At 38.5% G+C, this 72,089-nt stretch overlaps 2 long non-coding RNA genes across 2 annotated transcripts in view; both read left to right on the plus strand.

The window, feature by feature from the left end:
- Positions 1 to 569, plus strand: part of LOC137470927 (uncharacterized) — a 1,936-nt gene extending 1,367 nt beyond the window's left edge. Inside the window, exon 2 of the long non-coding RNA XR_010997313.1 lies at positions 1 to 569. This exon is cut by the window's left edge and continues 487 nt beyond it. This is a non-coding gene — a long non-coding RNA (uncharacterized lncRNA).
- A 3,349-nt stretch (positions 570 to 3,918) lies between these two features.
- Positions 3,919 to 32,968, plus strand: LOC137470928 (uncharacterized). The gene is made up of 3 exons (XR_010997314.1): positions 3,919 to 3,958; positions 32,168 to 32,309; positions 32,655 to 32,968. It is a non-coding gene; the product is annotated as an uncharacterized lncRNA (long non-coding RNA).
- Positions 32,969 to 72,089: the final 39,121 nt, after the last annotated feature.

Consider the following 72,089-nt stretch of genomic DNA (forward strand, 5'->3'; position numbering starts at 1 on the left):
TGATTTTAACATGGTTGGTAAAAAAAAAAAGAGGAAAGAACATCTATGTAAGGTAAAGGGCTTCAGCTCCTGTGTCAGGGCAACATTTCTGTAAATTCCTAAATTAAGCCAGAAATAAAATCCATTATACAAAAAGCAGCGTAGGTTTTTGGTACAGCAATACACTTTTTGTTATAAAGGCTGACAGAGGTACATTGTGCATAGGGAAGAATACAGAAAACATTACATAGATCATGGAATTGAGGAAATATAAATTATAAGCTTTATGACTGCCAGTTGTGCGGTCTTTTCAGACCTATCTGAAATTCTCAACTGTACTAACTTTGAATAAGTAGAGATGTACTGTTAATGTAATATTGCACTTGTTACAGAACTTCCTTCATGGACAGGTAAATCTGCCTTAGATCAAGCTCCAACTCTGACAGCCAGATTTCACCAGAGTGACATACATGAAGGCAGTATTCTTATAATTGTTACAAAATTTGGATTCAGTGTCTCTCCTTTTAATGATGTTCTATTTTTCTAAATTATCATTACCACATAAATAAAAGTAGCTACAGCTCCTTTTTGTGTGCTTCTGGTTTATTGTCTGCATTGTCCCACAATGACAGACAGATATAGATATATATGATATAGGTATAGATTAGCTATAGATATAGATAAATGTTTTTGTCTCGGACAAGTGGTACCAAAGCCACCTGCTTTCTATGTGTTCCTGAACCCCACTAGCTCCTGCAGGCAACCTAAACTAAGTCAGATGTTGTATTGTCTACATTTCACACCCGTCCTTGCTGTTAGGGGGTACCGCCACTCCCTCAGAGCCATCTTGGCTGCATAACCAGGAGGGCTCATAGGATAGCTGGAGCCAGGCATGGCATGACAGGTCCCAGCACACAGGAGTTAGGAGTATCCCCAAATGCATCCTTTCACATTTACATGCAGGTCTTACCCAATGCTTTCCCCAAAGGCACAGAAACTGAATCATTTCAGAGCTCACAGGAAGCAAACAGATGGTCAGCAAGAATATGATACATGATTATATCTATGCATAAAAACATGCATATTTGAAAGGATCTACAAGACTCCTTGGACTGAGTATGTGGAGTTTCACCACTTTTTCTAGGGTTCTGGGAAGTTGTTTTCAGCTTGAACTTAGTGTCGAATAAATCTGGTTTATAGGTCACTTGTGATAGTTTGCAACCAAGTTGCATAGCACTGTGAAGCAGATACCATTGCATATTATATCATCAAGAATTCCTGATGAAAAAAATAAGGAAAACATTTTAGATCTCTTGCTTTTGTGTTTTGAAGCTTCTCTTGACACAGAAAAACTTGCTGAAATAAATGAAATAAAGGAAATCTGCACAAAACACCTGACACAAGTGAATTATGCTAATAGAATGGGTGTGTGTAGTTCACCATAGATGTATATCTCATGATCTCTGTTCACACCTCAGCATCTCATTCACACATTCTTGAGAGAAGGATCAATCAAAAGCGAGGTGCTAAATAGTATGCCTTTAGTTAACTAGATTTCAGTCAGAAGTTTCTAGGAGTTTCTAGAAGTCCAAGAAACAGAGGAGATGCACATGGTATGGATTTTCCATTTAAACATGAAAAAGATCCTGCCCTCCAAGTTTCTATTCTCTTTCCTCAGCCCCCACATTTATTTTCCAAATATCTCTCTGTCCCACTGCCTCCTTTCAACGAACACCATGCATTCAAACTTCTCACCCACTGAGTGACTTGCCATTTCATCTGCTCCTCCATGACCTCACAGTCTTCTCAGAGATGTTTTGAAGAGCTCTATACAATCTGCTTGATGAATTTTCATGTCAAAAAGTATCACCTTGCTACCTAAACGTGAACAGAAATGTTTTGGCATGGGAAAGTGATGCAAGAGGATGGGGATAAGAGAAGAAGCAGCAAGATCCTCTTTCCAGCAGAACACCTGTGACAATCCAACAGCCCCTGTCTCCAGAAGCATCCTGTCTTCACATCCTAAGTCTTTCCCCTGTATTGCAGTCCAGGTATCACACTCAGGCTCACAGGCCCTTCTCAGCGCTCCTCCCACCAGGCTGGGCCTGGCAAATAGATGCAGAGAAAGGGAAATTCTGTGTGGCTGTAAAGTCTATGACTAAGGCCCTACTTTTTGACTCAACTTCCCAACGCCTAAATCTGACCTTTCCTACCTCTTCACACCATAGCTTGTTCACTAAAGCCTGGTGAAAAGAGCTTTTGCTGAAGTTTTTATGTGTGTAGTCATCACAAGTTACAGTTTGCAAATACAGCTACCTACAGAACATTTCAAAAGCCAGATTGTTGTGATGTAACAGATTAAGGACCCCCTCCCCCCAGTTTGCTTATCTTATAATATTCTCTGAGTGTTATCATGTCTAGAGTCACCTCTCTTGTAAACTACGTTCTTTCCCAGTATTATCACCACAGCTTACAATTGCAGATACTTAAAATGAGCAAAATACTTGACTTACCCTTATAGTAAGGTTTGGAAGATACTCATGGACATGTGAAAATCTTTTCCAAATAGATCATAATTTAACATTTTAGGAACTGTCACCTGAATTTTAAAAGCAAAGCTTCTGTACTTTTCTGACCAAACTACCATGAGTCAGACTCTCCTACCACACTCTACATCAGAGACCTCAGTGGCAGTTCTGCAGTTGTTATTCCCCCTGTACTTGGCACCAGTGAAGCCACACCTTGAATACTGTATGCAGCTCTGAACCACTCACTTCAAGAAGGACAATGAGGTACTGAAGTGAGTCCAGAGAAGAGCAACAGAGCTGGCGAAGGGTCTGGAACACAAGTCCTATGAAGACCATCTGAGTGAGCTGAGGGGTTTAGGCTGGAGAAAAGGAGGCCCAGGGAAGACCTTATCACTCTCTACAACTGCCTGAAAGGAGGGTGTAGCCAGGTGGGAGTCGGCCTCTTCTCATAGGGCACTATCAACAGGATGAAAGGACATAGTCTTAGGCTCCACAAGGGGATGTTCAAGCTGGACATTAGGAGGATTTTCTTCACAAAAAGAGTGATTCAATATGGGAATAGACTGCTGAGGGAGGTGGTGGAGTCACTGTTCCTTGAGATGTTTAAGCCTTGAGGTGTTTAAGAAATGACTGGATGTGGCACTGAGTGCCATAGTTTAGTTGACAAGGTGGTGTTCAGTCATAGGTTGGACTCGATCATCTAGGATGTCTTTTCCAACCTAATCGATCCTGTGATTCGTATCTCCTGCTTCTTTTTGTAAGTCAACAATGACTAGTCATCACTTATCTTTATATATCAAACTAACACCCTCTTAAAGCAACAATTTCACATGAATCGTTCAATGCATACTCCAATACATCAATGTTAATAACTGACTTAATCCCTGATTTTGAGTAGAAAGCTTGCTCCTCCAGTCTTAAAAGTTCATTGTTCTATAGCATATAAGCAAATTGTCATATAGGAAAAAAATTAAAAGGCATATATATTCTCTGTATTTTCTGCAGATTCTCATGCAGGGTCTCTGGACTCATCTCCTTCCTTTTCCATTTTCATTCTACAGGCTTCTCCAGACATTTTATCTGAGGTAAGTGATTGTCAGTTTATTCAAGGCACTTAACCATATTTGCAAGAACTAGCACAGACCTCTCATATATTTGGTCTAGGTGTGATAAGAACATTTGCTCTTTATACATTAGCCCCACTTAAAACCTGTCAAAGACACCAAGTGGTCCTGCAATATATCATCTACTCTGCAGTGCAAGTGCAGCTGGGTGGTTGGCTTCATCAGCCCTTTAAGACCAGATGTCACTATTGCTGCCTCAAAACAGGCACAACTCAGAGAGTCTGGCAAGATGAACATTTCATGTGATGCAATCTAACTGTGACATGATCTGCAGGAATGCAGCATTGTACTCTTCCATCAGTGGGAGGTGCCCGGAACACAACAAAGGTAAGTGCCCTAGGCGAGGCTCCAGCCCCCCAAGCGACATCTGTATTGGTCAAATAAACAGTTCTGGGCCGGCTTTGGCACTAAGCCTCAATCATCTCTACTGTTAAATTTCTAGAATGATTTTGACTTGGGGCTGACTTGCACTCACTCAAGCAATCTGCAGGAAGACTTCTCGAGTTAGCGCAGACCAGGGATTCTCCCCACTAGAACGCCTGGCTACAACCACCTTGCTTCCAAAGGGAAAAAGTGTTTAATTGTGCAGATGCGGGCAAACTAGTGCCAGGTGACTTCAGTAGCAAAGAGATGGACATGTTTGATATACTAATAGAGATGTAGCCTCCCTGTCTAACGACTTCCTGTGAAGTTGAAAGTGGAAGCTTCTGAAGGAGCCCAGCGAGTTCCCATGCCCTTGATTGCCCCTCTGCTAGCTCAGAAAGGCCAGATCCTGAATTCTCTGCTAAAGTCTTCAACATGGATGAAAAAGGGGATGAGAAGCTATAAAGCAAACACAATTCTCCAACCTCCAAATAACCATCCCCAGGTCCATACGCAGAAGGAAAAGTGTATATGCCTGGGTATATTTAATAGATTATGCAGTCTACTTGCTCACATTTATCACATGGCCTAATGTAAGATTTACTGTCTGTAATTAATCAACCTTAGGCAAGAATATTTAGCACTTCTACTCCATTTTTCATTTTCAAAGTGCTTATCAAACACCACCTAATTAAACATCAGGACCAATTATTTCCATGGTACTTTACAGACACCTTTAAAAAATGTAATATGCACATTTTAGCATGTACATGAGGAATCTTTTTAAGTCAAAACAGCTCTATTTTCAACCTGCTAAAAGAATGAAAGCAGTATCAGGACTGAGATTTCCAAATAGACCACAGCGGCAGCCAGTAAGGTCTGCTCCTAAGCACACAAAAGACTATAACCCAGCCTCCTTCTTAAAACTTCTATCTCACACTTTCATTTTGCCTGTGAGAGGACACTTAATTACTAAAGAACTGCAGAACTGGGATGAGAAATAATTACTTCTTTACAAGGGACATACGCCACCAATGGACTGGGTTTCTGATTCATATGCTCAGCAGGAACTCATGAGGTCACACCTGTAAGTCTCACCTCATTTCTTTCACAGGGCTAATGGAACAACCTGTGTGTTCACAAAACAGTGGTGCCTTCACCAGCAGGTCAATCCAAGGCATGGTATTTACTCACTGAAAAGTGTTCCAGTATCCTTCCCTCATGACCAGAAATATAGTCAGCATTGGCAATTTTTTTACCACTTCTGAGGAGAAAACTGGATGTGGTGGGTCATGCATGTCATCCCAGCTTCTCCAGAGGTGGGTGGATGCCCATGAGCCTGGGGCTTCAGTGTGCTCAGCCAGTTTTCTACATCACATTTGGCACCAGTCTGATGATCCCTGAACTCAGGTCAGCAGGTTGCCTAAGGAAGGGAGAACCCATCTGGACCAGAAACAGAGCATCTCAGTTTCTGGCAGCAGAGTCCAGTTTACCCAGGGACATATACTGAGACTGTGGTGATTTAAATCCATAGGCCAGTTGACAGTAGATTTTGATTGAGAGTGTACACACAGCCCCTCCTGTGCTCTCTGCACCAGAGACAATGCAGAGGGTAAGGCATAGACTACAGTGAGCCAGTGTTGTCAGGGCTTAACTTCTTAAAGTTCTTATTCGTGCCAGAATCCTTCTCACCTCAAAAGTGAAGAAAGGATTAACACTGCATAAATAGGCAAACAAGGGCAAGAAAGCGTGATGTTTCCCTGACAAATAAATAAAATAAAGAAGCAAAATATTCTTCATTAAACATTAAAAGTTTATGGATCTGCCAACATGGCCTGGTGCAGTTCTGGTCAGATACCTAAGAGAGCACCACATAAGCCAGCTCCCTTACTGGAAGCAGCCTAGCCAGGCAAACATGGCATTCTGCACCACGTCATTAAGCCCTGCTGCAAAGTCAGCTGTATTGACTCAGCATATCACACTAGTGTTGCTTCACTTCTTCTGGGGCCTGGACAGGTTTATGCAGCACAGATAACTCTGTGCAGCACTTAGATGAGCTCTCCAGGTACACATCAAAGCAGGGGACAGCAAACTTTCAAGGATGCTGTGTACCAGATGGTATTTTTCCTTCCCAGATTAGAGGTTAAACATGCTGGTAAGAACTCTGTGGGATCCATGAGAGACTGCCTCTTACAGAAACAATATGCTACCACTTTCTATCATCATTAAATTGCATCTGTACAAGGCAGAAGCTCCTGCTGCTCTCAGAATGAGCCAGAAGGTGGGAGCCACCAATGTCTCTCTCCAGATGGCATAGCCCCAAAACCAGCTCTGTGCTAGCCCTACTGGTGTTTTTAGAAATTGACCACCATGAAGCTACTGGTTTCAGTGCCCCAGACTGCGAATAGGCTGGAAGAGTCACAGGGGTGCAACAAAAAAGTTCTGCAAAACTGAAATTTATGGCTAAGGCTTTTCTGCCTTATCCTTAAGTGCTGTGCTTGGGCACGGCTGCCTTATGAACAAATTACAGAATTATAATCTGGCTTAGATGTAAGCAAATTTACCTTCAATTCACAATTAAATAAGCCAAGTGTCTTTCATAAGAGTGCTAAAAGTTGGGCTTTGGGTTAGATTGTTGACCTACATGGCTCGGCTCCCTGGCTGTGAAATGGGAACAGTCATTCCAGCAGGGATATTGCTGAAAGAATTTAATTCCTGCTTATAAAACAGTGAAGTGATAACAAGAGATTTAGATGTGTTAGTTTTACTAAACTATTTAAAATATACAGAGTAGCAAAAATGGTCCCAGCCTTCCTTTTGCATGTACTAGTGTAAATGGAAGCAATTGTATTGAACACAGTTCACTGTATATGAAACTTAACTGAAATCCATCCTTACATCTTTCCATGTAATTAAAATGGATAAAGGGAATTTTTCTGATCCCACTCTCAGCTAAGTTACATGAGCTTTTTATCTGAGGACATGTTTATGGAGCTTTTTTGTTTTAAACTTTAGCCAGTTTCAAGGCTTACACAAAGGCCATGAATTTTTAAGTTTCTTTATCTCAGTATTGTCCCTTGGGAAGAGCAATTTTGAAGATGCACAAGCCTGAGTTTGAAAATAAGACCATAAAATAATTTCTGAAACTGTATGAGAAGCCAAAGCAGCAGATCTTTTAACACTTAGTCATAATTATGCAGAAACTAGGGGAAAATGAATTGCATCTACCTGTGTGCAGGAAATGTTTTTGATTTAAGTTTTGCTGTATAGCCCCAAATGCATTTTTACCCTCCTTACTAACCTAACTGTTCCAGGAACACTGCATGGTGTAGACACAGCTAAAGGCTACACTTCATTGATCACAGCTGATTTTGTTATGAAACCTTTCCCTCTAAGGTGGAAGCTGCTCAGTACAGCACCACTTGGAAGAGACTGACAGAGTCTGCTCCCAGTCCACTGCAAACATCAAGGGTCAAGTGTTAGTTAAGCCACCAGACTACATCAGGCTTCAGTGATGACTGAATCCCAGCTTTGAAAACAATATTATTTCAGACAGAAATAAAAAGGAAAAAAAAAAAAACCTGAAAGGATAAGCGATTCTAACTTTTCTATTCCTAATACCTTCTTTTTGAAGAATATTTGGCAAAATAATTTTCTTGGATTTGTTTATAAATGAGCCTGAGGAACTGAAGGGACTCATTTCATACCACCTTGTGAAAGATGGATGCTCCAGTATCAGCCCAGTAACTATGACTCTAATCACTGCAGAAATGTGTTTTCCCATGAGTAAACCTGTCAGCATCCCTCACCTATGGGTCTTTGTCAAAAAACATAAAATAGTGCGTGGAGACCTCAGGCTAGATTCATATGGCAGCTGATATGTCCTCATTGCAAGTGGTCAGAAAGGTCAAACTTCCTTTTTCTTCTGATTTGATGAGTTAGATGATACACACATCTAACTGAAACAAAACAGTTGAAACAGGCACAAAACAAAACTGAACTGATAATTTTTTCTACATTCACTTTCAGTGCAGAATGGGTTTTACAGGAAATATTCTTACAGGTAAGCCAGTCAAACACTTCGTACAGTGTGACTTTCCAAACAAGCTTCAGATCTAATACTGTGTAATTCTGATCCTAGCCCTGATATCTCCCACTCACAGTGGGACCGAAAGAGGCTACAATAAGCAGATGTGAGCACAAATGGAAAAATGGTAGCTGTGATGGTACCATTCCTGATTAGATGCCTGATGAAGCACGGAAGGCAGTGAGCCAAACAATGCCATACATTACTAGCCAACCCCCCCAGTCTTACCCATGAATCATAGCACAAGTTTTTATTTCAGGTAATTTACAAGGTATGATAACATAAATGGCCACTAGTTAAATACACAAGTCAAAAATGCAATCCCCACAGCAAGGAGACTAGGATACATTTCATATGCCACAAATTGTGGACTAGTCAGTATTTGCTTTGGAACTGCTTAATAACCATCCCTTATTGCATGTCAAATTTTCTTACTCTGCACCTAAAGAATTAATGATACTCTGCTTAAGAAAGATAGGAAAATAAGTTGTTATTATGAGATCCAAAGGATCCTCAGTTTTTCAATTTTTTTTAAACATCTCCCTGTTTATTTCTTTTCCAAATGCCAAGACAAAATTTCAGGAAAATTATAAATACTAAACCACTAATACTTACAGAAATGCAGCCAACTTCCCAAATTCACAGAAGTTTTTTAGTTTACAGCTTTGAGTGGGTTCCTGTAGGCCAATTGGTGAGAAGGGGGATAGAGGGGTATAAAAGTGGGAGGTGGAAAGAAAAAATGGAAAGAAAAATAAAAAGGAGATATATAAACTTAAAAAAAAAACCCTCTGTTAGAGGCTGCTGCAGTAATATGGCATGGAAAGACTAATGGGGACAGCTGAACCAGTGCATGAGATTGTTCTGAAATTAAAAACAATGTGTATTTTGTTTAACACATTCTGTGTTATTTAAAGAAAAGTAAGAAGAAGAATTCCAGCTGGGATGGAACCTACAGAGCCCCTTGAGCAATTTGAATAATTATAGACTTGGATAAATTGCACTTAAATAATTTGTTTCAAATGTGCTACAACCAATAACTAAAACAGCAACAGCTTTTCAGTGTAAGAGATCTGTTGCTGGCTTCAGATAAAGTACAGTGAGCTGCAGATAGTTACTGGCCAGCCATACTCTATGTAATGAAAAAAACTTTCCCTCCACAAAGCCTGTGATTCCCGAACTTCAGATACCAGCAAAAATAGCTGTATGCATTTGCTTGCCATATGTACTCAGAAAACAGTAAAGGTATTTTTCTGAAATAACAAAGGCAGATTTGGGGTTTCTCTGTTACATTCCATAATTTCCAGAATAAGAGTTTGTCAGTAATAAACTAATCCTCATTCTTAAGAGACCCTAAAAACAGAGGCAGAAATAAATTTTATTTTCTTGTTAACAATGGCTAGAACATGCTTCACATTCTTGTCTGAAAATTTGCCTTCTACCCTGTTCTTAATGAATTTGTACCAGTTGGTGATGGCAGGTACCAGCGACCATGCCAATGTTAGAGCCTTACCCTATTTCACAGATATAAGTAGTGGTATAAGGAGCAGATTCATGTTGAGAGTACCACAGGAATCACTGTGAAACTTGTTTTGTCATTCTTATGCAGACATAAGTCCTGTAAAAACACATGGTTTTGCACTCAGCTCAGTGCCATGAGACTTCTCTGTCCAGTTGGGTCCTACAGGGCTCAATGCAGCTCAGTTTTACCACGGGGTCTGCCAAATATGCCCCTCAAGGAATGATGGGGAAAGAAAACATGAGGATTTGATGCACCTGAGGACAGGAAAGAGGCTTGCATTTGCCGAATGTGCTGAGAACACCAAATCGCTTAAATCTATTGAGTTTAAGGAGCCTGGGGAGAAAGACTGGTACTTCAGGCAAGCTTGTACACCATGTAATGGCTCCATGTGGTACAAACACAGGCATTTGTAGAAATCACATTGCCACCGTTGCAAGATGAGCCACAAGTGTTCTTCCAACAGTAGTCCCACTTACCCTTGCCATTCACAAGGACAGCCATTTATTTTCTTTCTGCAACTCCTCTGCATACACAAACTTAAATATGCACACAGCTAAAGCACCTCACCAGCATGTTCCACCCTTTCTCCCTGCACATGGAGTTGATTCGGTATTTGCCTGTGGCTGCCAGGATCATCACTGAAGTTTGGCTGCCCTCCCTAAAGTCCTGCTGCTTTGGATGCCTCCACCATAGCATTTAAGACAGTTGGGGCAAGTGAACAGATGCTTCTGCAAGGTCCTTTTATCTAGTGAAATGGAAGTGCTGCACTAGGAAATAAGTACCTGTGAGAGCACGCTGAAATGGGTATGAAGACAAATGCAATTATTTTGCATTTCACAGTAAAATTTCTTCTTCTTAGGGAATTTAAACAAACCAAAAAAAAAAAAAAATTGGTTAAAAACTTAAAAGGGGGTAATAAAATTTAGCAGCTGGGAAACATGATGGAGGATCTAGTGCAACAGAAGTAGAGTGTGTCAGTGCAGGAAAAATTTAAACTCGGTGCATATGCTGATGGCTTCTACTTTCACCTCAAATTGGGTATATTTTTCACCAACTCATTGAGGAAGTCTGATGTGTTTTCAGCAGTGATTAGAACAGCAAAATCAACTGCATGGACTTCTTGACTGTGAAAGGTAAGTGCTGGAGAAGTCTTGTGAGTCTACAGAAAAGCAGCATGGCCCCGGTTCTGGGGCTAGGGGGAAGGAGTCTGACCAATAATCCTGACATTCCTGAGCATTCCTATTAGGTGCAGCAGACAGAATGAAGCAAAATAATGCTGACAAAAATCATGTACCATAGGGCCCTCAGAAATCTCTTTGGGAAGAGAGAAAAAAAGTAACAACCGAGAAACCACTGATTATAAACTCAATCCTAGGCATCAAACCATTGCACATTTCTCAGCACAAAATGGACAGTAGAGGCAGAAAAGGAAATAGAAATTAGAGTTAGTGAAATAAGAAAATGATGGACCACTATCACATTTCTGTGTAAGTGAAATTGTGTTCTCTAAAAGGAGTATCATCATAGTGATGAATGAGATATTAACACAGAGATTTGATAGTTTTCCAGTGTTTTGTCCAATACACTTTTAATTATTGACTTACTTTTGTGAGCCTGTTTTTCTAAATCATTATAGATCATTTCTATTCATACCCAGTCAGTATTGTCTACTGCTTACTTTCATCCTGATTTTTCCATTGATAAGTCTCTAAAAACCCCATAATATGTCTGTCCTTGCCATTCACAGTCAGTGTTTATTCATCATGATTTGATATTTAATTGCGCAAACTACACAAATTTGATTCTTTTAATATTTTGTCAAAAACCAATTCTTCTTGTCTTTTCATGACACCTTTGATTTATCTTCATTTTCACTGATGTTATGAGGTTCCTAGAAAACAATCCATGAATCTATGGCCCCTTTCCATGCCAAAAGTTTTAATGGATATCTGAATAAAACTCAACACCACCAAAGAACTGCTTTTCAACAGGGCACTACTTCTCCAAAAGTAAAAATTTCAACTATTTCACATGTTTCCATAGTATAAAAATAATTCCATCCAATCTAATAATTTATGACTTTTGAGCTTCACTGATGGCACTGACTTGTTTCCCAAGTGTTGGATTTGATACCCGCTATCCTGATACTACCAACCATCCTGCAGGTATAAGGACAGTTTAGTAATTAGGGGAATCTTCACAAAATCACCACAGTCTTGCTAGAAACTGAGACACTTCCTCACTGAGCACACTGAGTTTTTGAGCAGAGCAGTAAGTAGGATTTTCTAGTTTTCAGTAAATGGAAGGATACTGTGGCAGAATCTCCTGCTTCTGTAGACAGCTCAGACTCTTTTTGGAAAATCTTTCTCTGCATCATCTACCTAGAAATAATTCTCTAACACCTGCTTGGCTTTAAATATGTGAATAGAGTAGTGACTTTGATGGGAAAACCCAGATGCTTATATTTGAGTATGCTTTAAAGTGGTTTGCTAAATTAAAGCCTAAGGACAAAGGAAGCAGTTTAGAAAGTGCATCAGCAATAGAAAGTCATTGCCTATAACCTGAAATGAACTCAAAACTTTTTAGCTTGGCTATTTATTTGCTTTAATATTCACACATAACTGTAATTCCTGCAGTGAGAATTACTACAATGATGTGATATGCAAGAACAGTCTCATGATATTTTCTGCACATATAAAAGTGGAAATCTCACAAGGGAATTTGATCTTGAAAGACTTTTACTCTGATTTCTAAAAGAAAATGCATTGTTGTGTTTTTGGATTAGCTACAAAAGGTTTTGATGCCTCCTTCTGAGGTTCACCAACCAGTGCTAATGCAATGATCACAGTTTCATTTTTAAGCATTTACTAAAAAAAAAAAAAAAAAAAAGACTTTTTTTTGGGGGGGAGGGAACAAATCCACTGATTCACCAGGATCCATTTGTTTGCATCAAAAAAACCCAAATAATTTCAATGTTGCCCTTAATTTCTCAGCCACCACTGCCATTTCCCTAACCACTCTCCATCAGTTTCACACTGAGGATGTGTTGTGAGACTGAGTGGGGACATGCAAATCATGCACACATCCCTGGAAAAATGCTTGGCAAATCTGGCTTTTCAGTTTTGCATTCACTTGCCAAAAAATATTCCCTCATTCCCCAAGCCCTCCCTCTGCCATGTCTAATTTAATTTCAAAAGTCAGAAGCATAACAGGGACATGAGCTTCCTAAACATGCTGTCATCTAACAACGAATGTGAATTCAAAGCTTATAATTACAATTTTCTTTAGGTGCAGAAAAGACAGTGCAATCTTGTAGATATTCTTGTCCACAAGTGCTAATACAATGACAGGGTTCACATGGCTGGTGGAGATTTCATCCCCCCCCTCCTTGCTCCTAAAAAAAATCAAAACACCAGATATAAGAGTTTTTTTGTCAATTCTGCCTTGCCAACAAGACATGAGACTTTTGTTGCTGATGCCAGTGGTTCTGAGTTGTATAAATATTCTGCATTTCACTGTAACAAGAAGCTGAATGACTCTGTATAGAGCTCAGGGCAAATGAGACTTACTGACCTGCTATTTCTATAACTCTGTTATTTTGTCTCTTCAAAGGGACTTGCATAGACTGAATTTTCAGTTTTTAAGTAAAAATAAGTCACTCATTTTCAAAGACATCCCATCTGCACCTTCCTTTTCTTCAAGTCCCCAGGACCTTAAGGACACACATTCTATGAGTATGAATACATCTGTGTATGTTTGGGAGTGAAAAAGGGAAATCATAGAGATATCATTCATTTTAATCACTAATTTTGAAACAGCAGCTGGGCTTGGTCTCTCTCATTCAAACACAATCATTTTGTACCTTTTTTTTTATCTCCGGTGAGGAATTCTTGCTTAAAGTGAGACTTATGTATTTGCCAATAGCCCACAGTAAATACTTTTTTTGTCTTTTTGTAGTCCTCTGATGACTGGCCTTCTTTCCCCTTCAGTAATCACTGTCTAAAAAAAGAAAATCTCCAGGCGCACTTCACTTTTGTCCCTTCCCCCTGGCAGAATGCCCAGCCTCAGTATGATGCTTTTAAACCCTTCCCCCACAGACACAAGGTTTCCAGCACATTATTATCCGGTGCAGCGGAGGGGGAGACCCATGGCTGTGGGATATGATACCATTCAGGCAGAGATCCGCAGAGATAGAGCTCTTCAGAGCACCGAGCGTTTTGCGTTCTGTATGTGCGCACGTATCCTCACATGCACAAGAGAAACCTTTGGGTGTAATGCATTTCGGAGTTGTCTTGGTTAAGAAGGCTCTGCCACAAGGAAAACATGATGAATATACAAGGAGTTCAGATTGCCAGGCAGACTAAAGTGCGTGTGTGTATGTGTCATGTGCACATGCAAGTGTCCTGGTTTAATGAAAATTCAGCAGTATTTTCGCCAGGCTGAGAATAACAGCCAAAAAAAGAAACAATGAAGAGCCTTTCTATTATTGTGCAATGGGCAAGTTCTCAGATAATCACTCTAGATGCGATTCAACACTCTTCACACAAGGAAACTCCTGGGAATTGTGATAGTGCAGGACAATTCAGGATCGTATCCTGGATAAACATTGCTATCATCATCTTAAACAGCACTGAAGGCAGGTGACCAGCAGATGAAGGCTGCATTATCCAAGGCATTTGAATGGAAAAATTAAACTCGGATTGACTGCAAAGAATCCTTTCAGTGCTGTAGCTTTACCAGTCATCTAGAGAATCAATATGTTTTTCTGTATCACTTTTACTGCTGCAGTAAGGCAAAGATCTTTTGTGATAAACTCTGGTTTATTTTTTTCATTCTTGTTCCCAAGTGAGCAGTCCACCCAGGTCATTCAAAGCTAAGTGGTTTGCTTGCTTCCTTGCAGTTTTAGTTTTCTGGGTATTAGCTCAAAGATATTGCCCGGAAAAGGTAAAAAAGACTGTTCTCCTTGATCTGATGGTAATACCATAAAACAATTGAGTCTGATATCTTTATTTTTACTTGCTCGTAGCACATTTCCAATAGAGAAGAAAATAGAGACGAGTGTATCTAACTAGAATTAAGATAACTTGTGAAATGTCACTAGATGAGAAGATACCATGCTACTGTTTATCCAGGGAAATGCTGTGGCTGTAGTCAATGACACCTAAAGCTCTCCCTCCTCCCTGCTCCCAGCTGCTTCTTCCTGTTTCCATCACCACAACCATTTGAAGGGTTCTACCAAATCAAGGAAAAAAAAAAAAAAAAACAGAAACCTAACAATTAAACAATAGTGCAATAGTGAACAGGGAGACTGAGATCAGAACTACCACTACTTATTTTATATCATCACATCATGGTCTTATGCTACATTTTCAGATTTTTTTTTATGCTGTATAAGATATTGTCATGCTGCACAATGTGCTTCTTTCCATAAACATCTACAACCCTTCATTTTTGTGCCACCATATTTTTTTTGTACCCAAAAGCTGCATCCAAGACCTTCATTGAAAGGTTGTTTTGTTTTGTTTTCCTGGAATGAAGGCAAGGGTTTTTTTAAGTAGATGATTGGGGAGGCCTGGTTGAGTGCAGCTACACCAGTGCAAAGAGTATCTGCTAAGAGCGGTGAAGGAAAGCAAGCAGGACACTGGGGACAGGCTAGGAGGAAGAGCTGCCACCAGTGGAAGTGAGCCACTTTAGGCCCAACGTGTGGTTTTGCACATACAAATTCAGCTGCAGGCACTGCGGTCATCCTGAAGTTCAACACCACCATGTGACTGCTCAGACAAGATAAAACCTAACAAAGACCCTTCACAGGCAAATCTACTGCTGAGTTCAATTCCCATCTATATTAAGACAAGATCAATAGCAAAACTAAGGCTTGAACTTTAGCAGAGTTGGGATACCATTTGATAGAGGATATGGATGGTGCTTCCCAAACCATCCACCACAGCCTTGGGCTGAGCAAGTAAAAATCTGACCACACCTTTTGCATTTGGAGCCACCTGTATTCAGATGATTGGCTTGTGTGAAGTGAGGATAGAAAGCTAAATGTTGACACTGCACTCAGTCAATCAAATCTTTCTGCTAAATAAAAAGGATGCCTTGAGCGAGACCCAGCCGACCCAGATTTCAAGACTGTGTAAATACTCTAATCCTGTTTATCTGCTATCTCTCTCAGGGAAAAGCAAATCCTCAGTGGATTCTCAAAGCCCTCTCCTGTATGTTAGCTAAGTTCAGCCACTGAAGGAATAGATATGGAGCCAATTCTGTGGCTGTTACCAACAGCTTGAGATCCAAATATCAAGCCCTCGCAGCAAGCTGCTTGCAAAAAGGGTATGAGAGGAGACTGTGCTAGGTAATTTTAATAATGAATGCATTTGGAGGACCAAAATAACTAAACAGGAGAGTCTGCTCTCGCACATCCTGGGCACAAAGCAAATAACCAAGTTCCCTGTGCTAGTAATCAAAGACCATCTCAAAAAGCATTTAACATTAGTTGGGGAAATCCCATTCTCTCTAAAGCACACGTAAAACAAAAATTACAATTACAGTGACTCAGATGTCCAAAAGCAGCATCCATGACCCTAATTGTAAATCTGGTATTATTTATTTATTTATTTGAACATAAAGCATTTCATTGTAATAAGTAGTGCTATTGCAGATCCTAAGAATCTTTGTGCAGCAGCATTTACTTCAGAGAGAAAGGAAAGGGTGTGAAAATAAGAGCAGAAACAAAAATACCTATATATTATTAAAATGCAAAAGGCTGAATCCTTTTTGTAAGAAAATTGCATTTAGAATGTGAAATAAAGGTTGCCTCTCATCTGCAGTAAAATCTCCCTCCTGCAGCCTGCCTGTCACAGAGTATCCGCTCCCCTCAGTGAGAAGCAGGGCAGGCTTAGTGCCCTTCAGGCAAGGAAGGAAGGGAGACAGGAGGTCCAAAAACCCGGGCTAGCTCCTTTCAGTACAAAATCCTGAGCATTGTCCCTCTCCCTCTCTTCCATAACAGACAGAGCTTGTAAGCTACTACAGTAAAATGCAGATGTCAACTATCCCTTTTTTTTTCCTTTTCTTTTCCCTTTCAGGACTCTCAAAAGATCCAGCAAAGTAGTGTAACACTACCCTGGTTTAGATTGTGCAAAGTATGTTTACCAAGGGTGAAAGGAATTTAGTGCATACTCCCTCCCTCAGGACCTGCTGGACTTGAGAAGGACTGAACCAGGCAAGGAAAGAACTGGAGAGTTAAGGAAAAGAACTACAAAGCAGGCAATTTTGTTTAACACACATCCTTTTATTGTATTCTTTAATGCCTTGTCAAAAGCACGTAAGACACAACAAAAGCACATTTTTTATTTAAATTAGTTCCCTGGATAGATTGCCATTGCTGTTTTAAAAATATTTGATTTTCATAAAATTCTACATCAACACACAATAAGGTACAGGCAGAGAATAGATTTCCTTTTAACTGGTAGTATGGGGAGCAGTGCTTGGTTTTTAGTTTTTGTTTTGGTTTGGTTTTTGTTAACCTAGACAATTTAAGCTACTTGATGAATGCCACTGAAAAAAGAGCAGTATCAGTGCAACTGAAAGGTGCCACAAAGTACATCAGGGGTGCCAAGAAATAACCAGGGGCAAGAGAGAGGCAATGTGATTCACAATCTCCATAGACCAGCTGAATCTCCCTTCCAAAGTGCTTGTCTCCATCAATTATAGATAGAGCTTGGCCAATCAGCCAAGTTTAGACACCTGACTCATTTTGTCTGGCATCTGGAAGCAGTAGTGGAGGGTAAGTGATAGTTTTGCAGCACATTTCAAAATGTTACACATCTAAGGATCACTGCAGTTCAGATACAGGCATTCTGCAAGGTGCGAGGACTTGATCTCATGAGGCACCGTGTCCTTCTCTTCTAAATAGCCAGGGAAATGTGCCACCAGAAAATGCTCTGCATTTTTGCAAAATCAAACCCAAATCCAACTCAATTATTCGGGGGTAAAAGATATCTGAATTTACAGCCACACCAGAGTTGTTCTTCCTTAATACAAACTTCACAAATGCAAACAAACTTTTCTTCATGGTGGGGTTTAATTCCTGATAGACTGGAATACTGTGTTCTATGTTGTGTAAATCTGACTACACATTTAAGCACAACTGTGATTGATTCATCAGATATTTCTGCTGCAGCTGAAAAAGAATTTGTTATATGGACAGACACTCTCACTTTGTATTTGATCATACTGGTGGCAGGGTGCTGAGACATGAACTGTGTTTGCCTGCACGTGGTCATATTCTTCAACCAGTGGGCCTGCTTGCTAGAATGCAATTCAGACTAAAAGTTCTTCTGTGAAGAGAGATAGACTGTTCCATCTGCCTTATTTTAGATGTCTAAAAGTGAGATGAATCACTTCCTTAAAGTGTCTGTATCTCTCTATGGAGTGTACAGAGTGTCTTGGACAATGGTTACGTACATGAGATGGAAAAAAACCCTTCCTCTAAGACTGCTTTCTCCTATTGTGGCAAACTACTGTTTGTATTTATGCATATATAAGTCATTTACGTTATATAAGTCATATAACAAACCCCTCACAGTTCCCCCAAGTGAATCATCACCATCATCATCATCACAAGATTAACTTGTACACCCAAGTCTACTGGTAATTTGTGCTTCAGCCAAGGAAGACCTTTATCATATTCTCACCAGATTTCTTTCTGCAGGTGCACATTTACCTACCATAGTTGATGAGTGTTATATATTTAACTATGGAGGAATAACTAATGCATAAAAAGCCTTTTTGTGAATACTCATGTCACATTCTCAACAGATTTACATAAAGTCACATTCACCCTGTCCTTTCTTCAGTTTCAATGTAACCTGCATGAAATACTCATGGGAAGCAGCATTGGAGGTTATACATTGAAAACCCCTCAGATCATAATTTTGCTGCCTGCTGCAGTTGTAAAAATAACATTGTTGTGAGTTCTCTCCGTCCAACCTAGAAAATAGAAACAATGCCACATATATGAGGAAGTACAGTTGACAGATCCAAATGAAACACAACACAATTCACAGACCTCGTAATATTATTTTATATTATTAAATTATAATATATTATTAAATATTATTACATTAAAATATCATTGAGTTGTTTCAGGCCAGCAGACCCATAAATTACAAAAAGTACTTAGTGGCAGCAGAACAATTATGTTAGTTGGGATCCTAAGATTGTCTCACAATATACAAAATACAAACAACAGTGATAGACAGAAGAATGAAAAATATTGCTCTCAAGTATTTTGTTAATGAAAACCAAAGGATATTATCCATGCAAATTATTTTCTCAGTGGTATTTATAGATTAACACTTTGAGGACTTCCAAAGCTCTCTCATTTTTTGAAAATAAAACAAATAAGTTTCCTTTCAGGCGAGTGAGTTTTTTCTGGCTCTTTATCTTGACTTTTAATCTGAAAACTTATTTCCCTCAGCCATCACAGCGTAAATGTGCAGAGACAAAAAATAAGTGACTCTTTTGCACTCCTCTTAGAACAACAAACAAAAAGACTGAACCAGGGGAGGTTGGCACCTCAGTAATAACCATGTGCAGCCTTTTGTCCTGCTAATAATAGTTAAACATGCAAAACCTGTCAGAAAGACCTAAAGATCTCTTCTCTGGCACACTCTGAGGTCTTGGAGGTTTGCACTCTATCTGTTTCAGCATGACATGCATTGTCTTCTTGGCACTGGGATTGTCTTTACCTCATTCTCTGCCTCACGAAAAGATACCATTTAAGGTGCCACCTCTGTGACTCTTTAGGTTTCAGATAACCAACTTTATGCTGGCTCTCCATATGTTGAGAAATTTGGACTTCACTGCCATGTGGGATCTTTGTGGCAATTCATTCTCTGTCAGAAAGGATTTTTGTTTTCCCTTCCCCTCTTATAGTACATAAGCTTTACAGAAAAACATGAGAGTAAGACATGAGACAGGCAAAAGTAGCACAACCCCTATTGCATTGTTACTGTTCTTTTTTCCTCTCCCTGTCTCAAGGGTTCCCCTGCCTTAGTTTTTCTCCATCATTGCACTAGATTTATTGCTTCAGTAAATTTCTGCAAAAGGAGAAAAAGAAGGCACTCGAAGACCCTAGGGACTACCAGCATGGATCCCCTGACCACTCAGTTCCCTGTAGCAACAAAAGCATTCCAGAGGCTTCCGTTTTTTCACCAATGCTAAACCAGAGCAACTGGGACGAGAAATGAAGGGGGTGGGGTCAGGTGGGAAGGAAGAGGATGCCTATTTGGAAGATTAAGATGAAAGAAATGTCTGGAATGACAGGGGAAGCAGGGCTGGGCATATTCATTGCCCCAAGGGATATGGGTAACAGGAGGAGGAGCAAAGAAGGAGTGAGGCAAAGGCTCATTCACTGTGAAGAATAGTGTGCCCATCAGGGGCCTGGTAATCTTTGGGAATGAAATGGTGCTGCCCTGTCTGTTACACCTTTTGTCTGACTTTGGATTCATAAGAAACATTATCTCTTTTCAGATAATTTTTAATTTGGCAGTTTGCTGTACTAGAATGCAGTATATGACTCTTTTACGTCTTTCTCTACAATAATATGCACACCGAAAGAAGAAGAGGTGTAGGGAGCCTGTTAGACAGGCCATGGAAATGTCATAACATGCTTAAAACTTTAGTTAGCACCACTGTGTGCTTCATTTAAAATCTGACAATCCCCATTGTCGCATTGCACTTCATTTAAATCTGACATTCCAGTTACCTGGAGCAAGTGCTTTGATGAAGAGAAACTTGGAGGGTAATCCACCAGGACACATTAAACTGTTACAAGCCATAAAACATCTGCACCCAATGGCAAGCTATAAAGCTGAATGGATAAAGCTATTAAATGCGTAGCATTGCTAGGCTGAATTCTCCCCACTGTGAGCACACTCAGCTGGTTCACACACAAACAGTTTTCTCATGATTGTACCATGAGCAGCTCATATGATTATGATTTTCAGTACAGAAGTTTGCTAGCAAGAGCTGAGTTAGGAGAAATTTACATGTTTCTAGTGAGCACAAAACAGAGAGCATATAAGATTCCTCCAGTATTTACTCAGCATATGATTTGAGATGTCTTTTCCCATCACATCTGCTGTACAACTTTATATAATGATAAAAACACCAAGAATTAGAGAAAATTAAATAATACTCAAGTAGAATGGAAAAAGCCACCAATGCAAGAAAATTGTATATTTTAGAAAGCTGTGGTACATCTGCGTATTGACCGTGTTTATTCCATTTCTTCTTCTGAGCAGGGAAATTAACAGGGGAGAAGTGGTGATACCCAGTTCCAGCAATGCTCTGAGGTTCAGCAGAGCTACCAGAAATCTGCATGGAGTCAAGAAAAGCTCCTACACATATCCTAGTTAGCAAAGAACAGGTAGAACCCAGTGTGAAAGGGCTCTGCCCTCTTCATATCTAAACACTGTTACTGCCCTTGCTGGCTGAGATTAAACAGAGGTTGGCATAGGTTTCATGAAGTCACCCACCCAAATATGACTCCAAGGGACCATATTTAGTTTTTAAAGGGGCAGCTGAAAGCAGTACTCATAGGGATTGAAGCAGCAGCATTGTCTGGATGGTCTCACAGAGTCCTACTGATTTTGTCTAAGAGAGATGATCTTGTTTTCAATCCACTCATCTCTTCCTAGCACTGAATGCTAGGACTGAAAATCACTCATTAAAATCTCAATAATCTCTTCCTTGTCCAACAATAATCCCTCAGTAAAATCTCAATAATCTCTTCCTTGTCCAACAACCACCACTTCTTCCATATTTTCCATGTATGGACTGATATTTTCAGCACAGGAAACAGCTTCATGTCACCACAGGGTCCACAGAGTCAGCCTAGATAAGAACCAAGATTTCTGCTTTGCTGAGATCTTCATATTTTTTCCACTCAGAAGTAGAATAGCAAAAAAAGTCTATTTTTTGCCAGATATTCTCCAAATATAATCCTGGTAAATCAACTGAAATTCCGTTTTCATAAGTCAAAATTCCTATCATCTTTACCAGTCATATTCTTGACACTGAAAAATAATTTCCTCACAAAACGTTTCACTTCTTACAAGTATCATTTTCCAAAATTAAAATGTTAAACTGGAAAATTGCCATCCTACTACACCTACCATGTTTCGGGGTAATCTCCTCTGCAAACATTAACTCAGCTACCACCTATAGCCTGGGTAATCACTTTAGCAAACATTTTTTCAGCTGCTATCTCAGAGCAAGCACCTCACAAAGCTGTCTTTTTGCTACATGTCTATCTTCTTTAGATCAAACAGCAGTCCCAAGTTGATTCTCTGTTCATTCAAGCACAGTTTCCTTCATGCATACTGGACCATCATTTTGCCTGTGTAAGGTATCTACAACTCACATCACTCCCTAGGTCTTCATTTGCAGGGTACATTTAAATTTTTCAGATTTGAGCATCTCCAGGGCCTGTCTTACATTGCAGATATCTGCTTACACAGATAAAGTAAGTGCATGAGATTCTATGACAGTATTTCAGTACTGAAAGCAGCACAGGAATTTGGACAGTATTACACTGTCTAAAGACAGTATTCCTATAATAATATATTTTACTCTTTCCCATTCCAATAATATTGCCCTTATTCTTTCACTAAAATCTTCATATTTTCTCCCATGGTTTTCTTTCTGTTTGTGAGAAGTTTCTAGCTAAAAAATAAATTTCATTATGCAGTTTTAATTATTTTTTAATAATCTCTTTTCCCAACCAGTTTCCAGAAAGAATTGTCAAGGGTTTAGGTACCAGTAAAATGAAGCTGTGCTATAGGTCTGCTTTACTGCTTCTGTAGATTCCTCTATCTCTAGCAATTGGTTTTCACTTACAGTGTAGGCTCTTTACAGATCTTCCCTTGGAGTCTTAGGCACACTGTAAGGCAACTGCTACAGCTTCTGAAAAATAATTATTGTTATTTTCTGAATAGAAAGAATTTTGTTTGAATCACAGTCATTTTATCTGTATATTCCAACACAGAATCACTCTTTTAATAAAGACCTGTGAACCCAAGCGGTATTTCACACACTCCTGTAGTCCCATGCAAGCATGATGAAACATTTTTCCTTTGAGCATGGCATAAACTAACTGTTTGCTTATGAAAACCCACTCTTTTGGAATAAACATGTTTTGGAGAGTCACAGATAATGTCATTCACTGTTAACTCACCAAGGAAGGAATGCATAGTATGTGTTGCAATGAAAACATGCACTTCAGTTACTCCGGAAGCCACAGCAAGAAAATTCTTCAAATAAAAATAACTTCAATATGCACGCCATAAGTCTAAGCAAGACTTTATATAATGTCTGTAAAAAATACCTGCATTTTTTCCTAAGAGAAAAGAACAACATATTATTAAAAATACAAGAACTTTTGTTATTGCCTTGTCCATCTGAATTCTAGACTAGATAGATATAATATCCAATGTTACAAACTGTTATACAGGCCTAAAGGAGAACATTGCACAATGAATCACTCATCAAAAATCAAAAGCTCAGGAACCTGCAGCAAAAAAATATGTTGGCATTTGGAATACTTCCTTAATTGTAATATTGTTTTCCTAAGACTTCCCTGGTTTATGTACACTTGTCAGACACTTGGCTTTTTGTGTAAGGTTTATTCTTTTGCACAAACAGGGTGGCATCTCTGCAAGAGATCTCACTGCAACTTCTAGTTTAAATTTTCCCAGCTGGTTGGAATAATGCATCCTTTATTGCATCATACCTAAAAATTGCCTATATGTAGCATATCATTTTAAGGAATAACATGATTCTAGCAATCTGGAAATAACTTCAAATACAAATATTTCTATTTGAACGTCTGCCAGCCAGGGCTAGTTTTGTAATAGCATAATCTAAAAAGATGCATTAGACTCTATTTTACCTGTCTCATAAGCCATTGTATCATTTAAAGATATGTTATAAGAAGCATTTCTGTACCTTTTCTATCAATGGCTTTACTGGCAGACCTTGGCAAAAAAAAAAAAAAAAAAAAAAAAAAAAAAAGAGCATGATTTGCCATTCTATTAAAGATTAATGGAAACAAGGTCCATTTTCATGTTCTAGAACCAATGGGATTTTATCTCCAGCAGACCATTGCTGCAGTTTACTGAAAGGTCCACTTTTCATCCACTTAATAGCTGCAATGAATGAATGAATGCCAGTCATGTCCTGGGGTCTGTCAGGCTTGGTCGAGGGAGGTGACTGTCCTGCTCTGCACTGGTGCAACCTCACCTTAAGTCCTGTGCATGGTTTTGGACACCACAGTATAGGAAAGGCCTTAAACTCTTAGAGAGCGATCAAAGGAGGGCTACAAAGATGGTCAAGGGCTTTGATGGGAAGCTGTATGAGGAGTGTCTGAAGTCCCAGAAGAGATGACTCAGACCACCTCTAAGTTAGTTTTAGGACCTTGATATCAGCTTTAAAATTCAGTCTCTTTTTTTGTGTCTAATAAAATAATTGGTCAGATAATTGAGAAAGCTAATTCCTAGTACAGAGTCTAAATGGCTTACCTTTCTTATATACCTTCAGGAAGTGAACAAATTCCAGTAGAGGCCTCTAAACAAAAGGCCTAATTTTCATGTGTTCTGAGCATAAGTAGCTTCAGAGGGCCTCTGAGCTGGGAAGGGACCTCTGGAGATCACCTACAGCATGACCCCTACTCAGACTAAGGTCAACAAGAACAGGTTGCTCAAGACCATGTCAAGCTGGATTTTTAATATCTCAAAGGATAGCCACTCTTCCTGGGTTTCTTCCAGTGTTTGACAACCCTCACACTATTCCTTATTTCTTGGAATTTCATGTATCTCGGTTTATGCCAATCGACAGCCCTGTCAATGGGCACTATTTGGACTTGGAACTATTGAATACAAACCTTACCAGTAAAGACCTGCTGCTTTACATGTGACAGCCCTTCTTGTGGCCCTTCACATTGCCTGCTAGATGCAGCTTGAGATGGGCTTTGGTTTCCCTAAGCACACCTCTGAGTGCTTGGACAGTGTCTCTATATTTCTCCTGGGTACCCTGCTCCCACCTCGGGTACCCTTCCTTTCTACAAGGCCAGGGCCCTGTCTCAGCATCCCAAGTCAGGAGGAGGATAGGTGGGGGGCATCAGGGCAGCCTCAGCCCCTTGCACCAGGCACCTCCCTGGGGAAAAGGATGGGATGAAACTGAGATGGGATGTGAACATTTGGGTGAGGGTCAGGATCACACCCACTGCAGGAAACCAGGGTCAGACAGTAGTTCAGAAGTAAAAATTCTTCCCTTTAATAGTTTTTCTTTTTTATACTTTATATTTCAGACAAAGTAACTTTACAAATTTAGCAAAACACATGAATGTTTGTCAACCATATCTGTATTAAATGCCAAAAAACCATCCACTCATCTATACAAAGTAGATCGAGGAAGTATTTTTTACCTATTACACACTTGTAACTATCTTAATGTATCTTACCCTTTTCAACCTGATTCTGATATTACCAAATAAATTTGCCTTTCCAGAGCAGAAATTTACTCTATTTTTAATTCTAAATTGTAATGTACTTAAAAAAAATCCAAGGTATTAATAACAGTACTTTGATATGGATTTTTCAAAATATATGATCCTGGCAAAGCCCATGGAATCCCTTTTAAATAAGCTCAAATACTAATCAGTGTATACAGTCTGTAAATCTCATGATCTTCCACTTTAAATTGTTGTAAATAATTTTGGTTTCCAATGTACATTCTACAAAAAGGCAATACATCAAGAACCAACTCTTTTTTTAAAAAAATTGTTAAATACATACCTCAAACTGAGTCTAACCTGGATTCCTTCAATTCTGTTAAAGCCATGGATTTCAGAAAGGCTTTGTCAGAAATAAAATGGGGATTGAGAATGTGGATAAAGCAGCTTTCAGATGAAGGGCCATATACTTAGCTTCATTTTAGCTTTACTTTAACTTAGCTTTATATGTATCTCTGATCTCTCCTTGTGAAGAAAAAGGGTCCTGTGTGTATTTCATCAAAAAATCAGTAACAGTATTATTACTTCTGTTAAAATATAGGTAGAGCTGAATGATAATTGCAATGCTTATGAGGATTTCCTATTCAAATTAATATAATGGAGTTTGCGTGAAAGTTCTGTGGAGAGGACCAGTTGCACATCCTGGATTACATATGGAAGAATGTGACAAAATAGAAATAACCCGAACAATCTCATCTGGACATCAAATCTTTGTGTAGGTTATCTTTTTTACCTAGTCCTATTTTTCATGAGGTAGTCCAGAATACAGAGTGGAAAACCTAAAAGCTCATATAGATAAGTGGAAGACCTCAGTGAAAAGTGCTCAGATTTGTGGGCTTATATTTCCAGACCAGAGGTGAAAATAGTGGACTTCCCATTTAGCACAATGGATTTGGTAATACAAACTTTGGGACCATGCCTTCCCCCCAACTTTTTACTTTACATTTCAGTCACACCTGTCACATGACTTCTCCAGATGTTTAATAGATATTTAAAAGAAACAAACCGGCTTTTCTCTCTGCAATAACCCACAGAAAAAAATTAGGTCCCTGGGGAGTAATCTTCTGGTTTTCCAATATATATTATCCTGTGGCCACTTCATTGTGTAGTACTATATATTTTCCTTGGTGGTAGTGTTCCCTTTTTTCTTAATAGAACTTCAAAAAATAATGCAAATTAGGTCATGACCCTGAAGTCAAGAAATTTTTCTAGTTGGTGATTGAGCAGGCTGATTATTCAGTATGGTTTCTTTAAAGCCTTTGCAATAGAATAAGATTTTGCTTGGACCACAATTCAAAGCCATGGACATTTGTGTCAAGGCCTTCTGTAGGACATCTAAGCTTCCCAGTTTTACATGCAACACGGACCACAGCCATTTCAGTACACAGCAGCTCATTGCAAATAGTTACTGGTGAACTCAGAGCTGTGCACTTGCTCATTTACACCAGTTACTAGTCATAACTTAAGCAATCCAGCAGATTGTCCCTTACTTTTTTTTCTCCCAACCATTCAAGCTTTAGAACTTCATTACTCTAGAAGTGTCATGACATCACTGAAAGCAGAGGCCTTCCAAAAGACTGTAAAGCCTACACTGGATGAGTAATTCAGCATGAAAGTTAATTCAGCTGTTGCATGTATAAACCAAAGACTAATGCAGAAAAGTAGAGCAGACATAGGTAGCTAAGCTCAATATAAAATACTAATAGAAATAATACTTACTTTTTAATTCTGGTGTCCACATTCGCAGCGTTGAGGAACTGGCAAAGGTATAAGGAAGAGTCACAGAAACTGAGTACTGAGGGAAATGTTTTACAGTGAGAGTTAAAGAGCTCATTCTATTTAGTTCATCAAAAAGTACACCAAGAGATTAATTAATTAATCATAGTGTATAAGTACTTTCATATGAAGGACTCAGCAGTTACTGCAGGCCTTTCTTTAGCAAAGAAAGAATAAAAACATCAGAAGCTGAAAACTATTCTTAAGAAAAATCAAGTGACAAATCAAGCACAGATATTTGCTAGTGAAAGTGATTGCCCATTGAACAACCTGCCAAGAGAAGAAAAAGACTCAATCTCCTGATGTCTTCATAACATGATACCTTCTGGAAAATGTAGCTATCTCTTTGAAAAATGCAAATAAAAAAAATTTAAAAAAAAAAAGGTAAATTATTAGAACAAATTAGCTAACTCTTTATTAGATAGTTTGGTGTAACTGTGGCTTAATGACATCTGTTAATTAGTATGTGTTAGAAATGTAGGTAGGAAAAAAAAGCAGGACTAAAAGAGCAGCAGACAAAGCCAGAACACAAACTGGGAATATAGCCCACTGCCAAGGCAGTAGAGAGCTGTATGGGATAAGTGCTGATTAGAAAAGGGCTCAGACCTTCAAGGAAAGATATAATCTCACCACATTTGATATTTGTTGTACTGAAGAAAAGAAGCTTTTTTGTTGTTTTTGTTTTGTGGTTTTTTTTTTTTTTTAATAAATAGGATTTTAGCATCAACTTCTCTTTCCTTCTGACTTAAACTACTCAATGGAATCCAGATTTCTGGCTAACTGCTCAAGTCAGAGAAAGATAATATTGAGTTTTATAGGCTCAGTACAGGGAGGTGCAATTCAGAGGCCCGTGATCTGACTAGAAACTCTCATGATCTCAGTCTTTTAGTCCTTCAGTGAGTCTATGAGTTCTCTGAGTATTTGTTAATATGTCTTTCCTGTTTAATATAATATATTTGAATTAGTGGCTACAACACTTAGCATGCCACTTTTGCATTTCTAATGCTCTTTAGTGCAATTTAGCATTGAGGGCATATTAAAAGTAGTTGGAAGATGTTCATGCAGCCGAAACTGATACAGCAAAAGGTCTCCAAAGTTCATTTATTTTCCCTTCATCTTTAATTGTGCATCATCATTTCACAGGCTACTGAAGATTTTTTTTTCTTTTTACTATGTGGATGGTTCCAGAGAATTTTGCTGTACATTTGACTGGGATTGTATTGGTTATAGGATCCTTGTTCTTCTTTTAGAACTGTGCCCAGTTGAGATGTACCCTTAGACTGAACAGATCACCATTCTGTGTTCCCACTGTATTCATCTCACTTCCAGTCTCTTTAAATAGTTCATGCAGCTTGGCTGTTTTGAAGCATAACAGAATGACACTAATTCATAAAGGCAGAGTTCATTGGATAATATTTCTACAATTTATTTGATTATTTGTTTGGGTTTGTGCATTAAAGTATTTGACAAATCATTCATGACAAGACTTGACAAACTGTAAAACTCACCAAACACTGGTGTTTGCTTTGCAAAACATTGTTTTATATATCAATTTAGTACCTGTACTGAAATGCACAGCCAGGGATTTCCATGGAATAAGTAGCACACATCAAAAGATTCCTGTTACTACTTCTCACCCACAATGCAGATACAGCAAAAATTTGACTGAAGTAACATTGCTGGTTTAGAAAACTTAGAAGAGGGCTTTTCTTGCACTTTGCAGTACTTATGGTTACAGCTGCACAGGACAGGATCAGTCTTTTTCCTATATTTCAGGTGATTCGAACTCAGATTCATTATATTAATCAATTCTGCATGCTGCTCTAACCAGATGACTGTACGTATTCTAGTGGTTTGTCACCAAAGCCTCTGAACTTCCAAGTCACATTTGTTCTCTCTTGTTCCAAAAAGACATATTTTTAAACAGACAGCTCTTCCAGCTTAACCTTGGTTCTGACTGTCAGGTGTGTCCTTTGGGGACTCTTGACTCATAGTCCACTGTAAGAGTTTGCAGCCAAATGTTAGTGTCCTACACCTGTGCAAGGCTCTTCCTTCCTTGGCAGAGCCAAAAGCCAAAATAAATCCATGTTAGCTATTCTGTTCATAGGGTTAACAGGAAAATTTTGAGTCTCTCAGTAACAATTGTAGTGACTCTTCAAGGCTAGAGAGAGGAGATACAGATTTATTTCTATGCCAGTAATGTGAATAAATAGAATGGACTAAATTCAAGGCTCAAAGGGGTTGAAAAAGAAAATACGATTTAAATTTTAAAACAGCTCTTGAAATTATCCAGAGTGGAATGTTCCCATGATTCTTAACCAAAAATACAGAAGTAATGAGGGTGATAATAATATGGTTTCCCACTTCTATCCTTCTGCAGTGATGACTTTCACATCACTGATAGCGATGCTAGTAAAGGAGTTGCATGACTGAATCCTGCAATTACATCGTTTAAGCAGTGTTAACTTTTATAATATTTTTCTCCCATAATCTTTAATGGAATATAGATTATAGTTAACTCATGCAAATCTATGACTATCAATAGATAGAGTCTGGCACAGTAGATATCTATTTCAGTTATGCTTTAGACTGCATTGCATAACAGTATCCACAGTCTTTTGTTACTTGTATCATCCTTGCTGTTATGTTACATCTTTCACACTATTCATATTCACATCTTGTACAATCTGAAATACACCAGAGTCCTGTATATCTTCCACAGCCAACATGCAGCTTAGTATTATTAAACTGATTTGCTGGAGTGTTTGATTCATGCATATAGAAGGCATTCTGTGAGATCTCTGAAGATGGGATTTCCAGTCCTTAGAGAATTTTGAATTTGTTTTCAGTGATTTCAGATAGTTCACTGGGATTATCTAAATATTCTGTATCTTTCAGACAAATCAGAACTTCAACTACTGAAAATAAAATAAACACTGATTTAATTCAATATCAATTTGGTTTAATAATATATACAATGTACATGTAAAGTATTTAAGAGTGAAGACATTGGACTACATTTTGACTCTATCAAAAACAAGACAGTTTGAGTCCATCACAACTTTGCTGTTTCCTTTTTCTTCAAAATGAAATTTCAAAAATTTTCAAAAAAAAGACTGAGCTGTGGAATATGGTTGACATTTTCTGGTTATTCAACCAGAGCTCTTCCAGAGTTAATCAGAGCCATCCCTTGTTAATATCCTCAGAAAGGAGCCAACAGAACAGGAAGACAATTATCATGAGGTATAACATATTAAATGGGTTTATCACAAGCAGAAACAAATATTCCTGAGTACAATACTGTATTGATTTAAAGACTGATTGGAAGGTGATGTATCAATATGTTAGGGTCTGCAAATAGAGACAGATATCTCTTGATGGTATCATATTGGTCTAGTTTGCTTAAGAGCATTGCATAGCAGCTGCTGCAGTTCAAGATTTTTTTTTTAATTTTGTGTTAAGCACTTGAAGTCCTACTTTGAAAACTCAATAGGTAAACAGGGACCTCCTGAGGCTGTACTCACCCAACTCCTCTTCTCAAGCAGGGTCACTTAGAGCAGGTTGCCTAGGACCACACACAGTTGAATTTTGAATATCTCCACAGATGGAGACTCCACAGCCTCTCTGGACAACTTGTTCCTGTGTTTGATCACCTTCATAGTAAAAGCATTGTGTTCAGTTGTGTTCAGATGGAATTCCATGTTTTAATTTGTGCACATTGGGTCTTGCCATGAGCTGTGAAAAGGGCCTAGATCACTCACCTTCAGTCCTTCCCATGATTATACACTTTGGTAAGACCCCTTCAGCCTCCTCTTCTCCTGAGAGAAGGGACTGAACAGTCCCAGCTCTCTCTGACACTCTTTATACAACAGATGCTCCAGGCCCATAGTCGTCTTTGCGAGTCTTCACTGCTTCTACCACTGGTAAAACTGCACTTTTGTTTTACATATTAGTGCTACAGCAATTAGTTCAGTTAAGTTCTGACTGCGTGAGTTATGTTCTAACTTAACTAATGTATTATAAAAACTTTTTAAAATGACTTCTTTGAAGCAAATTACTAGCTAAAGCTAATCTGTGGGCAAAACATTCTGCTGACTCATGTTACTTTAGTTTATTTAAGTGCCTAAGAGGTCTACAGTTGTGCACATGGTGCATGTAGAACATTTCAAGGATTTTCGCTGGGGTCATACTGACTTCAAACTACAATTACTCATCGATCAAGTGAAAGGCTGTGTGGTGGCTTATGTTATTTGAAGGTGAGAATGATCCACATTATTCCAAGGGGCTCTTCTTTTGTGCTTTTTGTGTGTTTGTTTGTTTTGCTTTCATTATTATTGCCCAGCATTATCTGAAAAACAGTAGATCTATTCCCTGAACCAGTTTGATTTTTTTTCTTTTTTAGTTTATTACTGTGTAACATTCTTAAAAATTTACATTGGTTAAGCCCTACCTAAACTGACCAGAGAAACAGTGTTGGTGGCATCTTTCAAAAAAGAAATGCATACAGAACAGTTTTCAGAGAGAAAACAAAAAAAAAAAAAAAAAAAAAAACCAAAAAAAAAAAACCACCAAAAAAACCTCTTCCTGAAGATGAACAATCTTCAGTAAACAACCAGCCTGTATTTACATTATTCACCATTTTCACTCAAGCATTTTTTCATGTAAGATATACAAGATTTGACATTGGATAAATAACTGTGGGGAACAGACACCCCATTTACAGTGAGATTTGGAGCCATTTTATGATCTCAATAAAAGATAATTTTTGAACATGCCTTGCATAGGAAACTAGCACTACTGTTTCCATGGATTGATACATATTCTGGCTGCATTTCATTTAAGAAATAAACATGTGTTTCTTTACCACCCAAACTTTAATACATTTCAGGGAAGAATGGCTCTTTTTTTAACTGTGACTCATTCTTTGCTAATTCAATCAAGATGGAGCTGACAAAATAATGAAGATTTTGGAGGTATTTTTACCATGTTTGTCACTCCACCAAATGACAGTGCAAAGTTCCCTTGTCTGAATTTTGATCAAATACTTACCAGGAATGCTAAGCCTTTCAGAATCCCATAGTACCTGTTTCATGGCATGTGAGTTATTTGCTTTCATCTCCCCTTTACTGTATAAAAGAGGATCTGAGGCTGTAAAAACTTCAATCCAGAGATTCATGCAGCTGTACATAACTGATCCTTCCTCTCTCGTCATTGCAGCACAACATCAAACCAAACAAAATGTCTCAGAAAGCTACAGTATTTGCAATAAGGCTGTCACAGAACCCCTTTTCTGCTTTTGAAAGAAGTAGCTGAATGCCCAGCACCTGCCTCCATACTGACATTTTTCTGAAACACCGAGGTAAAAGAATCAACCATTGTCAATATCATCTCAGTGATTTTTTAGAAACAATGAAATGAAAAGCTTCAGTCTCTATCCTTGGTTCTTGAATATAGGATTAAAATAAAGGACACATGATTTTATTGATTTAATGAGGGATGGAGGCTTCAGTGGAGCATTCCTTATGATTAGAGAACAAGCCATGTTTGCAGGTCTCACAACCAGGTCTTCCCCATTTGCTTGGCTTTCCCCATTTCTTGAGAACTTCTTTACGTATTTGGCTGTTAAAATGACCCACAGAGTTCACTCCTGTGCTGCATGAAGCTTCAAATGCCTGCAGTGATTTCAGTCTGTCTCTCTCAACAGGGAAAGGAAGAAAGACTGAAGGGATTGCAGCACAGTTCTGTAAACTAAAGAGATGAAGAAGAGCAGATACAGAGAGGAAAAAAATCTTTTAAAATGTTAGCTAAAACACAGCAACAGCAACAGGAATAACACCTCCTACCTATGAAGTAGGCTGTGTGCAGAATGCATTAATCTTTGAGTATATTTTATCAGATAGGAATCCCTCCCCCCAGCTATGAACTGAGATGTAAGCTAAAGGAGTTCTCTCATAGCATTTTGTGATAGATTGTTTCACGAACAGTGAATTAATCTCCTCCCTTAGACCTTTTACCTTTGAGTTGTGCGGTTTTTTTCTTTCAGTATTCATATGATACAAAATGACATTTTCATATGGCAATCTCTCCTTGTAGCATTGCTCTTCAAGATTAGCCAGAGGGATGAAACACAAAGAACAGTGACTTCTCAGAAAAACAAAAAAAAACAAAAAAAAAAAACAAAAAAACAAAAAAAAAACAAAAAAAAAAGCCAACAAAAAGCAAAACCAAACTGAAAACTAAAATTTATACCTTATTGATTTATACCTTATTGTCGATTTGGCTGTGTCATAGCAATACTGATATTGCTATCATTACTGAGGCTTGGCACATGTAAATTTAGCACAATGGATGTAGGTTTATGTCATAAACACCCACAGTAATAGATCTATGTACATAAATACATATAAATAAACCAGATATAGAGTATTTGCTTTGCCTACAAGTTAAACTTTCTCCATTCCCTTTAGTGTTACTGACTCTGGACTCGAAAACTTAGAAAGAGCCCATGCCTGGGCATGCTGCCAGTGCATGGGCATACCAAACCCAGCCCTTCCCCTGTCCCAGTTCTGGTTTCCCCACGCTGACCTACTGTCCCTCTGCCCATCTCTATTACTCTCAGTAGGCAAGTGAGTCTGAAACCAGGGGGCAAAATAATTTCTTCCCAATTATCTTAAGCCATGCAAGATAACCTCTCTCTCAAGGGCAGATGCTAAAATATGCACAGAGTTCTGATGCCTAGACAGTTATAAAATATAGGTGTAGGGCTCTGCACATGCAGAAGAGAAATGCATCCCAAATGAAGTGCTTTTATTAAAGAAGTATAATCACTGGGATAACTAATTACGTCAATACCACATAGTTAATTAAACCCATTATAGTTACTATTCCCATGGAGAGGAGGTCAGACAAAGCAGCCGTCCCCCTGACTCTCCTGTGCTAACAAAAGAGAGAGAAATGAAATATATTAAACAATGCTTCTCATTCAGGAGTTAGCAAGACTCATTGAAAGGGCTTGAAACTAGATTTGAAGGGGGAAAAGGATAAAACCAGGCTCACTAGAGATATGCCTGGGGTCAGCACACCAGTGCTTGAGGGACAGTGTGCTAGCAAAATCCTACGGTCTGACCTCAGTGGAGGCAAGGGATGGAGGCAACGCACTGCAAAGACACAAGGATTATTGATGTGTTAAGAACCAGAGAAGTCCCTGAGAATGGTCATGGAGAAGTTAGGGTTTGTCCCTCTAAAAAGGTACTGGAAAGAATAGCCCAACTGAAAGGCACCTACAACAGTGCACACAGCATGGGCAACAAACAGGAGCTGGAAGTCATTGCACACCAGGACAGCTATGACATAGCTGCCATTGTGGAAACATGGTGGGTTGACTTGCATGACTGGAGTGTTGCAGTGGATGATTAAACTCTTCAGAAGTGTAGGCAAGGAAGGGGAGGTGATGGAGTAGCCCTGTATGTTAGGGAGAGTTTTGATTGTCTAGAGCTTAACAACAGTGATGATAGAGTAAATGTCTATGGGTAAAGAATCAGGAGGAAACCCAAAAAGACAGACATCCTGGTGGGAGTCTGCTATAGAACACCCAGCCCAGATGAAGAGGTAGGTGAAATATTCTATGAGTAGCTGGGAGAAGTCTCACAATTGCTAGCTCTTGATCCTGTGGAGGACAGCAACTTACTGGATGTCTGTTGCAAACACAACACAGTGGAGAGGAAACAGTTTAAGAGGTTTCTGGAGTGTGGAGGATAACTTCCTAACAGCTGGTGAGGGAGCCAACTAGGCATGGCTTCCGGCCTGCTGACCTGCTGGTTTTGAATAGAGAAGGACTGGTGAGCGATGTGATGGATGATTGGTGGCTATCTTGGACAAAATGATCAAAGTTTTTGTTTCTTGCACAAATAAGGAGGGCATTAGCAGAACTGCTGCCTCGGATTTCTGGAGGGCAGACTTTGGCTTGTCTAGGAGACTGGTTGAGAGAGCCCCTTGGGTGGCAGTCCTGAGGCAAAGTAGTCTAGGAATGGTGGATATTTTTCAAGAAAGGAACCCAAAAGAAATGTCTTCAAGGGCCCATAAACAACCTGACAAAGAATGACGTGCCTGTAAAGAGAGATTTGGCTGGAACTTAAGGGAAAAAGAAAGAGTTTATGAGCTTTGGAAGAAGGGGCAGGCAACTCAGGAAGACTGAAAGGATGTTATGAAGTTATTCAGGGAGTAAATTAAAAAGGCCAAAGCTCAACTGGAACTGAATCATGCTACTGTAATAAAAAATCTACTACACCCTCAGTAAGTTTGCAGATGGCACTAAATTGAGCAGGAGTGTTAATCCTCTGGAGGATGGGAGGCTCTACAGAAGGATCTGGACAGGTTGGATTGGTGAGCTGAGCCCAACTGTTTGAGGTTCAATAATAACATGAAGTGCTGAGTTCTGTATTTGGGCCGCAACACTACAAGTTTGGAGTGGCTGGAACGCTGCCCAGTGGGTGAGGCCACACCTTCAATCCTGTGTTCAGTTTTGGGGCTCTCAACAAAAAAAAAGACATTGTGAGTGTCAAATGAGGGCAGCAAAGCTGGTGGAAGGACTGGAGCACAAGTCTTATGAAGAGCTGGAGTTGTTTAGCCTGGTAAAAAGAACATTCTGGGGAGAACTTATCACTCTCTATAGCTACCTGAAAAGAGGTTGTAGCCAGGTGGGATCAGTCTCTCCTCCCAAACAAGAGAAAGGACAGGAGGAAATTACTTCAAGTTGTGAAGGTGAGGTTGAGGTTGGATATTACATAAAATTTCTTCACAGAAAGGATTGATAAGCATTAGAACACTGCTTATGCATTGGATCCCAAGGGAAGTAGTTGAGTCTCCATCCCTGGAGTTACTTAAAAGACACGTAGACATGGTCCTTACAGATACAGTTTAGTAGGGGACTTGGAGTGCTGGGTTAACAGTTGGACTCAATGATCTTAGAGGTCTTTTCCAACCTAGACAAGTCTATGATTCTTTGAAGAAAAGAAAGTTTAACAACTACAGTCACTCAACAAAGAAACTCCACAGTGGTAATTTATGTCGCACATTTGTATAGGACTTCTTCAGATGGAATGTGCTGCAGTTCCATTAGATTGTGCTAACAAAACAGATGAGGAGAAAACATGAGTCTGGCAGAGTTGTTCCAGACTTTTTTCCAATTACATTTGAATACATTTCTTCAACACTGGATATATTTCATAAGTGATCAGAAAAACATGGCATAGTATTGGAAGATAATGAAGTTAGCACTGCCACTGAGTCAAATCTCATCCCATCCCTCCCACCTAAAGGCTGAATAGATAAAGATTACATCACTGGATATCCAGAACTGCTAGTAAGGAAAGAATTTTTATTTCTGTTCCCACTCATCCCTCAGAAAAGTTTTCATAGATTGCTATCACCTCTCTTATAATGACAGTAATTATGCTCTGAATCCAGGGACTAGGGTTAAAAGTCTGAGCCAAAAGGAGGTCTTGAATAAGAACTTTCAATTTCTTTTTTATTATCCAGTGAACAACTAAAGCAATAATATCTAGAGGTATAACATACTCCAACAATACAATAAAGATCCTGCAATTTTGGTGCAGGAAAACTGAGTTCACAAGTCTCAGAAATACACTTGTACATACATGCACACAGATAAACCTTCACAAAGTTTGAGAGTGTTTTCACTAAAAAATAGACATTCCAAACATCAGTGTTTGTGATAATTGTCTAAGTAAATGTTTTTCAACTTTTGATCCATGGACTCCTAGGGATCAACATCATACTCCAAAGAGGTCCACGAGTGGTGCCCAAGAAGCAGATTTTCACATATGCCATATAGCAACCTAGGTACAAAAAGCTTCCTCTGTAGCTTCCTCACCTCCCTGGAGATTTTGGAAATCCACAAGTCAAAAAAAGCTAGTCTAATCTTACGCTGGAGGGAAAGAGGGAAGGATGAGAAAGGGAGGCAAGAAGGGAGGGAGGAAAGAAGGGATTAGGGAAGGAAAGTCAAAGGACAGTAAGCACTTAAAACTAAATTTTGCCTGAAAGAAGAATAGAATAACCTAGTATTTTCAGGAAGTGAAAATTTGCTGCAAAATCACTTACCTATCTGAGGCAATTTACAGCTTCCTAATAATGACCCACCAATCCTTAAAGCCAGTCATCATAATGATATTAATAATTGTATTATATTATTGGCTTACATAGTGCTATAAACTGTATTTCTATACAGATACAAAAAATAAGGCCACGTTCTCCTGAAAAGCTTAATATCCAAATAGATAATGCAATCAATGAATAAAAGAAATTAAGTATTATTAGTCCTATTTTAAAACAGATAAATGAGACACAGCAATCAAGGATATGCTAATACTGCACACTACAAAGTACAATAGAAATTCCAGACTAGTTCCAGATGATCTGGTTTGCCCAGAAAGCCCACAAAGCACAGCTCCCTGAAGAGATAGCAATTCACCTCAGAAATTATACTAATCCATCATTATGACACAGCACCCAGGTCAGGATGAGTGCAGATGTACCACATGTGACAAACTCAGTGTCACATAGAAAACTCGTGGCAGACACAGTTATGACTGAGCTGGGAACATGCTGGAAGTGAGGCTAACCTGTTTCCCCAGGAGAACAGAGAGGGAGTGCATTGTGTTAGTGGGGTACAGGACACCATGGGCACCTGGTCATTCTCCAGTATTTAAGCTTTTATCAGGGTCTTTAGTTTGCAGTGTTTGCTGAGTCAGCTTCAGTCATTTAAGTTCATCCTGAGACCAACTCAAGTCATGATTTATTAGGGACTGGCCACAATTCCAAATTTTAAAAGATCTCCAAAAGGAAAAAGTGTCTTGTTTATCTTTGTGGATACCACTTTATATGCCCAAAGATAGTGTGATTTTTGTGAGTTCAAGCAAGATGACGTGAGACAGGACATTGCCTCTCACTGTCTATGCAATCAAGTCTCAGTGAGAGCTCTTCACAGCACTACTGTTATGCTGTTACAGGGAAGACATGGAGAAAACATGAGTTCAAAAACTATTCTGGCTTGTCTGAAACATTCTGACAATACCTTACCTTTGCCAAAACCTTGATATTATCTCTCCCCTACCTTAGCACACCCATTGCACTCTACCATACCACTCTAGCAAGTAACCACATCAAATACTGAGTCTGCTAGGAAACGTGGAGCCCAGAGTGACCCACAGTCAAGTAGCTGCTGCAGTGAGAATAACCAGAACATGTAGAAAGCCTTGAAGTAGACTGGAGTGAATACCTACCTGTTCATTCAGGTGGCTGGAAACTCTTTTCCCCGCTGTTTCCCCACTGAACTTAGCTTAGACCAATCCAAGTCTCAAGCTGTCTCTATACAGGAAATACTTTTCAGAGCTCAGATTTCCTGAGCTCATTCCCTATTCCAAGTGGTAAAAACATTCCCTGGCATGCTTTTTGCTCAGATCACCCAAAACTCTCCCAATCAATTCCCAGGTTTGAATCAGTAGTTAACTCAGAAGCTTTTCCAGTTACACAGGTAGACATACCCACATTATTTCCTTCTTTGTAATTCAGCAAAATTAAATCATATGGGGACAGCCAGACCATGGCAACAGGACACAAGTCAAAGACATGGTAACGATACTGTTGATTTTACTGTACCAAAGTAATTTGGTTTCGATATGACCATTGATCCCTAGACAGTCAGACATCATGTCTTGCTACTTTACTAATTCGTCACTTAAATTCTCAAACTTTGGCTATTAATACTTTAAAACAAACCATTTCTAAACTGCCAAAATATTTCAGAGATATCAGAACAGTTTTTGAACTCACATTTCCTCCAATTCCTTCATGCTTTTCCTTAAGGTTTGCTGCCATAAATTCATACCTGTCAGCAAGAAAACTGTGTGATCAAGAAAATAATATACAAGTCCTGTATGGTTTGCTTGAGTTTTTAATTGGCAGACAGTCAGAATGGGCATTTAAGAAATAAGCTCTTCACTGAAGTGAATAGGCTAACTTTAAGGTTCAAGCTATTGTTTTTATTCTTCTATGAAGTCTAATCATACACTGTCAGAAAAAAAAAAAAAACTATTCTCTGATTGATATTTTCATTGTTGTCACATTGCAGTTTTCTAATCCCAAATAGGACAGCAGTACTTGTCAAATGTTTTCACTGATACAAGTGTTCAGTTCCAATTCAAATCAAAGGCAGACCTGTGTGCTCCCCCTGTCACAATGCTAAGACCAGTTAGAGAAAGCTGCAGATACCTACCAGAATAAGAACTCATTCTGGAATTAGTGGCAGTTTCTCATGTTTTTAAAATGCCCTTTTGACAACCCAAGTACACTAAAATTAAGAAATCTTAAATAAAGACCCTTATTGTAAAATTGTGAGGCATCAGAGAGTAGCTTTTGCTAAAAAACACCTGATCCCACTGTGTACACTGAGTATCTTCTTCTAGCTTCCTGCCTTGAGGCACCACGTAAAAGTCTGTCTTTGGAAAAAACTGACCATCTGACTCATTTGCCCCAAAAGGACTTTACTCGTCACATAGAAGACTTTCAGCATATGAAGCAGGAAGGCACTAGCATTGAATCCTGTCTGCCTGTTGCAGAAGCTAGTAGAATGAAATAATGTATATACAAAGGCTATGTTAATTATTATAGGTTCTAGGGTTTTTGTTATTTAAGCATGATAACTCACCCCTCACCCCTCCACCTGATCAACCTTCAACAGTAAGAGGAAATTACATTATGTTAATCTCTCTGAAATGTTCACCTATACATGTCAAGGAAAGGTGTGGATCAGTGCGCTTCATATGCTGGGAATTATTTATGTGAATAAAACACTACTAACTTTCTAAGCAGTTGATTGAAATCATTGTCATCACCACTGAGCATAAAAAATAGTCCAAAAGTCCAATTATTCCCATAGCTCCTTCCAGTTAACAAGATAAAAGAATGCAAGAAGAGTAGAAGGCATCTTCACACCTTGCTATAAAGAAACACTAAAGGGGGTCTGTCTGTAGCAGTAGCGGTAGCCTTCTTCCTTCAGCGGAGTGGGTTTTATTCAGACTGCATTTTCTGACTGCTGGAAACACTACTGAGGAAGCCCAAAAGCTACAAGTATAAAACTGACGTTCCTAAAGGTGGACTTGGAGACAACCTGTCCAGAGTCTTCCATGTGCACCATCCTTCCTCCTTCAGATACAGACGATAGCTCTGACAGCTTACGTGGTGAATGGGCTGGATCTTGACAGCTGAAGATGAGGGGCTCAGACAGAAAGAGAAATCACTGAGACTGATCGAGTCCTGTAATGCTGGCTTTACACTGGGAATAGGAAAAAGAATTAAATGCAGCTAAACACATCATCTGTGGCTTTAAAATTAATTTGAATTCAATTTTCTGAGAGTTTGATGGTCAATCTGACTTGCACATAGACAGGAGCATAACCATGCTGTTGCAATGCTATCATTAAAGGTTAAAGTGCAAACAAGATGTTTCCAGTTGTAACCAGCCAATAAATTCATCAGCATTATAGAAAAAAAAAAAAAAAAAAAAAGAGAGAGAAAAAGAAAGAAAGAAACAAACAAATCAGCTTTCCTATTCCCATCTTTGTTACATTTATCAAGGTAGTTGAGGTGCATTTTTATATGGTAAAACTACCAGACTTGTCTAATTAACATTCTTACTGAAAGTATGCTTCAATCCATCCTGAAAACAGCATTGTCTTAAGTTGATACAGCAATAAATGCCAACCTACTGGTAAATCAAAAACTTTCTGGAGTGGAAATGAGCATTGAAGCTGTTCCTTCTGCTACACCTCAAAGACACCCAGCTATATCTGTGTCATTTCTTTAAAAGGTCTATGTAATAGATACACCAGCTGCAATGCCATAAACCTCTGTGAGTTACCCATTTCAGCTCTTTGCTGTCCTTACTATCACAAGGTTTTCATAGTTGCCTTCCATATCTTTGTCTTCTACATCTGTCATTTATTTGCAAATTACTATGCTATGTGCTCCTCAGTCCCCAAAAACTTCTTAATAGACTGAAAAAAGCCAATTTACTAAAACCTCTTCACAGTCATGTTTTGTAGCTCTTTGATCATGGTGTTTGCCCTCTTCCAGGCTCTCCGGCTAATCCATGCCTTTCTTAAAGTCTAGGTGAGTAAACCTTGCTCTATTTGAAGCCTCACCAACACCAAGGAGGATCATTTCATACCTGCTGCACACCATAGAACTGTTTAATGAGAGCAGTGCAAGGATTGCCTTGGTTGGTAACAGCAGGGAATGTAGGCTCATTTTCAGATACAATACTCCTTACAGCCTTTCACAGGAAACTGCCACCCAACCAGTTATTCTCCCTTTATATTTGGGCAGCTAATTGTTCCTAACCAAGACTTTTCCTTTCTGGGGAAAAGGGAATGCATTTCTTTCTGGAGAGAGCATCAGTGCCAAAGTCTTTCAGTTTGCCATCAGTTGTCCACAAGGAATGGGCACAGAGAACAGAGCAAAATCAGGTGGAGTCAAGTATAAGGTTTACACTGTTCTTTGTGAACTTTTCATTGGGATCTACTGCCAATATCATCAAAAATGAGAAGCCATAAGCTACCACAGATATGTATCAGGGATTAGGCAGACACATAATGGGGCAGGATTTGGCCTAAAAGTCTAAATTGAAATGCAAACTTGTTCACTAAAAATTAAGAAACCTAATCTTTCCACATTTCAAGAGTTAACCAGAAACTACTTATGGATCATTTATAAAAAACATATATACCTTGGTTAATTCACTCTTATTGGGGATCACATGCACAACTTGAAGGCAAGACTTAGAACACAGGTAATGGCAAAGTAATTCCTTTATAAGAACTTCATATACTAACGATTTGCCACAGAAAAGTTAAAATATACCTATTAAACAAGAAACATTTACCAAAAGATGTTTTATAAACATGATTTACTAATAACATTTCAAATGTATCCATACCACAAATGAAAAAAATTAAAAAAGGAAGAAAACTGTGTGTTACTTTCAAAAGGTCAAACAATATCAGCATCAGTTTAATTAGACACAAACTATGATAATTTCTCTCAGGAAGTGCAAGAGCTAAGAGTGTTGAGCCACAAACCCATTTATTCTGTGTTTCATTCTCTAAGAATGGACCTAGAATGATCTTACTAAACCCGTACTGGTCAGTCATGGGATAGCTTGCTCACAAAAACAGTTTCTTCTTCACCATCACAGTTACACAGTAGTATTGCTCCCACTCGGTGAAATGACTTTCACAGACATTGTAAAGAGTTGGTTTCATATTTCTTTATGTCACTGGGAATAAGCTCATTCAACACAACAATGTCTAAGGCTTTTCTGAAACCTACTGAACTTTTGGCTTCTCCTGATGCCTCAAGTTTGGAATCACCAAGATGTGGGCACCACACTGAGCATATTTTTTTCCAGGCAATTGCCACAGATTTGTGTGAAAATAACTGCATGAAGAAGTGAACAGTTAGGTTACTAATAGACTGGTTGCACCTGCAAAAACCCAATTTGTTTTCATAACCATGGTAACCACATATTCATGAAATCACTTTTATTTTTTTAACAAGGCTTTTAGGTGTATTTTGTGGGGGGAAGCCCTCCTTATGTAGCAATACATCTAACCAGACTGGCAAACATTATTTGAAAACTGCACTATTCATAATGAGTTAGACATTGCCACTCAAAGGCAGTGGAGACCAAGCTTTATAAATCCCACCCAAAGCTTATTTTTATCAACATTTCTGTATGCAAGCAAACTTAGTAAAAGGTGCCAAAGCAGAAGTGCACAAAACCAATGTTCCCTGTTTAAAGGGGTGGTACTGCAGCTGTGGAAACTTTCCTGACACTCCATGCCAATTTGTCTCATCTCCAAGCTCATTGGTAAGCTCAACCATGTTGCTGATCTAACCAAACTGATGTATGTCCAAGTGACAATTTGCATGTTCAGCTAAGGGATGAGTACACAGCCTGCATGGAGTTTCACATGCATTCATTCACAAACCTAATTTGGAAAAAAAAAAATTAAAATTAAGCTTTTTGTTGAAGTCAGTGGCCACTAAGCTTTAAAGTGGTAATTCACTGAATTTCAGTTATTTCATGGGCCTGCCTACATTTCCTTTTCATTTGGTTATGCTGGGGCTCTGAGGACCATGGCAAATACATGACAGTTTTCTCAGCAAGCCCTGTTCTCTGCAGAGATTGCTCAGTACTACCTACTATTGACTGGTTTCAAAATGCAGTCTCCCATAACCTAAACTAAGATGTGAATATTATACCCATCATCCCAAAATATGCAGAAATAAAATATTTGCAATTAGTTCAGGGATCTTTATAAGTTTGATTGGTTAAGGCTTCCAAGTTTTAAAGAAATTGTTTAAAAATATTTATCTGTGTAAAAGCAAAACTGGTTGTCCCAGGGCATCTGCCTGTTATATTCACTTCATTTGGTTAATACACATACAGCGGTCTAGACACTTCTGGAGCATAATGACAGAATGTTTAGTAGAAAAAACACTTTATGTCTGTGGAATTTCAAAAACCCTTTTAACCTATTAATTGTAAGGCATTTCACAAGTATATGCTAAACTTCACAACTCTCCTAACAAGAAGAATCTCAAAGGAAGAAGAAAATCAATTCATGCAAGCAACACTGATGGACAATTCTTTATGATGATAGTCTGTGTCTGAAATGATTGATGGCAATTACTGATGCTGTTAGCTCTGTGCTTCCATAATGAGGAAATTCAGAGAAGTTGCTTCTGGAAAGGAAATGACTGAGCTCTTGTCAGAAGTGTGCATCCAAGCTTTTCACATAGAAAAGAACTGCAAGAGGGACAGCTGCCACTAAACTGGGAAAGAAATCCATGCAAGAAGAAATTTCAGCAAGCTTTCTCCCCACGTTTGCCCAAAATTTGTTGCTATACTATATAGCCACTGGTAGTAGCCAGCTCTATGCCTGTTACTGAAGAAGTCTTTGTAGAAGATTTGTTTCTTTATTAGAAAATAAAATACTCATTATGATTTCACTTTATTGGTAATTTAAACATTCATTTAAAACCTCAAGTTAAAACCTATTTTTGAAGTAATTACAAGCAGAGCTTCTTTACAAAAAGGCATTCTAGAAAATGAATGTCCAACATGTATGTGCAACAGATGGAATTAAGTGTTATTGCTTGTTACTCAGGTCCACCTTCTTTGGCAATTCCAAATAACTGCTTTTAGAATGCTTTAGAATTCTTAAAATCTGATGTAAGTAACTTCTCTGTTGTCCATTTAGTTTAAAAAGACAAATGTCTTGACATTTTTCATTTAAAGAGTTTTATAAAGTAGATATTCTTAAAAGAAAAAAAAAGTAATATAATTCAATAAATTGCTTCTTATTTATAAATAGAACCATATGTATGGTCACCCTTTAAAATTTTGCCAGCTGCCTTAGATAACTAACTTAATCACAGTATTTATAAATTGTAAATAGTCCCTGTAGTAAGTTTGGAGCTATTTAAGAAACACTGCAACTAGGCAGAGATCCAAAGCATACTGAATTGAGTGGGATCCTTTCAACTGAATTTTGGAGAGTTTGCATTGGGCCTTCATTGAATTAGCTCTTTTTCCAAGACAAAGTTTGCAAGTTTCAAACATAGCTCCAAAAGCTTCTTTCCCTGTCCTTGATGCCTGTATTTAAAACCTGACCTCTACTGAAAATCATTGAGTGCACCATATAAAAATCTGTGCATCAATTATTCAAGTTCCCTGAAGGCTTGTGAATGGACAGAACAAGACACCTGGAAACACCAGATACTGCTCCAGGTGTACATGCAGATAGTGCAGTAGCTTTACCATTACTGAGGGGGTTCCCAACAAAAGTTATAGCAAGGTTCTGGTGTGCTAGCATGTTCTAATAGGCAATCCCAGCGGGAGCCAAGCTCTGCAGCTTTGTGTCACAGTGAGCCAATTTATTACTTAATACACAGAAGGAAAGTGAAAGGCAGAACAGACAAACTGTGTATTTACTATTTCTCATTTTCAGGGCCGGAGAAGAGGAAGACACAGCTAGTAGCCTTTGATGACAAAGGGTAATATTCTGGCCCTGGGTATTCTGGGCAAAGCCTACTCTGCTCACAGCTCACTGCAAAGTGAACTGCTGCAGTTCCCACAAAGTATATTTAATTTGGTCATGCAGCCCGCTGACCTTGCTACCAGTGAGAAAAACAACAGTGCTGTCAGTCATGCTTCAGGCAAGTAAAACAACTAACACATTCCCAGTTCCTCAATATGTCCCAGTATGGGCACACATACACATACCCTCACACACTTCAACATAGCCTGAACCAATACTATTAAAAGTTCACAAGTTGGTATGTAGTAAATATGGGTATATAAATATATTTATACACATGCATGCATATGCACATAAAAATTTTCAGATAGTTAACTGTGCTACTGTAAATATAGAAATACATATCCATTTCCCCTTTTTACCATTTACACACACACACACAAAATAGCTTTTAAAGAACAAAAATGTGAAAAAGTAAATACTGTTTATTTTTATTACCACGTCCCTCCTGACAATCACACTGTCTCAGCTTTTGCCTGTTCTTTTAAGCATCTGGACTCAAATTAAAAAAAAAAAATTATAGTATTTGACTTATTTGGCCAGAAAAATAAAATGGAAAAGGCTCTTCAAAACATAACAATCAAACAGTGAAATAGATATGATATTTAAGTTTAACCCTCTATTTAACCCTCTACAGACTATTAATCTAATGACTGCTTGTGAGAACCATTGGAGAGAGGGAAATCAATAGTGAGACTTTGCAGGGCTATCACTGGCTAAGCTGCAGCTGCAGGGGACACTTCAGAAATCAACATGAAGAAAATCCCCCACGGATGTCCCTTCTCACCAGAAAGTGATGTCACAGCTCTAGAAACCTCCAACTTCTATAGAGAAGTCATGAAGAGAACAAACTTGGCTTCATCTATGCTCACCACCCAGAAATGGCCTGCATGGATCGTATTTGAAACCAACACCTACATTCCTACAGAGGCACCCTCTATGCAAGGTCAGAGGACAATCTCTCCTGGCCGTAGGAAATACAAGCAACACCTGAGATTCAGCAATTGCAGCAGACCAGGAGGAAGGCAGTCAAATTCTGATCTTTGCTAGGTTTCTGTGCCAAATCCAACTTTATTTTGTGAGGTTGGGTGTGTGTTGATTATTGTTCTTATCAGACTCTCCACAAATCACCAAATACCTGAATTTGGGGCTTAATATATTTTCTGATCCTCGTTTGACCTCAGTCAACCTCATTTTTCTTTCTCCTAATCCCAGAAAAGAGATTATCATATTCCCTGAGACTCTCAAGTATCTCTGAGTTAGAGAAAACAAAGATTTTACTACGCAGTCCTAAAATCTAGGACTTGTGAAGTTTTATATGAATTCAAAGTTTGTTCTGCACAGAAATTCCAAATAGCACTGAAGCTGGAAAATGCTTCTGTTGGAAAAATGTGGGAAAACACTCATGCTGACATGCTTCACATACTTCATCTTCAGGCATAGCAGTTTCACACAATTTTAATTCATGGTCACCTAGGGAAGGGGAACAAATTGGGATTTACTGCTGGCTGTGGGCTGTGCTTAATTTGTTGGCATTGGTGGTGGTGGCCAGACACACAGTTTAGTAAATTATCAGGTCTCCATACTTCCTGACCCCAAGAAAATCTCAATTAAGGAAAACTATTGATTTTTTTTTGTGTTGCCAGTCAATCAGAACCAGACTCCAGCACACAGGTAGGAGCAGTTGCCCCAGCCCAGCTCCTTCCTAACAATCTGCTCTTTCAAGAGTCATACTAAGCTTTATGGATCTCATATTCCAGATGAGAGCATTTAATCCTGCAAATTACTGCTTATTGATGAAAAAGGGTGCAGATTGAAAAAAGTCTTTTCTTCTAAAACACACACCTTGAGAAACTTACATTGTTTATCTGACATCCTATTTTGCACTGTGGTGGCATAACAAATGCTGAGACAACATCTGAGAAAGAGGGCAACACAATAAGGCAAGCACAAAGCTGGATTTAGGGAAGGCAGTACACTTCATGTCGGATTAGGTATCTGATGGCAAATCTCATGTTGTGTAGCTGGTCAAGCTGTTTCAGATGGCTTACACAACTGATATAAAGCTATTTATATTTCTATCAATGGATAATTCATGGTATGTCTTTTGAATAATTTATTTTAAAAGCTCTTTAATATTCTTTAGCATTTTATTTGCCTCCTATAATGGTGTTTAGACATATTAATCATTCAGAATAAGATGAGGGTAAATTCTAAAAATTTCTTATCTCCCACAACTTCAAAGTAACACTCTGCTGAAGAAATAAAGATATATAAATGCCAAAAAAATGCTTTCCCCTTAAAATATTCCCTTCCAGTATGACTTCTATGCCATTTGTACTCAACACACAAGACTGGAAACATTTTGGACTCCTTTCAACTCTGCTGAGGCCAATCCAGATGTTGAACGCAATATTTTTATTTTTAACTTTCTATTCATTCAACACTAGGCATTGCCAAAATCTGCCTCTCTCCTTGTGCAATCTTTTTCATTAGTACAGAGAAATATGTAAAATGTTTTCAGCTGAAACATGCAGGAAGAAATGATAGCCAGTTTATGTGAGAATAACTGATGAAACTATTTATTAAATATTGCCAGCAAGGCACCAAGAGTAATTACACCCAGTTGTCTTCCATTCCTCTTTGCAAAGATGACATTTTCTCATTCCTGTTTTCATTTCTCATGCTTTTGTCATAGTCTGGCAGTAAAAGAGACCACGCTTGTATTCTCTCCAAATTAAAAAAAAAAAAAAAAAAAAAAAAAAAAAAAAAAAAAAAAAAAAAAAAGCAAACCTGTATTTTGAGTGAGGATTGAATAATCTGGAGTGAAGTCTAATTGATGACTTCTAGAGTGAACAAAATATCTGTTACGGAGTTTCCAATTCAAATAGACATTCTGCCTCGAATCACTTCATTTCTTTCCCTAGATATCATTCTAAACATGAGGGAGAAATAAAGGAACAGAAAAGTAGAAGAGGGAAAGAAGTATTTTGACTACTATGTATTTACAGATAAGAAGTTGCAAGAAATAGCACCAGTTGAAACCAAAGGACTTGAACTATCCCACTCCAGTGCGCAGACAGAAGCCTGAAAAATAAAAGAGAAGGAAACTTTTTTTTCTAAGAAATAAATATTTCAAGAAAATAAGAAAATCACACACTATAGTGCAGAATGTTTTTAAAGCCTTCTTTCAAATCTTCTTGGCAAATAAAATTTTGTTTGGTTTGGTTAAAAGCAGTGTGGCTTATGCCTTTGGCATTCAAATTTACATTCTAATAAAAGTGTGCTTATAAACTTGAATAACCACACTGCACAGTCCCAAACACTGCACCCCTGAATCTAAAAGCTGCTACTGCCAACATATGTATTTTGCCCAGATCTCTCCATCTGCAATCAATTACTTTCCTTACTAGAACCAAAATTCCCAGTCTTTTACAGCTTGCTCACAATTATTAAACTGTAGTGCCGCTCTCCAAAAATTGCAATATTTTTTATCATCTTTCCAATTTCATCTCAAATGCATTCACTCTAACTATGTCTTTTCCATCAATTTGCAAAGACTGTGCTGGATTCTGAGAATGAAGCTGAACTTCCTTCATTTCACTGAACATCCTTGACAAAGGATCTGCAGACCAAGGTAACTCCTCATTTATACCTGTGCAGCCCTTTTGGCTTCAAATTATTCTTTCTGATATCCACATATAACGCAAATTTCAGTGCCTTATTACTGGTGAAGTTGATTGGAATGTATTAGACTGCTGACAATGCACAACGCACATGAAGAAATAAATTAATTTCCTCTTTCTCCCTCACATCACACTAAAGGACAAGGTTTGTTGAATAAAAAAAGCTGTTACTTTCTAGACCAATTTTCACACTCTGCATGCAATTTAAAGAGCTACCTGATGTGACTTATAATTTTGTTGGCCCTATTGAAAGCAAAAATTAGTGCTGTTTTCCCTACTGCATCCTACTTCATCTGGAAAGCCCTTAAGGGGTCCTGGAAAAAGTTGCCTTTACTTAGACAAATCAGACAGAGATTAGAGATTGAGCTGGTCATTGCTAACTCTAATTCCTCCAGATTCCGTCTAAGTGCTTCAGAGTGATAGAAGGTTTCTACAGTGTCAGTGCCTTTCAAAACCCATACAGAGAATAGAAAGAGAAGAAAATTCTGAAAACCTTCAAATAACTCCCTTCACATCACTGAGAATTTTTTTCAGGCTTAGACTTCATCATGAGAACTTACAAATGCCTTTCTATATGAAGTTCCAGCTGAAGAGACTGAACATCTGAAAGTTTTATTTTCTGGTAGACACGTGGATGGCAGAAAGCCTGCTGGTACCCTGAACTGATTTAATCAATTTTCAGACAACAAAGTAAAACAGACCAAAAAAAATCACCCTGAAGAGATACCAGAACTTGTAACCAAAATAACACATCAGACAAGAATTAGTGGGAAGTGACATAAGCTATACTTGCCTAAGACTTCCTTCAGACTATGACAAATCCCTGAATGCTGGGCATATAAAGAAAGACAACAAATTAACCCTGGCAGGAGAAAATAAGGAATCAATCAGGCCCACTACATAGGAAGGCACTGGCATTTTTACAACACTTACTACTAATCCTGTAGTATGTCTGATTCTAAGTGACAGCATGTGGCATTATCATAAATGTCAGTTTCATTATTGCTGCCACTTTCACCCCCTAATCTTAGGGAAAGCAGAGCTGTTAAGATGTTGGAAAAGTGATAGAATATTTTATCCTGATGTTATGGACATACATATGATCACTCGTAGCACTCTGCTATCATGAAGGGGAAAAGAAGCGCTCGCTAAATTTTCTGAGCTGCTCACGCAGGATTTAGCAAATTACCAGATCAACAGGTATAAGTGGCAGAATGGGGGAAGAGGAGCTGTTGGCTAAACTGTTTGTGGTGTACTTGCTTCAGTGGAGGTGGGGTGTGCACACATGGTAAATGGGGGACTTGGAGGGGCCAACAAGAGACTACCCAATGTTGTAATGGGATATCAAAGAGTTATCTGCATGTGCTGAATGAGTTGTATGAGTCATTCTAAAAACTCTTCCCAAAACCTGACTACCATGCCATCTTGGACTGCACTACATATATATTTGTATAGATAGACATATATATATAAATATATATATGTGTGTGTGTGTGTGTGTGTGTGCATGTGCATATGTGTATATGTTTATATGTATATCCATCCCTCTGGTTTAGAAAAAAAAATGTTGAAGAATACCTAAGACCCTGGAATCATAATTGAGTTTCTTTCAGTTATCCTTTTTTATCTCTGAAAAATAAAAAAAATAATAATATCTCTGTAAAAACTACAGAGAAAGAGGGAAAACAACTGTAGCTAATAGAACAGTGTGACAAACATCAGAAATGGACCAAGATGCCTGGCAGTGCTGATGAAACCTTTCAGCCTGACTAGCTGTATTGAGGGTAGAACACACCAAACTGGTGACACATCCACCATTATACCCGGTGCCATTGTTCAATGCAGCCTTGCACGTCCTAGTTAAATGGGAATTTTTTTGTTGGTGTTTTTTGTTTTTGGTTGTTGTTGTTGTTGTTGTTGTTGTTGAGTGAAAGACCAGTAATCTCTTATTTCTTTTACTCAGAAGGGCCTTTTCTCATTCTCATGTGCTTACATTCCAGGTAAAAGAGTTTTAACATTAAAAGCATAATGCCAGTAGCACACAGTCTTTAGAGAGAATAGCATTAGTCAGCTTCAGGAATTTCAATCTTCAGTCGATCTGAAAAGTAATTTAAGCAAATATAGGAGTTGTAAAGCTAGTAAGAATATGCTCTTGACTGAAACTCTTTGGGATATCACAGGCATTGGTTGTAAATTAACATTTTTTACATTCACCAAACATCCTGTTAAGGCTTCTTAAGATTAGGCAGTTCATGTTACAATCAACATTGTTTTTAAAAAATAAAATCTTTCTTTGAACAACAACCTTTGCCCTGAGGCACATCTGCTGAGGAAGACACAAAAACAGGTTACATCATCTTGTTAGTTTAAGATGAGGTCCTCAAAATATATATTGAAAACAGAATCTTAAGAAATCACATATTTTATTTTTATTATTCCAGGAATACTGAGTTGGCAAGCTTGTCCTTGAACTTGCAGTGCCAAAATTAATAAAATTATGCACAAATGTCTTGTATTATACAAAATGCAGTTTATATTTTCAAAATACTAATACTTGGCAGAAGGTCTTTCACCATGGAAGAATTTCAGCTTGCCTAACAAACAACTAAACTTACTGAATAACCCCACAAACAAAAGAGGAATGGTCCCTATCTGAAGTATTTACTAAGTGAACATGGAAAAAAAAAAAAAAAGGAAGGTTGCTCTCCCACTTTCACCCAAGAAGAAACAGAATTGGAAAGGCAACCCAGCTCTCAGGGGCACTTCAGCAGTGGGTCCACTCTTTGCACATTGGTAAATGCTTGGGTTCAGATAAATGTCTCAGCACCTTGCAGAAATGATGTCCTGATTACCACATCCATGCTCTCTTTTCTGCCCTCCCAGCTCAACGCAGCCATGGCAGAGCTCTCCCCACACAAAGGTGTAGTGGAGGCTGTAGAACACCTTTGACCAACACTCTCACACCTTCCAGTAGCACCTACAGCACAACTGCTGGTAATCAAGGGCTGATGTAACCCACCTTTGGTGAAAGTGAGACTTCACCCCTTGCTAGCCACTGCAAGGGACAAAAAGGTGCATCTCCAGCCTTTTGCCCTTCTGAATCCTCTTCCTTGCTCCTCCAGCTGGAAGTGCATGGATGGGCTGCTTCATCTGTCACCTGAGCTTGGGAAGTGTGAGCCTAAGGAAATCAGTGAGCAAGATGAAAGGGAGAGCATGGTCACTCATCTTGAAAGAACTCATTTCCCTTACCAAATGCATCTTCCTCAGTTCATCCATCTTCCTGCCACCTCCCATTTTGAAGTGAGGTGCCTTTCCTTCCTTTTTTTTCTCCCTATCACAGTCAAATTGTCTGGCTCTTTCATTCACCCTCTTCAAGCATAACATAGTGCTATGGACAGGCAATATTTCTTCAAGGGTGTAAAACACACTTCATTGTGCTGTGGGGACAAAGCCATGCCTGCCAGTGCACCTCCAGACAGGAGGGACACTTGCCTTTTGCATGGATTTTAGCTTTGGAGGAAGCTTACAGGAGATAGTAAAATAACTGCAGGTGAGAATTCCAGCATCGAAGACTTCTTTAGACCTGACTGGCTGATGCAAATTTTTGTATGGCATTCTCATGACCATGGTATTGTCTTGAAAAGAGAATCAGCCCATTATTCTTTATTCATCACTTCTTAGGATTTAATACAGAAAATAGCCCAGGAAGTGTATCTCTGCATCCTCAGACACCCACAGACAACTGTCAGCACACACTTGCTCCAGTTTTCAAAAATTCAGAATTTTTATGCCATTTTTATTTCCATGAAATCTTCACCATTTTCAGCTGTCCAAATATCATTATTTCAATAAAATATTGGCACTGCAATGTTCCACAAGAGTGTTTTAAAACAACTGAATTATGAAGTGTTACCCAAAGGGCATTTTGTCTCATTCAAATGGAATAATAACAAAATTAATCCCAGGAGGAAAAATACATCTCAGACAAGAGCTTTTACAGTGAATTTAATTTTATATGTCCAGTTGACACCCAGTCTTTAGTGAATTGAGTGAAAGCTGAGTCCTCAGAACAGATTCACTTTTTTTACGATTATGATGGAGAACTTTCTGTGTCATGTTAAATCATTGCCAAGTAATGATAGTTAAACATGTAGTCATGATCATTACACATGCCATGGAGCTTAAGATCTGAAAAATTCACTCATAAAAGCTTCAGAAATAGATGGAATAAGTTAATTGGATAAATCCAAAAGACTGGAAAAGAAGACAGTCAAAATATTTTGGCTTTTTACCGTAGTTTTGGTCGAGTTGGCTCCTTCATGTTTACCCAGAGAAGCAGGGAGTGGGTTAGGTTCAGAGCCCAGATCTCTTGGCTGTCAGGTTGGTGTCAATCTAGAGTAGTGCAGCTTCCACTTGGGGTAAAGGGCTTTTTAAAGATTACCGTGCTACCATATAAACCCATAATTCTGATAGAAAATTAAATCTCTCTCCGACTATGTTGCTAGGAGAGCAATCCAAAGGGCAGGAATATCTAATGAAGACACCCTTGTTTTTTCCAAGAATCTTCAGACTGAGTATTTCCATGAAAGTTAGGTGCTTAAAATATTTATTTGCAAACCCTGGCAGAACCTCCGAAATACCTTCCTTCAACTTTAGGGTCATACACCCTGTGAAACTCTGGCCCTCAGTCACAGAAGTCAAACAGTGAAGCATTAAGTATCTTGTCCAGATTACTTAGCTACTTCTCCTGGAATAGCTCTTTAGGATAACGTCATTCTGCAAGATTGCCAGAAGGTTGCTTTCTCTTATTCTCAGGATGTTTTGTCCAGGATTTCACTCAAACTAGCTGCTCCTTCAATCTCTTTTATTTTTATTTTGCACTATATCACATGCATTAAAACAGAGATTAGAAGCCTGAAAACTTGGGGGGAAAAGGCTGCTAAATAAGGTGATATTAAAATTTAAAATTAAAATTTAAAATTAAAATTTACTGTACTAAGGAATTGCATCCCCACAAAAGTGTTCCAAATTAATGAAGGGATAGTTTAAGTTGAGCATGGTATTCAGAATTACCTAACTTCCAGTCCTACTTGATACTGATGGAAGTTTGTTGTGCCATGCCTGTGTAATGACCCATGAGAAGTGAATATATTGCCTAAGTCAATTTCTTACAGCGTATCTGTAGGTGCTGCACAGCGTGGCTAAGACAATAGCCATGACTTAATACCCTGGTTAGTGGCACATCTACACAGCTAGCTGACTGAATTATTGTTCAGACGTACTCTAACTAGCCTTAATTAAGAAGCAAAATAAAGCAGGCTTTGTGGCAGTCAATTCAGTAATGGCTAGGTGCTTTCCAACACTAAGTGAGGTTACATTAAGCTGCAACCTGCAATACAGATGCAGTAATGAAAATGCTGGCAAAATGAAGCCACAAAAACTGAACCACCTGCATATCCTCAGAGTCAACCCTCTCCAAGTAGGGCTCAGACAACGGTAGGAAAGTAAGTATAAAAGTTCCTGGACCTTTCCCTCTGGCAACTTTCCAGGGACATTTCACCCACACACAGAGCCCCTGTGCAAGGGTTTCATCCAACTCTAGACCCTTTTGCCCTAAACAAGAATATATTAGTATCCTTCACTCTCAGTCAGACACTTTTGTCTTACAGAAAGACTCTTGTAAGTCAGTAATCTCTCTGTTTGATTCTTCAAAAATATCATATAGAGGTGCTCATATGAATTCTGTTCATGTTTCTTCACCTCTAAAAAAACACACCATCTAAATGACTTTATTATACCAGGCATCTCATGCTAAGCAAGGTGCTAGGGTTCCAGATACTCCTTTGGCTCCCTGCATGATGGAGCAGCTTGGCACTAGTTGGAGTTTCAGCTAGTGGTACCATTTTCAGCTTGATTCATCCAGGGTTTGCGTGGTGATGGACAGTCAGGCTGTAAGACTGGGAAGCAGGAAGGGAGCTTGTTTGCTCAGCCGGAATCTCTAGGGTATGCTCACTGCTGTTCTAATGTAAATGTTTATGAGGGATGCAATAAAATATTAAACTAAATGAATAATTTATATTTACTTTATAGTAATTCAGAACCTTGCTTGTTTGAATAAAATCCATTATTTACAATATTCTACTTAACTAGGAGTGATTTCTCTTTGTTCACGCCACTTACTAATTACTTGTTCCATCTGACACATTTTCCAGAGCCATATTGAGATGGTTATTATTGGATGTCAATGTTTAAGGGCTTAGTATCCACTTTCCAGATACTCTCTGACATGAAAAGAAGAGTTTCACAAACATATTTCTTGCACAGTGGATGATCTTTATCTCTAATAGATCTTTGACGTACACAATCATTATAAAGATGTAGGTATATTAATTAAAGCTGAATGATGGGAAAAGATCCCCAAAGTGCTTTATCTAGCACACAGCTTGAATTCAATACACTAAATTTGTGCTTAAAATATGCATTATGTACAAATATTGAAATTACAATTTCATTTTAAAAGTTTCTGAATCTTAAAAACTGCATACCTGAAGTGCATCCTCCAGAAAAAAAATAAAATTCATTTGTTAAAAGGCTTCAGTCATCCAATTAAAGAACAGAAACTGAACCTCATGATTAATGCAAGCCCTGAAAAGTGAGTAGTTAAAATTGATAGTCTACAAACAGCACATAGCTTGAAAATTATCCATCCAAAATACCCACAGCAAATTTACAAATTCCAAATACAGGTAATGCAAACAATTCATTTTTGTTGCAGTTAATTATGTAATCAGTTCAATTAGTACAGTCCAATCTCACACATCAACTAATATTACATATCAACAGCCCTCTAACATGCCACTAAGCCCAGTGCACATTCATGTTTTGTGCATACTTAGGTAATTATGGAATGTGCAGTGAAGGAATATCCTTTCCCTGCTAAAAGCAGCAACATTCGCAACCTTTCTTTTATCTCTGCAATGTGAGAAACACCCGGAAAAGAGGAGGAACAGTGTGTGTGGGTTGCTGCCAGAAGTTCCTCCATCAAATTACACTGTAAATCTGCAGGACTAAAGAATGTTATAATACTGTTATAATAAACATAACTCAGACAAAAAGCTTTTCACAAATTAAGTGCCAAGTGTCTCCTCCTTGAGACATAATCAATGCAATTGGGGAGTGGTTGAAAGGCAGGCTGCATGCATTTAGCCTCTTGAAGAACAGCTTTGAAGAAGGGCTCCCAATAATCATATAGGTATCTTGCTTGCTAATTCTTATTGATAGATTAAAAACGAAGTGAGTATTTATGCTGGCCAAATATCAGTCACCCTTTCTGGCTGATGCTTTACAGGTAAGTAAGAGCAGATTTCTATGATTTTGTAGTATTATGCTAGTAAAACAAGTCTGGAAATACAAAGTACCAGGTTGCAATTTATAAAGTTACTTCACCTCGGAGTGAACTCTGAATTTTGCAGGGAGTTACGGGAGAGTTGGCATGCACAAGAAACAGTGGACTGAACTTCTGGGGGAAAAAACAACACTGATTATTTCAGAGATCACCTAGAGGAGGAACCTCAGACTAGAATCCAGCTCTCCTTTAAGCTGAACTGAATGCAAAAATCATTACAAACATATCACCACTGAAGTTTTGATTCTACTATTGACTTTTCAATTTTCAAATCGCTATTTTTGCAGGTTAGTCTAGGCTACACCTCCATGTATGTGTTTTTCCCTATGTTCTATTTTTTTACATATGTTATATGGAATTACATTTAAGTTTTGTCTACAATTTTGCAAAAGAAAATTTCTATTACTAGGAGCTACACCTTCTGTAGGTGCAGAGGACCTAACACACAATGCACCTACTTCATTGTTATTATATTGTCCTTATGCAAGACATGGAAAAACTTAATCAAATTCAGAAAAATAATGCTGGAACTAAAAAAAGCCACATTAATTCCAATTCTTTACTCCAATCATGTGGTATTTTCCTTGCATATAGGGAAGCTTTAGGTTAAGACTGATAAGTCTTTAGACATCTATGACTTAGAAGTACGAAGTACCAGTCTAAGTTAATCATATAGAGTATTTTACAATCCATTGAAAAAATTGAACTTTTAAAGCACCAATCACCTCCCAAAGTAAGCATCCACACAAGCCAAGTGAATTGCCTTCTGGGAATATCTGTTTTTCTCCACAAACTTCAAGAGAGTCAGGGTGTCTGCATTGCAAAAGTCTGCAATGAATACTACTGACTGGATTTCATTTTTAATTAAGAAAAAAAAAACCAAAAGTCTTCAAGAAAAATATGTATCCACATATTTTGAGCTTCTGTCTAGCAGTTTAACCTAAACAGGAAATCAAGATGGACAATCTAAGACATGGTGAGAAATAATGCAAAAAAACAGACAGAAAGAATCACAGTGTCATGGATATTTTTATATGTCCAATAATGTGGCTTCTTCAGGAGACCACAGCTTCTGAACCAGGCAGCATCACACATTTTGTTCATACCTGCATTTGAACTTCAGCAAAGTACAAAGAAAGTATTTCAGATTGAACACAACCTTAGCAAAGCCTTTCAGGAAGGAAGGACTCTCCTCCCTGGGCAGAGGCAGGAGCAACAGGTGATGTACTGACTGCAACCCCCATTCCCTGTCGCCCTGCACTGCTGAGGGGGAGGAGGTAGAGCTGGGAAGCAGGAAGGGGTTGAGAGGAAGGTGGTTTTTAGATGTTTTACGTCTCGTTATCCTGTTCTGATTTTGTCAGTAATAAATTCAATTAATATCCCAAAGCTGAGTCTTTTTTTCCTGCGATGGCATTCAGTAAGTGATCTCTCTTGGACCTTATTTCAACTCATGAACCCCTTATTATATCTTCTCTCCCATGTCCACTTGTGGAGGGGAGTGATAGAGCCCCTTTGGAGGGTGCCTGGATGCCAGGCACTCCCCACAAGTGGCCTAAGAACTGGTGAAATTGGAGTAATTACTTGAAGTAAAGTAATTTACTCAAGCCATCAGGGTTTCCATATCAGTGCAGGCCCAGAAATGAGGAAAGAGGTAATTCATCATTCTTTTTCAAGGAGTATATATGTCCTTCCAGGCAGCAGTACAAGGGGAGGCCATAAGGCTGAGAACACATATGAACATTGCTTTCTAGACACATTAAAGAGCTTTCCACCTGCCAAACATAAAAGACACCAGCTACACTGTACAATGTACTTTTCAAGTCAGAGTGCCTGAAGCTTCTCTGTGTCTGTTTTCAGACCTATTAGATCAAGGTCCAATTGATTTTGGTTGCTTCTTTAAATCCTTGACTTCTTAAATTCCAAGTATTGTCTTTTTACTGCTTCATTTTGTAGTGCAGTATCCTTCAGGGAGGCTTGACATGGATTGCTCCAGCCTGAAGTTAAAAGGGGCAGCAGTACCATGGATTGTGTGACTCTGCTATCTTCAAAAACCACCTTTCCTCAAACTGTAAACAAGAGCTTGCTGAGGATTTATTATTGCATGTGGAGAGTAAACAAAAGCCTACGAGGATCGTGTCAGATTACACTACCTGTGAGTGGTGGTTTGCAAGGCTCTGTGAAGGAACCTGCTGCATTTGTGAATTATTGCAAGCCTGGCAACATCACACAATGATGAGAGCTTAAGAGGATACTGGGTAATAACTTGACAAATCATTCTCCATCCTCTGCAGATATAACATGCTTAGGAATAGCTGAATTTTCACATTGCATCACTTTAAAATGGCTAGTTGTAAACATGACTAAAACTAAAAGGATTAACATTCCTTAGATATTTCACCCAAATCAGCTACTCCAAAGAAGGCATTTAGCCCAAGCATTTCTCATGTCTTCAACTTTCCTCTGTGACACAACACTCAGAAAAAAATGAAAGGTACTTTTCAAAATTTGTCAGTGAATTTAGTGCTTGTGAAAATGAAAGATTTATAACCCTAACCAGAGCCAAACACAGTACATTGGAGAAATTTATGTTCACGGAAGTCAGCACAAGTTCTTCAGCTCCAATTTGAAACACCCTAAGTGCCTGGTCCTTCCTCCAGTTAGCATTAGTGGCTAAAAATAATTAAAATAGTGCTCACAACACAGTCATGCCTTGCTTATACTTGGTGAATGCTCAGTGAAGAAGGAATTACCTTTCTTTTTAAATACACCTTCTGAATTAAGGTGTGCCCCATATATCGCCTTTCACACAGACATGTATATTTGTTCATTTGCTTTCTCAAGGAAGAGGTTCCAAAAATTAAATTAGTGTTAGGGAACATGCAAAGGGCTTGCCCTAAAAATACCAAACAATCCCCTCTCATGCTTCCCCAGAACTGGAGCTGACCTGAGTAGAATAATTTCAGACTATTTTCTGGGAAATGCCTTAAACTGTGCCCCATAGTATGATATTGACATAACCTATGTCTGCTCTGTGGACGCCAGGAGCATTTCCCAGTTTTGGTAACCGTCATTCCCATCCCCACACAGACTCACATATCCTGGTTCCCATGTAGAAATACCACCCCAAAAGAGAACATGCCAAAGTGAATGGCATTGACTTCCACTGGGAAATAAAGATGGATACTGGTGGATAGGGAAATGAGGACTACAGAATCAAATGCTATTTATTTATGGATCAAATATGAAAAGACCAGCATAAAAAAAATTCCATGTATTCATACTATGTTTCCTTGAGTTCCAGATACCCATAAATCTTAGGAAAGAGTTAAAAATGTGGTCCATTTCTACTGCTGCCGACAGGGAATCCATTTAGAAACCCTTCTTAATTTTAGAAAGAATGTATATGCAATAAAGGAACATAATCAGACAGAGAAAAAAGGTGCAAAAAAGAAATTCTTACAGTAATTTCTTCCCACTTTTCCTTTACCTTTGGATAATGAGCATGCTATCCAAACAGCTGACTATATAAAACTGCCAATGCTGTGATCCAGACATAACAGTGATGAGCAGCTAATCAGAAACCACCCTAAAATAAATCCTGCACAGTATTCTTTATCCTTAAAAGTCTGTCTTGGCACCAGTTTGACCCTGTGAAATGTCCATCTTCATAATTTACTAGGAACTTTTCTCATACAAGGTATGAACATGCCTGAAATAAAGAAAACATAGGAGGTAATAATCGTTATTTTTCAGGGAACTGCTGCAACCTTCCCTAGAGCCATGCTTCTTGGAAAACTTGGGGGAACAGAAATATTCCCACTGGCACAGACATTTGTATGGTGTGAGGGACTCCAGGAGCCTAGTCAGCTGGCCCACTTAAAGCACAAAGTGTCAGGATCCTGGGTACAGGAAAGGTTAATGGAAAAGAGGAGGAAGAAGAATTGGGGCAGGGAAAGGAAGGTGCCCCTCTATAGAGCTGCCTAGTGAGATCTTAAACTTAAAGCCCTTCTGTCAATATTTGCCATGGTCTGAGGAAGAAACAGGCTGCTCTGCTTCATGGTATCTGCAGTGCCTTGCCCTGCACTCGCCCTACTCAGGGCAAGGTCTCAGAGAAGGAGGCAGGCAGGACACTCCTACCAAAACTCATCCCTGAAAGAGAGACCCCATTACGTTATCTTACCTGTGCCTGTGGTCTCATCCATCACATTGGCCCCTCTGTGCTCACCTCCACTCAGCTCCACAGTTCTCCCCAAGATAAGGTGTCCACCACAAGTCAGGTGGGTCTCCAGACACAGGTCTGATACATCTCCCTAACTCCTTGCAGCCAAGTTTGCCCCTCATTCTGAATTTGGCTACATTGTCTACTAAGTTCATGCTTTTGGACTGTGATAGATCACTGACTTACCTCCTGAGGATCTCCTGGATGACCAGTATTTTTTGGAGGCATGTATAGATGGAAGACTGCTCCATGTGTCTGATCCAAAACAATTGGAGACTAATGTGTTTTCATTGGTGAGAGAGCCAGGCAAGTGTCTATGTATCAGATGTAAAGTGATATTGAAATAACAAAGCATTTACTTAAATTCACATTGTTCAAACAAAAGGCAACCTCACCTATTTTCCCTTTTCAGATAGGATATTGACAGGTCCCGTTTTTTGTTCAGTTCACTTGAGACTTTAGCATAACAACTAAACCTTATGCTGTTAAATTCCCAGAAATCTTTTTTATGTGGCCAAAGAAAGACATGGACACTAGAGATTTTAAGAAAACACAGCGGTGTTTATTTGATTTTCTTGTTGCATAAATGGATTTTATGTACTGGAAAAGTAACTAATCTTGATAGATGTGCATGTGGTAATACAGCTGATGGTTACTGAAGCCAGACAATGTGAGCTTTCTCTTTCCAAGCCTCTTATTGAGCAACTGTGCTGACACTTAAGTAAATAAAATGACAAAAGAAAGGGGATAAAAACATAGAGCTGATTAAGATCAAATTAAAAACAAATCAACAGCAAGTCCTACTGAAATGCAACTCCAGAAGCTACTGCAGTGTCAGAGCATAATGCAAATGAAGAAAAAAGCATCGATCTCTAGACACAAACACAGCAATAGTTTCTTCATACGCATCATTTGGGCATTTTAAAAGACATTTGTTTGGTATTTCTAAATTGATTCAGCTCATGAGATCATTTCACAGCAATCTCCAAAAAAATGGTAAAGCTTATCAAAGTAGTTGATGGATTACACTTCCCCACATACAATAGGACAGTATGAAATATCTCTCTCTACTTTGTCATCCTAAGCTTCAAACATAATAATTCTCCATGTGTATCATTTGGATGTCTATCCAAAGCAAATCACTTCTTTCCCCACATTTTTTAATCTGCTTTTTATTCCAACACTAAAAAACAGCAATTTATTTTCACTCTAGAAGTATGGAGGGTGCTACATCTAGAAAGAAAGAAAACACAATGTGGAGCCAAATGTCCAGCACAACTCAAAAGGTACAAATTAAAAAAAAAAATCTTGCAAATTTCTAGTTATGTGTCTTTCTTAAAGCATCTTAATAGTTCCATGAAAGTCACATGGAAAAATGTTTTTTTAAATTTGTTCTCTTAAACTTCAGCCCATTGAGCATTAAGTCAACTTGCTCAGGTAGAGACAGCTGCCACACAGACCTTAGTGTTGGCTCATGTCCAGTCCGGATGTTGCGACTCTAATATTGCTTAAGACACTTGGGTTATCTCCTATTCCTTTTGGAAAATACATTGGAAACTTGAAGTTCCATCTCAGTGTTACCAGAGATGTTCATTTAATAATAGAAATTAGAGACTGGAATAGAATCTTAAGTCATTTTATCCTGCAGAAGCATATTGCAACAGCTTAGGCCTCTTCAAAAGCACTGCAAATATCAGCAACAAGCATAAGTGCAAGCACTTTCCTTGAATACCTGACCATTTTCTACACCTCTTAATATATTTATTTTAAACAATGAATACAGCTGCAACAGCTAAATTGAATTTCATTGAAAGAATGCACTTAAGAGGATGGGCAACAACGCATATGGGCACAAAAATAAATGACAGGTTTGTTTCTACCTCTGTGTTTGCTATGAAAGACATTAAAAGCTGGAAGCAGGAGAAAGATGGGAAGATTCAATGATGATCAACAGAGGGTTACTATTTGAAGAGTGGAGAAAGGAGCAAAACAGTCATGATAACAGGAAGAGTGGTAGCAATGCCCATAACACAACTGGTTTGACAAGGACAAAGAGAACACCATCCTGTTTGCCCTGCTGCAGCACAGCCCCAGTGCTCACAATTCATGCAGTTGCAGGACTGGTTTCACAGATTACCATAGCCCTGGCTACAGGTAACACAGTCAACCAGCTGATGAGGGAGAGCTGTGGGCAGGCTGGCAGGAAGACTGTTTCCTGAAGTCCTATGGGGACTCAGCTCATGGTCTGTGAGTTATCTGAAGGCTACTGAGATGGTATGACAGCCCACCTTCCCAGCTACAGGAACAAAGTACATGGGCTATCTGACTGTGGGGATGGAAACCACTTTCATGTACTGTGTTTTTTTACTTCTGCATGCCAGTAGATCTATGTTTATCATGTATGATATTTACTTTAAGCATAGAGCAAGGCAGAAGAAATTATTACTGTACTCAGCCATCGTACAGCTTTCCATCTTAGTGATTTCATGTATTACAATGCTTTGGTTTTTTAGCATTTACACTGCAGTGCAATACCATCAACTCAGAAGGTAGATCCAGTACTTCCTCTGCACATAAAATCACAAAAAAAAGACTGTATCAGAGACACCCAAATCTATATAAACCTGCCAAGTAGGGCTTCCCCAGATGTTTTTAAAACCATAAGGACAAGATCTCTAAAACCAAAAATGAAAAGTTAAAAGTTTCAACCTTCATAAGCAGAAGAATGCTTTGATCAGATCTCATTTGTGATTGTGATAATTATATAGGAAAATATGTCAGTGCAAATGTTTGAAAAACAAAGGACATCAAAGCGCCTAAGAAGTCCTGTTTAGTTATTTGCTTTAGACGTGTCCTTGACAATATTCTTGTTGGTAACAGCCTATCTCTCAAATGGCTAACTGAACATCTGAAATAATTATAACAGAGTAATAGCCAAGCTACAGCACAAATGTTAAAAGCACAGAATTCAAAGCAAACAGCATTACAGGAAGCAAACAAAAAAACCCTGCTGTTTCATTACACAGAATTTGATTAACCATTAGTTCAAATCATGATATTGATAGTCATTACATCATAATTTGCCCAAAAATGCAACTATTGAAGGAAATGAAGCAACTATAGAAAGACAAATTTAGTCTGAAGCATGTTACCTGCTAATCGGGAATAATTTTTAAAGATTTAGTGATCCAAATCTTTCAACTATTTCATATCTGCTGCATGCTATATTAGTAGCATTCAGAAAAAATCAATTTAAGTAGCATCAGTTTACCATAGGGGAGGAAGATCTATTATACCAAATAAGGGCGGGAACTAGTTGAGAGTGAGAGAAGGAGATAAAACTGATAGGTGGGTGGTTTGAAACAGCTTTTGCCTACAAGAGGGTGAGAATCACTGCTGGCTGGGTACTTTCAATGGAGAGCACAGAAGAAATGAGACTGATTATACAATTAGTCTAATATTATGCAACTCTGAAAAGGTCAAAATGTAATCATAACAAGAGGGATGCCTTACCTGGCTTGCCATTTAAATATTGCATTTGCCATTTAAATATTGCATGTTTGTCATGCAACAGTGTGAGCAAGTGAGATGAGAATCTGTTTCTTACATTGGATGACCTGTATGCAACCTGGACTCCCTGCTTTGCCATTATATGACTGAGCAGGCAGTGTTAACTTTGGCTTTCAGTCTGTGACACTTTGGGAAACACAGCTGGCAGAAGAACGATGTTTTTCTTCAAAGGATTATTTCTTTGGGTTGGTTCTCTTTTTCCCTGTGGCTGGTCAAATTAAATTAAGTTGTTTTGCAGAAGGAAAGGGAATTATTTATTATTATTCCCTGCTCTTAAAGTTGGTTAGCTCTGCAGCATATGCAAATCTAATAGGGAGAATAGAAAAGAATGACTTTAATTCTTTAGAGTGGATGGTGATGAGTAATTCCTGTATTTAAAGATGCAAACCACCCATGGGTGGCTCTTTCTGGTAAATGTTAGGTATGAGAGAAAACATCAGAAAAATCAAAAACCTGAATTTAGCATGACAATTTAGGGCAAGAATTCTGTTTGTGCTTTTGGCTAGCAAATAAATTTGTACACACATACAGCCACAGTATCATAAACAGTTAAGGGGTTGAAATGGACCTTAAAGACAACCTAGTCTCAACCTGCCTGCCATGGGCAAGAATACCTCTCACAGGAACAGGTTGCTCAAGGCCTTATCCAACCTGGCTTCGAACACGGCCAGAGTTGGGGGCATCCACAGCTTTCCTGTTGGGATGCATTATTTGTGATGTTGAAGGAGGTGATCCTTGAATATCAGCCATCACCCTTGGGTCCCTCTGCCATCCAGTGTTTTATCCTAGAATCCTCTACCGAGTATGTATTTGAAGAGGCCAAACTATGCTCGCCTGAAGTCCAGAGCAGAGAGTTTGCTGCTTGCCCTCCTCATGGACCTGAGGATCTCAAACTCCACCATCTCATGGTCACTGCAGCCAAGGCTGCCTTGGTCACTGCATTCCCTACCAGCTCCTCCCTGTTGGTGAGCACAAGGTCCAGTATGACATCTCCTCTTTTTGGCTCCTCAATCAGTTATGTAAGGAAATTGTCATTGACACATTCCAAGAACCTCCAGGATTGCTTTTTCTCTGCCGTGTTGTCCCTCCAACAAATACCTTGGTGGTTGGAATGCCCCAAAAGGACCTGCTTTACTCATATTTATCCTTTTTAAGAAGAGTAGTGATTACCTTTTCTTCCACCCATTTACACCTAAAGTGTTGCTTTGCATGACACCATAAACTAATAGGAACAAAGAAATCCACCAAACCTAATATAGATCAGGCAAATTGAAGCAATGTTGTCTGTGTAGGAACTTTTACAGAAAAGGTTTACAAGGACAGGACCTGTAAGCTAAGCACAAGTACTTCCTCCCTGGCCATGGCCTCTTGGAGCATTCTCCAATAAATGCAGAGCCAGGGTTATGCTCACAGGTGTCTGCCCTTCTATCCTGAATAGCAGCCTCATCTGCTCCCCATTGCAAGAGCCAGGCCTTTCTTTTCCCCCTTTTTCCTCTTCCATATTAACTCTTACTCCTAATACTTTCAGTAGCTTTAAAAAAAAAACACAAAAACAAAGCAGAGACATTATCTGATTACCCATAACATATTTAGGACAAATTACCTTTGGGTTTTTTAGGTAATTTAGGACAAATTACCAATGTACATGTTGCTGGGTCAGGGCTGTACATGTTGCTCTGCCTTTAGTCTGGGTAGAGGCCATCTCCACACACCCAGACTGCAGTGATTCCTCAGACCTAAAAAAAAAAATATATATACAGATCCACAGAGAAGGATGGAATTTCTGTAGCAAAAAAGTAGCAAGGTTTGAGGTGATGAGATTAATGTTTTCACTTTTAAAGTGAGGCGGACAAAGAGGTATTGAGGAGGGATAGAATAAATTCCAGGGGGCACTATCAAATGGTGAAATTATCTGTATTATCTGATGTGATATCATAATTTACATCTGGAGGACAAGATCAGTAAAACCACTGGCAAGTATCTGAGAAAGCCCCGTAAACACTGCTTAAAGGCAATGTTCCTTTAAGCAGATGTATATCTGACTGGAGAATCAGAGTCTACTCTGTTTGTATAACCATGGAGAATTTCAATGACTTTCTGAAGGACTTCAGTTTATTATGATTGAAATCATAAGTTTAAATGTTTTTTAAACAAATGGCCTTAGCATAAGTATGTTTTCATCCAAGCAGAGGCTTGCTTTTACCTTCAGGTCTTTCAGTGTTTTCTTAAGTATGAAGACATCAGGTCAGATTTATCAGATAAGAATAAAATTAACAAAACCAATACTTGGGGGTGCCAAGTACAAGGCTTTCAGGCAACAAGAATGCTAGTTAATAATTAATCACTCATTTGTTAGCCATACTTAAACAAAACTTATTGCAGTTTAAGTCGGGAATTAGGCCCTCAGCCATAAAATAGAATAGCAAGAGCAAGAAAAATCAAAAATTTATGTCTACTGTTACAACAAACCCATGTTTTCAGTCTAAGGCTGAAACTTGTTCTCATAGAACACCTTAGAAAAGAAAAATATATTATAAAATATCTCTGTTCATGGACAATGTGTGAATAAGATGCCTTCTGAAGACATGTAAATGTGTGATATTATTGACAGACCAAAATTTTTAAAATTGTATTATAATTGGAGGAAATAAATATGCTAAAAATGAGTTGCTAACCAAGTACTTTAATATTTAATGAATTATAATTATCCAGACCAACAGGTAAATAAGAAATGCAATATTCTTATTTATAGAAACAGAAATTTTTATGAAGAAACTGGAGGAAACCTTAATAAGCCACAATGTCCATCCTACTGTTCAGAGGTATTAAAAATATTAATACAAAATAATTTCATGGCAAAAATATATTGTTTCTATAATAATATCATGATGCACTGTTAAGAATTATTAATGAAAATTAGCTTTAAAAATATGGCTTCAGTTTATAAGGATACATTGACTTAAAAAATTAGCTCACATATAATGAGCTTGCTGGCCCTGATAGATATTATTCGGTATTTGCTTTGAAATTAACACAGAGGGGTAAAAATGGAAGAGGAGCTGCTCCTGGACTAGTGCCAGTGCCACCAGTATAACTGCAACAATCACAGACAATTTTCTAGAGAGATAGATAGAATTAAAAGTGGCATTGAATGAGATGGCATGAGTAAAGTTTCACCAACTTTTTAGTAATCCTTATAGCAATCTTCTCATCTAAATTAAAATCTTAATAACACCAGCTTCTGTTGAAGACATTGTTGAGACCAGTTCTCCTTTGTCAGCTCTTCTTCTGAATCCATTACCTAAAAATCTGCAAACAGTGCTACCCAACACCTGCATATGAAACAAACCCCATTGCAGTTCCCTGTATGAAAAGCTGGCTATAATTTTATCTCAGGTACTTAGAATCAGAACCATTTCAGATGGAAAAAGTCCTGTAAGATCAGACCAAGTGCATTGGGCACTAAAGTCCAACCACTAACCCAGCATTGCCAAGTCTACCACTAAACCATGTCCCCCAGCACCACATTTACATATCTTTTAAATGCCTCCGGGGATGGTGACTCAACCATTTCCCTGGGCAGCATGTCCCCTGACAAACCTGCCAAGGAGGAATTTTTTCCTAATATCCAATCTAAGCCTCCCCTTGTGCAAGTGGAGGCCATTTCCTTGTTTTATAACTTGTTACCTGGGAAAGAGGCCAACTCCCATCTGGCTACAACCTCCTTTCAGGGAGTTGAAGAGAAGCCTCCTTTTTTCCAGTCTGAACACCCCTAGTTCCCTCAGCTGTTCCTCACCGGACTTGTGCTCCAGACCCTTCCCCAGCTCCATTTTTCTGTTACTCATTTGAAGTCTTTCCCATTGAAGGAGCTGTGTGTGAACTATTAATGTTTTAATCACTGCTCAACATCACAAGTCCCACCCTCATCTCCTTGCCTTCCCTGCCTCAGGCAAGCAGTCAGTTTTCAAGAAAGCCATTAAAATACCAATCAGAGAAAACTTCATTTAGTTAAGGTTCTCCTCCATTTGCTGTACACATTCTAAGTGAGATATAATCTGTGGTGAGATGTGAACTCTGGACAATTGATAAAATATGATTAAATGCTTAACAAATAGCCTCACTTGTGTTGTCCGGTTTGTATGATAAAATCTTAAATCTGTGAAAGCAATTGCTTCTGACATCTTCACACAGGCAATAGGCAGCCCAAACTGTGCTGCTCGGTCAGTAATTCTGAGGCTATAGAAGTGAGAAGCACACAGTGTAGACAAAAATTAAAGCCTACTTGTGATGAAGAGTCTGGGTTCTTTTTTTAAGCTCCAGGTTTTTTTGTGGTGAAGGGAGAAATCTGTTCATAACAGCTACCCTTTTGTGGGTTTGTATTTTTAGAAGTTGTTGTGGTCTTGTGATTAACAGCAAGGAATGGCCACAGGGTAATTGTAATATGTTAATGAAACCCCACACTCTACACAACTTCCTTGAAGATTCTTTTTATAGATTTCACATTGGAGAGGAAATGAACCATAAAAAAATGTGCTACCTAGAAAATGATAAATCATTTACCACTTACTTACTTTTTTTCCCTTGCTGTACGACTCTCCAGCTTATTGAAATATTTAATTTATTCACCTGTCCTCCCTGTGTGTATTTTTTATGGATTTTGCTTTTTCAGGTAAAATCTGCAGGCATTTCCATACTTAAGCAATCACATTCTGTCATCTAAATGACTTAATAAAATTATTTTCAAAATTGCTTCACATGTGCAACACTCCTTAATTTATCTTATTTGTTGTCAGGAATTGGAACTCTATGTAAACAATTTAGGAACCTTTTTTCCAGGTATCTAGTGTTAGTTACTTGAGCTTGAAAATTTTGGCAAGAGTTCATCACCTGGAATGATGAATCCCTGAATAAAGGACAATTTGTCTCTGTGGAAAGAATGCCAAAAAGTATACAAATCCTCTTGGTTTTCTACCGGCAGTAAATACCTACGCTTCTAGAACTGGTAATTCTATTTAAATATATACAAATATGACCAAGTAATTCTTCATTTTTAGACATCTTGAAGAAAAAACTTAAGGTAGACTCAGTAATCCCCTCAGGGAGGGCTGGATGCCGATATAAACAAATTACTTAATAGCACTAAAGCATCATTTGACTAGTGCCTTTTCTATGTTTATGGCCTTTATTTCATGGTGATTCACTGATGGTTTTGATTGCATATATCACGCACCAAGCTTATATCATCAATAAACTTCTTTCAGTAAATGGACGGTAATGAAATACCATAATCAAAGCAAAGTGGAAGTCCTCTTAAACTGAACAAAAGCTATTGACTGTAGTGTCCTGGAAAAGGAAATATTCGGTCACCTCTTGCATTGTTGGTACTCCCATAGAAGCAAGTGATCTTGCAATGCCCTCACTGTAGTGTTATGCATTCCATTAATTGTTTTCAAAATACCGTGGACTCTAATAACTCTCTTATGAATAAGCACGATGAGCTTTTTTTCAGGCAAACCATGTCCTGGACTCCTCTTGCAATGTAAATCGAAGTGAAGAGCACATAAATAGCCGTAAGAACCTGGGACTGTCCCTTTAAATTAATTCAAATTAACAGCCTGTGTTACCTAAGCAGCCTAATATTTTACTTAATTAATGATTTATTAAAATATACTTTGAGACACTGAAGGTAAAAGTCTACCCACTGACTTTGCAGGTAGTGAGTTTTAAAACTCAGTGATGTAAGCAATGTACAGACATAAAGTTGAACTTGTTATTTCTCATGTCTTCCCATGCTTTCCCAGCAGCTCTTGCACCTTCTTTGGTGTGCCCCATGGACCACAAAGGGGTGATTGGTATGAGAACCAACACCTCATTTTGAAGATTGCCTGGTGTTCAATAAACTAACATCTGCTGAAAAACAATGATGCACAATCCAGTTTTGAAACATACTGACTGCTGAGTTAGGTTCCTAGATGACTTACATGCCTATGTAAATTTAATTCTCTATTTTTTCTTGCCTCCCTCGCTAGCTCACTCAGCCTGTTTGCTCATATTCTGTACCTTCTTTCTTTCATCGGCTTGCTCAGTGTGCTAGGCAGTAAGCTGCTTGTCATAGGGTACCTGTCATTTCTTATATATCTGTAGAATGCCTCAGCTCTGCCAGGGATTACAGATGGTTCTGCAATGTAAGTGTTATAACTCAGAAGAATGTAAAAATAAAATCTCGTACATCTGTGTTACATATAATGATGTTTTATTTTCTTTATATGCGCATTATACTCCAACTAAATATGTCAAAAATTAAGTGAACAGTGCTCAAATCTGCAAGGATTATATCAAGGGATGTGACAAAACCCTTAGATGGTACAGAATTCACTTCATGGAAGTCAAAATACTTAAGTGTCAGTGGATATTTCAACTCTACTGTGAATAATTATTCTGTGACAGAAATAAGTCAAATGTTTCTATACAGAAACTGCTTCTGCCACTATTAACTAATTACCACATTTCCCCCCACTCCATCCATAATTCTTGATTATATATTCCACTTCACCATCTCTGTTTTTCACTCCTTCTCTATGTCTTCTTGCCATGCTCCACTAGAACCTCTTCCTTCTTTCCAGCTCAGTAGACCTTTTTTTAACTTTATTGAAGGAGCTTCCTTTCTGTTCTGTGAACACAGGGTTGTGCATTGACTGAGTACCACAGTACTGTTAAAGCTCTCTACAGGCATTCCTGTCCCTCTCCTCCCCTTCTCATTAACTCATTACTGCTGGACTACCCATACAGAGCGTTTAAGCATCTCAATATCAAAAATTTGGAGCAATTGCTCCAGAAGTTATAACTAGCACATCTGGGGGACTTCTTCTAATATGATGCAATCTTTTAGATGGTTTACTAGACTATAGACAAAGACATTTCTCTCTCTATTGTATGACATTTAGGCAAGCCATTTTATCTCCACTCTAATTTCACTATTTTGACGAAATACTTTGAGTTCTCAGGATGATAAACATTATAAGATAGCTAATTTCCTTTGTGGTGCTTACCAGTTCATGGCTTAATATGTAAAAATAATCAAGCCAGAGCCTGATGCATTATATTCTGCTTTTCTCATGTCCCTTGCTTTCAATATCTACATTAGTGTAGAAATGCATAGACTTTTTTTCTCATTTAAAAGCATATTAGAGTAAGTATTAATCTCTTAGGGGTTGAAATCCCTTTTCTCTTTCACTATGTATAGCAAGGCCTCTCTGTTTCTAGGTTATGAACCTCAGTTGTCTAAAGGGGGATAAAATTAATTTTGGCCTCGGTGGATAGCCAATCCTATTGTGACAGGTGTAATCTTTGTAACATGTCCCAGCTCAGCACAAGAGATAGTCACATAAGAATTGTTTAGGTCCTGGCTTGTTTCACTTTATACCCTGACCAAGGAATAGGTAAGCAAAGATGCAGTGATCTGTCATCCCAGACCATCCCAGCTTTTGCTGGATTTTATGATATTAGCACAAAATGTCTATTATCCTGATGAAACCTTGTTTGGGTTTTCTAGGGAGAGTTTTAGTTATTATTCCAACAACCAAAGGAAAAAAAAGTAAAGATTATACCAGTCATGATTTGACACTTGAAGCAGATGTACTCCAGAGGAGGACTAGAACACATTAAGTGCTCTCCTATAATTTCTGATATCCATGGTGGCTGTCACCCACTAGCTGAAGCTCATAAAAATTTATCAGCACTTGACAATGCACTTGGAAAGACTGAATTCTCTAGAAATATGTTTCACTGAGGAAACACAGGAAAGTTGGATTGCTTACAATGAAGTGATTGAAATGACTGCCAAGAAAAATGCATGCAGGTTTCATTATAACTATTAATCTAATAGGTTTGCATTGTATTCTCTATTTAAATCAGAAACATATCTACAATTTCCCACATTTACACTACTATTAGCTTTAGCAGAAGAGAGGAAAAAACAGATGAGGCATCAGCCTTGAAACTGCAAGCACTGTGTGTAACCTAGAAGCAACTGTGGCCATTTCCTTCAATGCCAAACAGAAATGGAAACAAACAAAAC

Source organism: Anomalospiza imberbis, chromosome 3 (assembly GCF_031753505.1).
Source record: "Anomalospiza imberbis isolate Cuckoo-Finch-1a 21T00152 chromosome 3, ASM3175350v1, whole genome shotgun sequence".
NCBI lineage: Eukaryota > Metazoa > Chordata > Aves > Passeriformes > Viduidae > Anomalospiza > Anomalospiza imberbis.